The 66,000-nt window shown below is 47.9% G+C and overlaps 12 protein-coding genes and 2 non-coding genes across 19 annotated transcripts in view; 9 read left to right on the top strand and 5 right to left on the bottom strand.

Moving 5' to 3' along the window:
* The first annotated feature begins 339 nt into the window (after positions 1-339).
* On the top strand, positions 340-4,052 carry LOC112891431 (persulfide dioxygenase ETHE1 homolog, mitochondrial). Its single transcript, XM_025958284.1, has 9 exons — positions 340-962; positions 1,594-1,722; positions 1,832-1,939; positions 2,781-2,915; positions 3,220-3,261; positions 3,342-3,401; positions 3,465-3,518; positions 3,624-3,648; positions 3,789-4,052. The coding sequence occupies exons 1-9, from the start codon at positions 729-731 to the stop codon at positions 3,875-3,877; spliced, it is 876 nt and encodes a 291-aa protein (XP_025814069.1). The 5' UTR covers positions 340-728; the 3' UTR covers positions 3,878-4,052.
* A 727-nt stretch (positions 4,053-4,779) lies between these two features.
* Positions 4,780-7,710, top strand: LOC112892029 (60S ribosomal protein L18a-like protein). Its single transcript, XM_025959077.1, has 4 exons — positions 4,780-5,252; positions 6,008-6,086; positions 6,176-6,293; positions 7,400-7,710. The coding sequence occupies exons 1-4, from the start codon at positions 4,946-4,948 to the stop codon at positions 7,457-7,459; spliced, it is 564 nt and encodes a 187-aa protein (XP_025814862.1). The 5' UTR covers positions 4,780-4,945; the 3' UTR covers positions 7,460-7,710.
* A 543-nt stretch (positions 7,711-8,253) lies between these two features.
* Positions 8,254-10,011, top strand: LOC112892030 (60S ribosomal protein L18a-like). Its single transcript, XM_025959078.1, has 4 exons — positions 8,254-8,412; positions 8,503-8,618; positions 8,722-8,785; positions 9,447-10,011. The coding sequence occupies exons 1-4, from the start codon at positions 8,398-8,400 to the stop codon at positions 9,786-9,788; spliced, it is 537 nt and encodes a 178-aa protein (XP_025814863.1). The 5' UTR covers positions 8,254-8,397; the 3' UTR covers positions 9,789-10,011.
* Positions 10,012-10,238: 227 nt separating this feature from the next.
* On the bottom strand, positions 10,239-19,034 carry LOC112892028 (protein VACUOLELESS1). The gene is made up of 15 exons (XM_025959076.1): positions 18,075-19,034; positions 17,074-17,364; positions 15,927-16,066; positions 14,795-14,900; positions 14,607-14,699; positions 14,214-14,303; positions 13,974-14,087; positions 13,275-13,397; positions 13,003-13,076; positions 12,863-12,917; positions 12,448-12,629; positions 11,723-11,852; positions 11,538-11,640; positions 11,055-11,152; positions 10,239-10,659 (listed from the first exon to the last, which is right to left on the bottom strand). Exons 1-15 carry the CDS (start codon positions 18,936-18,938, stop codon positions 10,492-10,494), a joined length of 2,631 nt encoding a protein of 876 aa, XP_025814861.1. The 5' UTR covers positions 18,939-19,034; the 3' UTR covers positions 10,239-10,491.
* Positions 19,035-24,162: 5,128 nt separating this feature from the next.
* LOC112891916 (cytochrome b561 domain-containing protein At4g18260-like) lies at positions 24,163-26,286 on the top strand. Its single transcript, XM_025958921.1, has 4 exons — positions 24,163-24,883; positions 25,045-25,206; positions 25,296-25,444; positions 25,534-26,286. The coding sequence occupies exons 1-4, from the start codon at positions 24,746-24,748 to the stop codon at positions 25,841-25,843; spliced, it is 759 nt and encodes a 252-aa protein (XP_025814706.1). The 5' UTR covers positions 24,163-24,745; the 3' UTR covers positions 25,844-26,286.
* A 16-nt stretch (positions 26,287-26,302) lies between these two features.
* LOC112891917 lies at positions 26,303-28,059 on the bottom strand. Its single transcript, XM_025958922.1, has 3 exons — positions 27,681-28,059; positions 26,954-27,022; positions 26,303-26,865 (listed from the first exon to the last, which is right to left on the bottom strand). Exons 1-3 carry the CDS (start codon positions 27,862-27,864, stop codon positions 26,549-26,551), a joined length of 570 nt encoding a protein of 189 aa, XP_025814707.1. The 5' UTR covers positions 27,865-28,059; the 3' UTR covers positions 26,303-26,548.
* Positions 28,060-34,062: 6,003 nt separating this feature from the next.
* Positions 34,063-36,710, top strand: LOC112891915 (uncharacterized protein At4g18257-like). The gene is made up of 3 exons (XM_025958920.1): positions 34,063-34,541; positions 35,362-35,676; positions 36,214-36,710. The coding sequence occupies exons 1-3, from the start codon at positions 34,189-34,191 to the stop codon at positions 36,392-36,394; spliced, it is 849 nt and encodes a 282-aa protein (XP_025814705.1). The 5' UTR covers positions 34,063-34,188; the 3' UTR covers positions 36,395-36,710.
* Positions 36,259-38,433, top strand: LOC112891914 (GDSL esterase/lipase At4g10955-like). Of its 2 annotated transcripts, XM_025958918.1 has the most exons (3): positions 36,259-36,395; positions 36,998-37,144; positions 37,222-38,433. In XM_025958918.1, the coding sequence occupies exons 2-3, from the start codon at positions 37,041-37,043 to the stop codon at positions 38,234-38,236; spliced, it is 1,119 nt and encodes a 372-aa protein (XP_025814703.1). In that variant the 5' UTR covers positions 36,259-36,395; positions 36,998-37,040; the 3' UTR covers positions 38,237-38,433. The 2 variants fall into 2 exon arrangements, with proteins under 2 accessions (XP_025814703.1, XP_025814702.1); XM_025958917.1 differs by having other exon boundaries at positions 36,998-38,433.
* An 89-nt stretch (positions 38,434-38,522) lies between these two features.
* TRNAR-ACG lies at positions 38,523-38,595 on the bottom strand. The gene has a single exon. It is a non-coding gene; the product is annotated as a tRNA-Arg (tRNA).
* A 158-nt stretch (positions 38,596-38,753) lies between these two features.
* LOC112891918 (high mobility group B protein 14) lies at positions 38,754-41,637 on the bottom strand. The gene is made up of 5 exons (XM_025958923.1): positions 41,258-41,637; positions 40,330-40,387; positions 40,214-40,258; positions 39,179-39,259; positions 38,754-39,067 (listed from the first exon to the last, which is right to left on the bottom strand). Exons 1-5 carry the CDS (start codon positions 41,416-41,418, stop codon positions 39,035-39,037), a joined length of 378 nt encoding a protein of 125 aa, XP_025814708.1. The 5' UTR covers positions 41,419-41,637; the 3' UTR covers positions 38,754-39,034.
* A 134-nt stretch (positions 41,638-41,771) lies between these two features.
* On the top strand, positions 41,772-41,921 carry LOC112896044. Its single transcript, XR_003229334.1, has one exon. It is a non-coding gene; the product is annotated as a U4 spliceosomal RNA (small nuclear RNA).
* A 474-nt stretch (positions 41,922-42,395) lies between these two features.
* On the top strand, positions 42,396-45,008 carry LOC112894070 (lipid phosphate phosphatase 2-like). Of its 5 annotated transcripts, none has more exons than XR_003228945.1 (7): positions 42,396-43,042; positions 43,150-43,237; positions 43,378-43,490; positions 43,589-43,682; positions 44,005-44,193; positions 44,310-44,546; positions 44,651-44,757. XR_003228945.1 is itself a non-coding variant. In XM_025961655.1 (7 exons), exons 1-7 carry the CDS (start codon positions 42,653-42,655, stop codon positions 44,788-44,790), a joined length of 1,074 nt encoding a protein of 357 aa, XP_025817440.1. In that variant the 5' UTR covers positions 42,396-42,652; the 3' UTR covers positions 44,791-44,933. The 5 variants fall into 5 exon arrangements, 4 of the variants coding, with proteins under 4 accessions (XP_025817440.1, XP_025817441.1, XP_025817438.1 ...); XM_025961655.1 differs by having other exon boundaries at positions 44,310-44,369; positions 44,651-44,933; XM_025961656.1 differs by having other exon boundaries at positions 43,381-43,490; positions 44,310-44,369; positions 44,651-44,933.
* Positions 45,009-47,296: 2,288 nt separating this feature from the next.
* On the bottom strand, positions 47,297-48,876 carry LOC112894529. Its single transcript, XM_025962279.1, has one exon. The coding sequence runs from the start codon at positions 48,718-48,720 to the stop codon at positions 48,286-48,288; it is 435 nt and encodes a 144-aa protein (XP_025818064.1). The 5' UTR covers positions 48,721-48,876; the 3' UTR covers positions 47,297-48,285.
* A 15,924-nt stretch (positions 48,877-64,800) lies between these two features.
* Positions 64,801-66,000, top strand: part of LOC112895670 (probable WRKY transcription factor 48) — a 3,012-nt gene continuing 1,812 nt past the window's right edge. Inside the window, exon 1 of the mRNA XM_025963651.1 lies at positions 64,801-65,527. Within this exon, the coding sequence (XP_025819436.1) occupies positions 65,001-65,527 (527 nt within the window). The 5' untranslated portion in view covers positions 64,801-65,000. The remainder of the gene's footprint in view (positions 65,528-66,000) is intronic.

The following is a 66,000-nucleotide window of genomic DNA, read 5'->3' on the forward strand; positions in this document are numbered from 1 at the left end:
GATGTGTAATGCATGAGGTCACCGATCACTACCTTCCACAGCACGGTTCGTCATTTGTCGGATCCAGTGGGCGCACAGCTGCAGCAAAGAACAAGCTTTCACGACCCACTAAAATTACCTGCTCCTACAATTTCAAATGACAATTTTTTCAAAAAAAAACAATTTCAAATGAGGAGTACCAGTATTTCTTTTTCCGTAACCCCGGTCCAATCCGATCCGCATCTAAAATTTGAAATAGCTACTATGGACTGCGTGTAGCAATTATGTTTTGAGGAAAAAAAGATTCCGTGCAAAATTTTGAAGTGTGAGGTCTGAGCAAGTGGAATGAACACTGCATAGATGCGAACTCGCCAAACGGAGAGCCGGCCCTGAAAGCCTCGTTGCCTACTCCTCTCGTAATCTCCAGGCTACTCCTTCCTTCCGCCGCGGTTTTTCGCCCCGCGGCCGGCCGCCCTGCCCTCTCCCGGCGGCTCCGCCTCCGCGCCGACGGCCTCGCGGAACCCGCCGCAACCCACTTGCTCGCACCGCCGCCCATTCGCCCCTCGCCCGAATTCTTTACTCAACCATTCGTCCGCCCCGGCCCGTCCCACCTCGCAACGCAACCGAGCCACGCCGCTCGCGAGGTCCACGACCCCGTCCAAGTAGAGCGATAGGAGCCAGGCCGTCCCGGCCGCCTGCTCTCGTCTTCCTCCTCCTTCGCCCTATATAACCAGGCGGGCCGCGGGGCAATGGTTCTTCCGCTACGCCTGATCCCGCGCTTGGCTGCCGCAGCCAGGTTGCCGCGCGCTCCCCGGCCCATCTCGCGGCGCGCGCGGTTAGTGCCGGCTCTTGCGATGGCGGCGGCGTACAGCACGGGGTCCGGCGCGGACAGGAGGCTGCTCTTCAGGCAGCTGTTCGAGAAGGAGAGCTCCACGTACACCTACCTCCTCGCCGACGTCGCCGACCCCGACAAGCCCGCCGTGGTGAGTCCGGCTGTTCCTGTGTTGGGGATTGTTTAGGTGCGGAGGGCGCTTCAGGGTTCTGGCTAATTTGGCGGTTGAAACTGGATTGGCATTGGCTTGGGTAGTTCACTTTGGTGGGAATGAGTATGCTCTGTAGGTTGGTTGCTCGGACGGCCAAAAGCGCCCACAGTAACTTGACTGTTACAATTCGCCAGAAATTAGAATGTAGACGCGAACATAAGGTGCGCAATTAGTGAACAAAGCTGCAAAAGGATTAACTGATTTACCTCTGAAGTTATCCTGAATTTACCTCTGCAAAAGAATCTGGTAGGCAAGCTTGAAGTCATCCTGAATTTTCTGTACTGTATTCACTGAAGCCAATGAAAGCAAGAACTTTTCTTCCTTTCCTTTTTATCGTTCATCTTAAATTTCTGAGATGCCTGTGGGCTTTTCTATCAAACATTACAAGCCAAATTTTTTCAGACTTTTTAAAGGATACACCACATAAGTAATTAACTATTAGCTAAAACTAGAAGCAATCACTGACTCAGCTTTGAGCTCTAGTAGTGCTCTTTTTCGTTGATTGATATACAAATATACACATTTGGTCAATCCCATGTTCTCATCTAATCTGTTTGATTCTCTTTGCCAGTTGATTGACCCTGTTGACAGAACAGTTGACAGAGATCTTAATCTTATCAAGGAATTGGGCTTGAAGCTCGTGTATGCTATGAATACTCATGTGCATGCTGATCACGTGACTGGAACAGGATTAATAAAAGTAAGCAGTTGTGTTCTTCTATGGATATTTCGATAGGTTCCCCTACACAAGGTCACAGAGCTCTGTTCTCTTTGGCAATACATGGTCAGCTAATGGTATGAACTTGCAGACTAAGGTACCAGGAGTTAAGTCTGTTATTTCAAGAGCTAGTGGAGCAAAAGCAGATCATTTTGTTGATCCTGGGGACAAAATACACTTTGGTAACCTTTTCCTTGAGGTACAATAACATCCTGACAAGCTACTTTACTCTGTGCTGCCGTATTCATTTATAGTATACATAAGTATCTAGTTTCTGTACCTTTTAATACACTGCACCCCAATATTAAAAAAAGTTCACCTACATGAGGATGATCTAACTAATTCTTCTATCTTTGGTTTTGTTGAATCAATAATTTTGAAATTTGTTTCTTCTGTAATTTTGGAAATCGCAGTTGCTAACTTTTTAGTTTTAGTGCTGCCTTTAAATACAAGAACCTGGAAATGGAAGCATTCTTTCATGAACGTCAGTTGGCTTACAGTTCTGAAAATCCTTTGTTATGTATGGTTGCTCACTGGAATGTTGTGATGATCTTTGTTATATGATATTTTATTTTAGTTATCTCGTTCAATAAAAAGTATTTTTCCGTAGTTTCATTTTTGATTGCTCTGTAACACTTAATTTGTAAGATGATCTGTAGTTCTACACTCAGTTCACACTAGAGTGTGCAATTACATATGTTGCACATTTGACTTAAATATTCATAGAAAATGAAGCGATAGAAAGATATATGTTTGATATGGTACATGTATTTTTGATGATGTTCATATATTGATCTATGCAACTGATCTATCACTTTATGTTTATATATTGATTGATGCCTGCAACAGAAGTTTTCTGAACTGAAAGTTTATGTTTAGAAATTTAGTGCATTTTTCACATCCGTAGCTGTTGAAATATGAATGAAATCAATACATAAACAGCCTTGTGCTGGGTATATTCAAATAGATTGCCTTTAAGTAATTTATCTTACAGCAATGGTAGGTATGGAGTTATGCAAAAATGACATACTCGTTTTCAGGTGCGAGCTACTCCTGGCCACACTGCTGGCTGCGTGACTTACATAACAGGTGATGCTGATGGTCAACCTTCACCAAGGATGGCTTTTACCGGGGACGCCTTGATTATTCGAGCATGTGGAAGGACAGACTTTCAGGTAATCTTGTAGTTGGTTACTGCTTAACATTTTCACAGTGTTTGGTCTTCACAACCTACAAAATAGGAAAATAATAAATGTGATACTTTCAATATATAAAGCTTAAAGAAACAACATTAGTGTTGACATGTAAAGGCCAAGGATAATATGGCTAATATTAGAGATTGGAATGAACTGATTTAAGTCCACAAGCAAAACACTATGCAGTGGCAAGGCAAAATTCAGGATTCATTCTAGAGAAATTTTGTTAACCTTAGATGTGTGAATTTCTGTTGATAGTTTGCATTTATCTCTGGTGTCACAGGGAGGAAGCCCTGATCTGCTGTATCAGTCGGTGCATTCACAGGCAAGCACGCGAAATCTTGTATAGATCGATGTAAGACAAAGTATGAATATTAATTAACTGAAACTCTACTTCCTGATCAGATTTTCACACTGCCAAAGGATACCCTGCTTTATCCTGCCCATGACTACAAAGGTTTCACAGTAAGTGGTTGCTCAGTATCTTGAAGTTTGTCAGACCAGTCACTTAACTTGTGTTATCTGCAGGTTAGTACTGTTGAAGAGGAGGTTGCCTATAACGCCCGGCTAACGAAAGACAAGGTAATTGCTAGTTTGCTACTTAGGCTGAAATTCTTAAACAGCTAAAAAGAATTCATAAATTTCACCTATCAACATTTTTTTTCCTAACTGTATTTTTTTATGCAGGAAACTTTCAAGACCATCATGGATAGTAAGTGCTCCTAGATGGATACGTGGTTGTGTACATTTTTTTTCATACTGAATACCCACGTTCCTGCTGACATACCCTCTTTGCTTGTTAAACATTCTTTTGAGCTAAATGAAACTGATCATCTGCTCTCATCTTGGCAGACTTAAACCTGTCTTATCCAAAGATGATGGATGTAGCTGTACCCGCCAATTTGGTCTGCGGCATCCAGGATCCACCACCGAAGATCTGAGCTGTTCCAGTCGAAGCCTGCAGCTGAGTTGTACAATAAATAATCTGTTTGCTGCAGCCTGTGATATTGTGAGAAAATAATTTAGTCAATGGATGGTGTGGCCTCTGGTTGTAACTTGCAAGGCACTATTGTTTGATGAGATCAATGAGAATGACACTATTGATAAATGAAGCCAGCTTTTCTCTCCTCAAATTGTTTCCAGTATCTTTCTGAGACATGTTCTATACTTGATGTGGAATACAAGAGTACAAGACAAAGATAATATGTCGCATTTCGCACGCCCTCAAACAAACTACCATTGAAGCAGAAAACATGATGTACGTGTGGAAGCGCTCTGTCCAGGTGTGAAAAATGGACCTATGATGAAAACAACGTGTGCGGAAGCTTTTCATTGTTTTTCCATGACGATGCTAACATTGCAGCCTGCCAGAGTATCTCCAACAGATTACTCATTCTTCTCCCTGATACTAACATGTATTACTAATATATATTGTTTGACTAGCAGCCATCATCTCTGAAGCCACCGTGTGTTGCTAACATGCTGCTCCTACATTTGCGACATGGACAAGAACCCAAAACTCTGGGAAAAAAAACTATCTTAACCTCACAATGAGAACTAGTAAATGACATGTACAAGAACCTAAATCTCTCTGGAAAAAAACTTCCTAACCGCTTCATGAGAACCAGTAAATTATTTTCACACTGTTGCCGGGCAGCTCTTCGCTGATTACCTGCTTCTCATGCAGCACGTTTTAGCTGTCAAAACTCAAATAAGATCTGGGCATCTGGCTCAATAAAATGTCAAACACACACACACACACACACACACACACACACACACACACAAAAAAAGGGAAACAGAGGGGTCCAGGCTGGAGCCACACGTTAACCTCGTCCCGAATCAAGTCGTTTACCAGCACCCCGGCAGCAACGCGCTAGCTAATCAAAATCAAATCCCACGTCTCCTGCTCGTGGACGGCTGGACGCCCTCGGCTTCCTCTCCCGCGCCCCCCTTCGGCAATTCCCCAACCCTAGCAAACCCTTGCCACCGCAAGAGCCAGTCCATCCATGGGCGGCGAGATGCCGGACGCCGACGGGAAGTCCCGCGGGGCGGACTCCTCCTCCGCCTCCTACGGGTACCCGCCGTCAGCGCCGCCGCAGCCGCAGCACCAGTACGGCACCTTCGGGCCCCCGTCGGGCGGCTCCGGGGCGTTTCCGCAGCCGGCGATCGGGGTCCCCCAGCCGGCGCCGCCGCCCGGGATGCAGCACTACCCGCAGCTGCCGCCTGCGTCGTACGCGGTCTACCCGCCTCCGCCACAGCAGCCTTACTCGGCGGCCGCACCGTACTACGCCCAGGGTTACCAGGCCGTGCAAGGTACGGGGAATCCTAATCGCGTCTATGATTCGAATTATGTGTTTCTTTCGGTGGATTCATTGATTGGATCGGTCGAGATTTTGCTCTTCTGTGGTTGGTGGTTGATAAGTACAATTTTTCCAAGCCGTTGGAGAAATTACATGGAGGAAGCCTTGTTGGCTCTGCTCTATGCAGAGCAACGTGTTTAGTAATTTAGAAATGACTTAATAAAAGTGCCCTCATGTAGATAATTTTTTATCGCCTATACTGACGTGGTCACATGACATTACTATGCCCAATGATCATGTAGATAATTTTTGGCTTTCCAATGCAACCTCAAAATTGCTTTACTTTTGGTGGTATCCTTCCCTTCTGCCTACCTGTATGTCTGAACCAGCAGTTCCTTCTGCATCGGTTTTTTCCATTGCTACTCCAAGTTGCAGGTCATTGGTGTTCCTCATGCCAAAATTAGCGGTTGATAGAGATCTGTAGTTCATGGATCTCGGGAGAATCTAAAGTTTTATTTTCTCATTGAAGTGTTCTGGAATGTTGGCCGTAAATGAGCAGGGAATTTGATGTGCTGGAGCAAAAAATTAGATGCAGAATAATTGTTTTCTGTATGCAATATAAGTTCAACTAAGGAATATATGGGTCTCTCTGTTACAAACTAATTCAACTTTACAAATAAATGTATATGTGGGAATGGTCCTTTAAAAATGCAGCATTCTACTCTGACCTCACTTGGCTAACTGATTTTTCTGGGTGGTGTTCTGTAGGTTATATTCCTGTTGTTGAAGGAAGGCCTGTGAGAATGCGGCACCTTCCATGTTGTGGCCTTGGCATGGGTTGGTTTCTGTAAGTTTCTCTGAACATTTATCATATTGCATTTCATTTCTGAACTCATATTGAACTCTGAGGAACTGATGAACCGCTGTTCGGTAAAGGTTTATAATTGGATTCTTCCTTGCTGCCATCCCGTGGTATGTTGGAGCTTTTGTTCTGATCTGTGTCAGAGTACATGATTACCGGGAGAAACCAGGATACGTTGCTTGCACTATTGCTGTAAGTCTTTTCTAGCAATGCATTGCTCAGCACTCTTATTATCTTATGTTCCCTTCAGCTATAACATTTTTTCCCTTGTGAATTGCTGGTCAATAACATGATCACTTGTTTGGGAGACTGAAGGTGCAATATCAGTTTTAACTTGCAGTTTTTCATGCACAAGCCACAAAGGCATCTAAAATCCTGTCGGATCATTATGACATAGGAGAAGGGTATTAAAATAAATCGACTTACTGCAGCTTGAATAGTTGACTAGTGGAAAAAGTCCATTTTACTCCCCTCAACAATTCACTTTGTCCACTTAACCCCCTAAACAAAATTTAGGCTCAAACTACTACCCCTAACTATTTCAATTGGTCCAATCTACCCCCTAATGAGATTTCTCTTTTTTATTTCTCCACTTACAAGTGGAATTTGAACTTTAAATTTTGCAATTAACTTATAATATGATGCACTATGCTAGAAAAATACATTATGATTTTTTTCATGAATATTTTTCATGCAGAATTGTATTTTTGTGATAAATTTCGTGTTAAATGTTTCCAAATTATGGAAATAACCATGAAAAATTCTTAATGTATTTTTTAACATATGACATCATGTTCTGTATCCACTCACAAAATTTGAACTTAAAATTCAATTCGTACGCGGAGAAACAAAAAGGAGAAATATCATTATAGGGTAGATTGGACTAATTGGAATTGTTGGGGGAGTAAATTGAGCCTAAATTTTGCTCAGGGTGTTAAGCGGACAAAGTGAATTGTTGAAGGGAGTAAAATGGACTTTTTCCTTGACTAATTGTGCATTGTCCTTATCTTTTATCCAATTGCTTTTATCAAAAAATGTTATGAAGGAAAAATGTATGTCAAGGTAGCTTTTGATATCTCACTAATAGGATGGAAGCATCTGTCAGTTCAACCAAGACCAATTCTATGAACTTTGCAACACATATTTAGCTAGTCACTGCACTGATATGGTGAAATCAGTTGTTAATACTTGATTCTGTAATGTTTAGTAGCTATGTTACTGTTCTGTTTCTTCAATTGCAAATGAAAGCACAAAGGTTGAGCTAACTCTGCCCCCAAACTTTCTGGTGCCATAAACAGGCATCACTTGCTGCAATTGCTGTGCTGCTTGGTGCCACGAAAGGAGCTGATGTGTGGTGAAAACGCCTTGGATGGCCAGCGTTCTGCTTAATGTAATTTGTTCATTATTCGCCTACTTTGTTGAGTTATCTGGGTTGTGTACATGTATGCGTAGAGAAGATAGGGTGGAACGTGACCGACATACTCTCCCGTGTGTTGACCTATAGCACATTTGTAAAATGATGTGGCGTCAATGTATTCTCACAGTAATGATTTGATGTAAAGTTGCGTTCATACCATTGTGTTAATATTACCTGGACCCCTGCATCGAACTTTGTCATCGGACCTGGACAGTAATCAAGCTTCGTCGTGTTACCGTCGCAGGTTTCTATGTTCTTATTGCTTCTGTGTCGTGCATGCGTTTGGCTGTGATGTGATCGCAGGACACCGACCCAATGGCGAGCTCGCGCAGGGGAGGAAGAAGCGCACTCGTGCGTGGGAAATTAGCGGGGGTTCACGATGGAACAATGGACAATCGCCAAGCAAGTTCCAAGCACCAGAAATTTGATTACCATCCGAAAAGAAAAAAATTCGACTTATGTATAACACTTTCTGTAGTGTCACTAGTCAAAACGTGCTTGAGAAATTGATAGACTTTCCTCTATAGTACCAACACCAACATAGAGTAGTCATTTCCTTTCAAAAAGAAAGAGTAGTCATTTCCAGTAGAAGTTTCCCCGTTATATTCTCCCTACCCGTGCTTGCCAGGCAAATATAACAAAAAAAAAGGGGCAAAACCTTATGGGCCTTGTCAAAAGAAGGGGAAGCCCGAGCATTTTCGCAAGGAAGGCCGATGACGGAGCGAACTACGGCCCATTAGGGTTTACAGCCAAACTCGCCACCTATAAACACTCCTCTCACACCCACGGGCGCCGTCTTCGCCCGCCGCCGCCTCCCCTCGTCCTCCTCCTCGTCGCCGTAGGCTAGGTTAGGCTAGGGTTTTCGACGAGCTCGCGGAAATGGTGGCCTTCAGGGTGAGTCTTCACTCGCTCCGTTCATTCGACGGCGCTGTTCGAATTTGATCCGTGCGTTTGATCGATCTCCCTCCTCGTTCGCATGTGCAGTTCCATCAGTACCAGGTGGTGGGGCGCGCGCTGCCGACGCCCGGCGATGAGCACCCCAAGATCTACCGCATGAAGCTCTGGGCCACCAACGAGGTCCGCGCCAAGAGCAAGTTCTGGTGAGCCGTCATCTCCGCGCTTCCTGCAGATTTCCCTGTCGAAGGCTTTCGTTCATCTTCGATCTGGGTTGGCAACTAAACTGCGGCTCTTGCCCGTGCGCAGGTACTTCCTGAGGAAGCTCAAGAAGGTTAAGAAGAGCAACGGCCAGATCCTCGCCATCAACGAGGTACGCCTGCTTCTGCGATCGGCATGCCCTTTTTAGCACACTGGATTGCTGCATGCGAACCTTGCTGTCCTAAGTACCTTGCGTTCTGTATGGCCGCTATGTTCGGGACGCCCAGCCTTGTTTGTCCCCCGCTCTCCAATTTAATATCGTCCTGATGTTATTATGACCTTTAGCAAGCGACATATACGGGTGAAACTTTGACTGGAGGTTGTAGCTCAGCATTTCACAAATTTGTTCTGTTTTTGGTCTGTTCTCAACACCCTCAGCTAGTTGTATATTGGCAAGCGACATGTATTTCTAATCATTTCCTTTTATACAATAAGGAACATTTTGAAGGATCAATTTAAGTTTTTGCCATCATCCCTGAAAATGAGAATTCTTGTCTCCACGTCACCTAAATATTGTTGTCTTCCACAGTTGTTTTTACTTACTTTTAGGGCTGTTCTACACTGTCATAGATGTGGTAGCGTTTATTTAAACTGGATTGGGAAGGATTGTCCTGGATAACGATGCTGGCAACTTCAGTAGGTTATGGCTTTAGTCTTTGATTACACATTATATTATGTTTGTTAGTTAATTTTCCTGATGTGCAGGATTAGTTCCACAAAATGATATGTCCTTTGTGTTGTATCACTCACAAAAGTTCTGTATGTTGTGTCAGATCTCCGAGCGTAACCCAACTACGATCAAGAACTATGGCATCTGGCTCCGCTACCAGAGCAGAACCGGCTACCACAACATGTACAAGGAGTACCGCGACACCACCCTGAATGGTGCAGTGGAGCAGATGTACAATGAGATGGCTTCACGCCACCGCGTGAGGGCCCCCTGCATCCAGATCATCAAGACCGCGACAGTCCACTTCAAGCTGTGCAAGAGGGACAACACCAAGCAGTTCCACAACTCTAAGATCAAGTTCCCCCTTGTGTCCCGCAAGATCAGGCCCCCAACCAGGAAGCTGAAGACCACGTTCAAGGCGTCAAGGCCGAACCTGTTCATGTGATTCAGCTGTGCCTGTGTTGTGGTCAGTGTTTGGGAGCATAAGAGTCCGTAAGTTTTATGTTTTAAGTTTTGACGTACTTAGACCTCAGTGGTTGATGATTCATCTCGTTTTGAAACGTGCTTGGTGAACCATTTGAGTATCGTATTATGAGTAGTTGGAAGACTTCAATTGTACTGGTGATCTGCTTGGAGGTGGTCTGCATTATTTCCATGTTTTTTCTTTCTGTCGATTATCACCGCAGCGTTTGTGTATGAAAGAAGCCATATAACGCTGTTGTATACGCGCAAAGGCATCCATGTGGATTCCTTGGCGGCTACTGGCTAGGTGCTCGCTGGCCCTGCTGCACGGGGCAAAATGAGTCGCGCAGCTAGTTGTCCCGGATTTCCTGAGCCCCTTCTCTACATACAATCAACTAAAATAAAATGAACCTTTTGTAACAACACTACAATATTGATAATAAAACAATCATGACTATTGCACACTTCCCCACTCCAAGATCCCAAACTGTGATCTACACGTGCTCTCGCTGTGGGGAATTTCTGTTATGCAATCTCTATACACATGTATTAGCACTGGGGTTAATTCTTCATACACAAGTAAACAAAACAAAGCGAAAATAAATGGATAAACAAAAGGCTCGACCTTTTTAAAACATCAGGGTGCACAGCCTGGGCCTACAACACGATCACAATAGCTCAAATGCTCAATATGCTCCTTGAAAGGAAAGCCGATCCCGCAATGTATCGAAAATGGAGGCGGCAGCACTGTTCTGTGCAAGTGTAATCTTCAGGCGGCCAAAGAGCTCGTCACTATCTTTAGCTTGCGAGGCTGCATCTGCAGCTTCCTTTGCCATGCCCATCCGTGCATACGCCTACACAAAAGTAATGACAAGGTTGTTATATGTTCTCAAGGTCATTTTTCTGACATTATAAATCATATCAAGGAAATCTTGGGTTCTATTTCCAGTGACCTGAGACTAATGTGTTGGTTATTGCCTTATTGGGAATCTTCTATATCGTCATATCCTTTGCCTGATCTATCTACCGCAATCTATCAAAATCAATGTTCCTAAACAGCTTCTTATTCTCTTAGGCATATTCTCTTTACCGTTTTTTTTTTGGTTGCTAGTGACTACATGTCTGCTCTCCTCTCATTTTTTTAACATTGAAGCCAGATAAAACAACATGATGCAGGAAAAAAAAACAGCAACAGCTTCTCCAATAAAGTCCATATGCATTCTCCGTAGATAAGCAAACTAAAATATACCTCAGATCTTTCACGAGGATCTGTTAGCTTTGGAATATATTTGAGAGCTTCAGTTTTTTGACCAGCGTCAATGCATGCTTCCACGAAAGGTTTATAGCCTGCAAGTTGAAAATAGAGATGTAAACTTCACAACATTATCAATTTACCATATTCAAACAAGGCATAGACAATGTGAAGCAAGGTATTATTATAGTGAAGCAATATTCTTATGTCTGAATTTTATCCAATGAAGATAACCCAATGCTGAGAACCGAGAAGTTAATGTTTACATCATTGCTACATGGTTCAAATCAGGCTTCAACTTTTAAGCACAACGAAAGAAAAAATTTCTAGTTGGCATAAAGGTGCTACTTTCCAAGGATAAGAAATCCTTTGTGCAGGATAATGATGAACTTGTTCGCACCAATGGAAGAAGCACGGGTATAAATATGAATTCAATATAAACTTAACTTTCATGCAACAAAGCCATATCTACAAACTCACCTCCTGGTGGTCTTTTCTCTCTTGAAAACTTTTCCAAAGCATCCCAGTTTCCAACAGTAGCTAAAGCACATGTTTTAAGCCAGTACCACCTCTTATCAGGAACCTGTGCAGAAACAGGACCATTAGAAAGACTAAAACACAATATTAATTGAACAGGTCTATATGTTTCGAGATCATCTGAATACCTTGAATTCTGACTTCACTTTGAGGGCAGCTCGCTCATTTCCCATTGCAATACAGGTTTTTATTGTATCACTAACACTAGAACCCACAAATATCGCCTGCTTTGTGGAAACTTCAAGTTCATGCTGTGATCTGAATGAAAAAAAAAGTAAACAGGTTGACTAAGACATAACTATTAAGCAGAGGAGTCTGCACATGGTTTCACCCTAACTATCTACAGCAAGGAGTTCAGTAAATCACAGCCACATCTCTTCAGATTTTCACGATGAAGTTCAATCTATATGAATCTAGCACTTTGCCTGATTGACTGTTTGGCTAAATGAAAGCCTAGTAAACCTGAACTGCCAGTTTACCAAGAAAACAACGAAGAAAACGGTCTCAACAGAACAATTAGCATTACCCAGTTGTAGGTTACTCAAAGACCAATTGTTATGCATGAAGTTGCATATGACTTAGGTTTGTGAGCTGACAAGTGATAGCATAACCTACAGAACGAAGCAAATATATGTTTCATGCTGATTGGATTGATAAGCACCATATGGAATGAGCTTTGAGACATGAATTTCACTATAGTTTTTAGTTGCATCACATGATCTAGATTTCTTATGTAATGCATTAACCTTGCTAACAACCAAATTGTTGTGAATTCTTCAGCATTTGAATGTCAGGAAAGAAGCAATAGTATCCTCACATGACAAATTCAGTGCAATATCACATCCTCAAATACCTTAGCAATTTGGCATGCTCTTCAGAAGCTTTGGATTCAAAAACATGTTCCTTGGTCTCAGCAAAAAGTCTATGGGCCTGCTCAATGAGCCTCACTTGCGGACCATGGAGAGGAGATCCCTTGCTTGCCATGGGATTCTTCTCCAATTCCCTCGATTCCTTCAACAAAAGAAAGGCGGCATCCTGCATTTGTTTTCAATAGCTTAGGCAATTGAAATGCAAAATTAAATTTAACATAGTAAATCCTGCACTGATGATGCACTAAATTTATCTGGATGATGGAATTAACTGCTAGAGTGTATGTATAAAAAGGCAAAATAGAATGGCACTGAATTGCAAATAATATGAAGGGCGGCATTCATGTATTAAAGAATCAGATATACAAGAACTGGGATTTTATTGTATATGCAACCTACTTGAAGTCTCCCAGTCGATAAAAAGAAGTCCTTCAAATCTTCATGCTTAGAATGTCTGCAAGCAAACTAGAGATATTCAACTACGTGGAAACAGATGTATACATTTGAAGTAGCAACAGTAAACACGAAAGATGCATCACCTTGCATATGCCATAAACAAATCTCTAGCCACAGGCCTCGCATTAATTACACCGAAAAAATCCAAAGGAGCTTTCTGTAAAATTTATAATCATAACAGAACATTAATGATGATACAACACTTGAGAAGAAGCACTTTCAGTTATGCTTTCCAAAGTTTAGTCTCAACTGACAAATTAGCTATTCATGCTTGATTTGGATCCTTGAAAAAAGTACCAACAGCTGTACCTTAACTGGAAATATCAATCTTTTATAGAGGACGGAGGAGATTTACCTTCTCTACAGCTACATTCTGCCAGATATGGAATAGCACAAGGTACACAAGATCAGTATCACCGCTTTCGATTGCCTTTGATAATGCCTTGTCTTGCTCATCAATGCTTAGTAACATGGGAATCTGTGAAGGTGAAACGAATCAGATGATTTTCAAATGGACATCATTTCCTACTTGATACATGCTAAGCCTTTCCCTTTTTTGTTATTTAAGCATGCTAGATTTTCTGTAATTACTAAAGATATAGCATATCCTGCAGAACTATGGCCTATTAGCATCTAAAAAGATACAAAACCAGCTAAAGCTATCAGAAGTCAGAACATCTCACTCAGATAGAAGGCAAGTCTATCATCAACCTAATTGACTATAAGAATTTTACAAAAGGTTCTTATATATCGGAACTATTAGTTCAATTACCACATCGGCACATCCTAATCAGGTTACCATTTCCACCTGCAAACCAGAAAGACACCACACAGTTTATCTAGACAATTTCATTTATGATGTAACCAAAATACCTCAACACCTATATAATTAAGACAGAATTCTGAAGAAACCATATTCTTTACTTAGTTTCTTTTCATTGAACATTCCTTTTTTTCATTTTTTTTACTGGAGGAATATCATATTTATGCCTCACTCCTCAATGAATCGGTTGTATCATATCCACCTGAATCACCAACACAAAAGAAAACTTGCCTGCTTTGAGGATTGTGATTCATGATCAACAAGCATTGCAGCCAACCTTCGCCGGCCACAGTTATCTGCATGAGCTGCCACTGCAGCATATGATATCCCTTTACATAACCTGAGCTGCAATAGAAAGAACATGTGATGATGTAAAACAAGGAGACACAACTGCAGATCTGCAGTAGCATATGCATTCACCAGGTAAAAGTATCAAGTATAAGCACGACTATGACTTTAGTAAACACAAACCTTATCAAGTAAACCCTCAAGAAGGACTGTATCTGGAAGAGTTGCTGATGCTGTAATCTTCTCACATGCCCAATGCATTATCACAACCTCCTATAAAAGGTTTGAGGTGTAAATGGAAATGATATTACTTTATCAAGTAAAATCTATGGAAAAGCAATGCACATGTCACTCTCATTAACAATATCAAGTAGGACTAAACAACTTAATTTATCTGAAAGTAATTTAATTGTGCATATGACAAGTAATTTAGAACAAGATTATGTAATGTTAAGAACCTAACAGTGGGCGACTTGTGCTTCTGAGTTTATTGCGAAGGGCAAAGGCACAGTGCTCACCCGCAACAAAACAAATTTTCTGGATAACAAAAAATAAGGAGAGGAAAAAGGAGGTTACCGGGTTCAGATTAAGGTACTCAGAAATGCGAAGTGCCAAAAGGTGCTGATTAGCATTAATGAGACGCCCAATGAGCACTGGTGCAGTAAGCAACTAAAGAAAACAACAGGGAAAATGACTATATTAAGACATAAAAGGTACCAATGGCAATATAAGGTTCATTAAAGTATCTAGAGGGTAACACAAACCTTGTACTGCTGAATGGTCAGTGGCATCCCAATCTCAGGATCACGAACGGCATTTAGAACTCGCAACATTTTGCACATTTCTTGAAAGCGTTCATGTGGAAATCGACTGCCAAAGCCAACTGGGTATCAATGCCAAGTTCAAATATCAGCAATAAAGTATTCTATGCAGAGAAGTAGCACCACACAAAAAGCATTACGAGTATAAGATACTGGTTAGTTTTATTTCAAATTTGGTGGAATAAACAAATTGAACTGCAACACTACAATGTTGCAAGATGCGATATCAGAGTAGCAGTAAGGTATAAGACTATAGTTCATCTAAGAAGACATGGCATGCGGTATAACAGTAATTGTTGTTAGCCAGAAAACATATGGTCGACTGATCAACAAAGTTGGGGTCAGAAAGAGTCATGTTATTTATGATCTATTTGATCTAATTTGTTCATTTTGTCACATAATCTATCAAGCATCACTTGCTTTGTTTGCCAGGGCGTCTAAAATAGGGAATCTCATCTGGCAGCCTTGTGAGGAAGAAATTGCATAATTTTGGTAAGTGGTAGTTCCCATGACTTCGATGATAATTAGGAGCTTGAATTCATAAAATTGGTTAGGTAACACTTTTACTCATAAGAGGTTAAGCTGCTTGTATAGTTCTAAAATCATCCAATTCTTGGGCTTAAACAGGCAACCTCTTCAAGAAGATTTCAGGCCTAACGGCCTAACCTTGGTCTTTGCTGAACTAAATTATACTAAAAAAATTCAAATATTGGAAAACAAGCTCACACATAACTTTCACCTCAATTGGTACACCGTGACCCAATCCAGTGATCCCATCCATTCATACAAACATGGCAGAGTAAAGACACTAGTTATCTGTTGCATGAGTATTATTCTACATGCTACCATAAATAGACACTTGAAAGATATAGTTGTGATATACTATATCTAAAACTAGTCATAGGTTAAATTGTGCACTGATCAAGGATACAACTTATTCTCCAATCAACAACTTAAAATTAGTAAAGGAAGAAAAGAAAAAAAAAACAAGCAAATATGATTACTAACAAAAAAGGTAAAAAAGCAGTAGTAATGAAGTGCACAAATATAACATCCTAAAAGCAGAAAAACCAACCTGCAGAAAGCTAGGCCATAAGTAGCAGCTCTTAGCAATGTGCGTTGGCGTGAAACATCAAACTCGTGGCCAGCAGCATCAATGCAAGCCTCAATTGCCTCAGGCAATGAAGATGATATTAGCTGATAGTTGTCATAAGCCTGCAAGTGTGGATTATTGTAAATGTCCCATTTCTGGTTTTCACGAGGTGAGGTAAGATTAATTGTCCCAAATGACTAAAAATAGTTCTATGGTACTTCTCTACTTGAGATATTAACAAACTTTGATACAATTTGCAAGTAGCATGTGTGGAGAGTCATAATGTGAAGCACAAGAAAATAGGTTAAGATGAACTATAGACACATATGCTACCAAGCTGAAAATACGATAGGTACAATCGTTAATGTTGTATGCAGTCGCCACCACCTGCATCGCTATCAACTTGTGTGAAAAAACTCTAATACTACCTTCAGGATCAACAAAATAGTTTAGAAATTTAGAATATAAGAGCACGTCTTTAGTGCATGAATAGACCACACTTGGAAAAGACACCTCCTTTCTTGTGACCTTGTCATACTACTAAGAGGTTCACATATTGAGTCTACCACAGAAAACCAACTTAAATGATATGAATAGAGAGAAGGGGACAATGAAAAGACAAGAACTCTTTATCTTGACAATGGTTCATTGACAGTTTAGTTAATGAAGGATCATTTCCCGATTTGTTTAGAGTTTGTGTGGGAGCTGCCCTTAAGGCCAGCCAGTTGGCAATCCATACTTTTATGCAAATATAAAGTGGTTTCTTGCAGTTTTATTGAGTTGCCTTCTGTGGGCGACTGGGAGGTGGAAGAGGGGAGAAGACATGCAAAACGGTCAGACAGAACATTCTCTTCATAACAGAAAGAGCAACAAAGGCCTTTCCCAACTTCTTGTCCATGCATGTAAAGCAACTTAGCTTGGATCACAGTCTAGCTCATATAACATGTATTTATGGATAAAACAGTAGTATGCCAAAGGTCCTGGTCTTTAAGAGAGACTGGTATATAACTGTATACTAGTACTCCTACAAGACAAACAAGCTACAACAATAAAATGGTGTTTAGCTTCATTCGGAATTTATCCAAACGAGAATGGAGCTACAAAAGTTGCCTGGATTATAAAACAGTACCTTAGCACTTTGCCTGTCATAGTGATCTCGAGCATCATACAATAATGCTGCTGGGGACATGCTTCCAATGCCGAAAATTAATGTAGTACAGTCCGGGACTCGATGTAGAAATTCCATACTTGAGTTTGATAGGATTCTTACACCATCGCACTCAGGAATGAGTTTTATGGGTTCATCATAATTGTATTGCACAGGGTCTCCATTCGGACCGACCATCAAAAGCACTTCAGGCCAGTAGAGGAGTACACTGTCCAGTCCACACCAAGCTATTTGTTCCGGTGGCAATGCTGACTATGGGATATCCAAAAGAAAAGGAGAAAATAAGTTAACTAATGAACAACTTACTAAAATAGAGCTCACAAAAGAACATAAAAATGGCACCAGCATTCATAACCTATAGCACTATTCCTATTGCTTAAAATGCACAAATCAAGTTCCAAATGCAAGTTAGGACAAAAGAGAAACATAACTAAAAAACAGAGAAATTCAGTTCCAAGTACAGATATATTTTTCTGTTGCTAGGCTGCTGTTAGGCCCTAGGTGTGAGCCTATCACCGAACACCTATGGCACCATTCATCATGGAACACCTATGGCTAATCATCATAGACACCTTCTAAAGCAGAGGTTGAGAACTGCAGCAGAAAATTTAAGCGCCTCTGATATTTGCAATCAAATAAACAAACTGTTCATGATAGGCACAGCTATCTGCTTACTATGGTCCATTGGTGACGCTTCAATAAGAGATATGCACTGTTGCTTTTCAGACAAGATAGCAGAACATAAACTAGCAAAGAAAAGTATTATGTGCGGATTTTTATGCAGGGAAAATGCATCAGCTAAAACCTCCCTATCCATTTAGTCAGCCACAATCCAAACTGGTGTAAATATCTCGATGAATTATCTGTTTTCAAAGCTACATCTGCCAATTCATGCTTGGAGGCCCAGCAAAAGCAAGAATAGAAGCTTGGACAAGCAGTCAGTATATAGCTATAAAACTTACATCGCACTCATACTCGAATATGATCCTGGAGAAATCAGTGGGGATTACGAGCAGGCGCCCATCATGTGCAAATGCTGCAAGAAGCTTCCCGTTGGGTGACACTGCCATCTTCTGCACGGGTCCAATTTCAAGCTCCTCCCCGAGCACCTGCACGCCATCCTCATCTACCGCGATCACCCGGTCACCAACCGCAAGCAGCACCTCTGGGCTCCCTGACATGACAAACTGCGGCTCCACCACTGCCATGCATAGAACATGCTCCTCATCACCAACGCCTGGGTCGGCGAGGTCACGGGGGTGAGGGTCAGCAGCTTCGATGTCCGTGGCCACCACAACGCGGTTGTCCTCTGTGAGGATGGCTACACCGCCGCCCCAGAATACAGCGTCGGCGACGCCGCCAGAGGCCGGCGGGAGTAGGGGCACGGGGCTGGAGCTAGGGCTGGGCTGCAGATCGGGGAGGCGGAAGCGGAGGAGAGAGCCATCCGAGAGGAGGGCGATGAGGCTGAGGGAGCTGGAGAAGGAGAGCGAGTGGAGGCGGGGGAGCATGGGCGGCCAGGGGGCGGAGGCGATGGGGTGGCCCGAGGAGGAGAAGAGGAGGAGGCGGCGCCGGGAGGGCTCGGAGTGGAGCTGCACGATCTTAGAGTCGTCGCGGACGGCGGCGATCGGACCGCCGAAGGGCGCCGCGGCGACGATGTGGGTAGAGAGGTCGAGGCGGCCGATCACGGCACTGCCGACGCCGGAGGAGGAGGAGGTGGAGGTGGTTGCCGGGGCGGACCAGGGGAGAGGGGAGTAGAGCGTGAGCCGACGGTAGAAGCGGTCGGAGAGGAGGTCCCACTCCGCCGCGACGGATACGGAGGAGGACATCGCGGGGGCTGGTGTGGGGTTGGCCGCCGGCGGTGAGGCGAGGCGGGAGCGCGGCCGGATCACGCGCGAGCGGCCGGGCTTGGGGAAGAAGGTGGACTCTGGGGGATCGAGTTACGACGGGTCGGCCGCTGACGTGTGGGACCGGGCGTCCGCGAGCCGAGCCCAGCGAGCGCGGGCTGGAGATGCTGATTCGCGCGCGGTCCATCAGCGGTAGTGGCCTGCGCTGGCAGGTGGGCCTCGCCTTGTCCAGCCCATTTCTGATCAACCGGCGAGCACAATAGTAGGAGTGGTGGCTGCTACTAGCTTGCTGATCCGCGACTGGGGTGGGTGAACACCTCAATTTCCTATAATCAATTAAGTCTTCAATTATTTTTAAGTCACAAATATATAGAATTATTTTATCTTGTCTTTTTTAAGATTGAGTCTTGAAATCTCAAGGCTCAACTTTAGGACCTTCTACCATCCCTAGCTGGCTAGCTACATATGAGGCTCAGCTGCAGTTTGCAGGGAATTATTCCCTCCGTTTTAAAATATAGTTCGTTTTAGCTTTTCTAGATTTATAAATTTTGATATTTATAGATTTTGATATGCATCTAGACATACATTATATCTAGATGCGGAACGGAGGGAGTAGCACTCTACTCACGAAAATCTCTGTATTTTAGACAAAATAAGTCTAACTTCTGACTTAAGACTATAACGGCACAATCAGAGGTGTATACAGTCATCAAACCTAAAAACATTTACGGTAGAGTTGTGTGATCTTACATTCTTCCTACTCCCAGCTATGCCCATGTGCGCATTACTTATTAAACAATATGTTCGACAGGAAATATTTGAAATAACACGTGTCACACCACGTTGATTTTTCGATGACCTGGCGTTGGCATGCTCCCCATGATGAGCCTAGTAGGCTTTTGACGTGCCCCATTCTTACCTGCAGGCTGCAGACCTTTTGACACGAGTAGCAATCACAATCAGTCGTGTGACAGAAAAAGCGGCTCAAGGAAAACAATCTGATCTAATGCTAGAGCATTGTAGTTCAGGGACCATGCTGAGACGACGGTAGCTTTTCTAGATACCTCCGATCTCTTCTCTTCTCTTCTCCCGCGCTTTGAGAACGAATGATGCCATCATACGATCTACCTTAATTATATTAAGGGAGATATCATGTTTTTTCTAACAGTAAAGTATAATCTAACGTAAAAGCTTTCACTTTTGATAATGTAAGCAAATTTTATGATATACAAACCTTAAAGGTTAAAGCTATAAGCCATCTATGATTAGTCGCACCTCACAAATATACTAAAACCTCATCTTCTTTGTTTTTTGACGGAAAAACACGTGCAAACTGTCAGTGTTTAACCGGCTGCCCACCGAGGGATATGCCCAAGGTGGTAAGTTTTGGGTGAGGAGACGCCGAGATCAGGAACTCGAAGGTGCAAGGAACACAAGACTTAGACAGGTTCGGGCCGCACGGAGCGTAACACCCTACGTCCTGTATGGTTTGTATTGCCTTCGATGTAGAATGACCTAATGATCTTCTCTTTTGAGAGGGGTCCCTGACCTCCCTTATATATCCGAGAGGTCAGAGTTACAAAGATGCTAACCAACTCCCGTCGAGGGATCACGCCAGAACACATCTCGAGTAGATCCTCTCCGTGTTGGTTAGCTCTATCTCCTATTTAAACGGGATAAACAAGAGATAAACAGAATGAATAAGAGATAAGACGGGCTTAATCTCTTAAACTTCGTAACGTGCCCAGCCCGGTGGCCCCGGGTCTGACACAAACCGGAGTACTTCTGCATGTTTCAGTCCGTTTAAATTAATATATATATTTTTAGAAAAAGAGAGAAACTTCGTTACTATGAAAGTACATTACATTCCTGAGCAATAATTTGCTCAACACAGGTCGGTGCCGCAAAACACCATACTGCTGGGCCGCGTTCACCGTGCCAACTATGCGAAAAGAATGCCAATAATGTAAAAAAAAAAAATCGTTACCGACTACTCATGTTCATCATCTTGCTCCTCCTGTAAAAAAAGGCATTAGCTTATCTGCATATTTCTTTTCATGATCGTATCCTTGGAGGAGATTGTTACATATAGTACTTTGTGTTTTTTGAATACCTCTAGGCCACACTGCTACTCCGTAGGCCACCGGTGTTTTCATCATGGCATTGTCCACAAGATCATCCTGTACAACAATGGATGGATAGGCTAGTTTTGAGTGCCTTTTGTTGCTTTCCCTTCGCATAGAGGAAATTAAGCAGCTGGTGGTTGGCAAATCAAATCGCCTCGACATCCTGGGATATGCGGAGCAAAAGGTCAACTGACGCAATGACAAAAGGGTGATACTCATCAGCAACCGAGTCGATGGGACGTGCAAGCAAGCGTCTCAGCTAACTGCATTTCTTTTATACCATGTACTAGAACTCAGCAGCTGCACCTGTGGGTAAGTGTGCATTTTTTTCCAGGGTCGTTTTGTACTGTGTTTCAAAAAAAAAGAGAGAAATTCTCTAACCATTTGACTTTGAAATACTAGGCTAGAAACAAATTACCATTTCTTCAGAGGTTAATCTGGCTTCTAGTCTTCTAGAAGCCATAGTTGGTAGGTTTCTTTTGCAAAGCAGTGGTGCCAAATAGATTTATAAAAGGAAACATTTCGTACTCCCTAACAAATTCTTTCTAACGTTCTTTTTTTTTGCCCCCTTTTTCTTTGTGTAGGGACAAAGCAAAATGAAGCGCTCCTCTTTCTAAACAGGTCTTTTGTCACTTCATGCAAAAGATACACTAAACATTGCATCGTGTGCCTATCTTATTGGACAAAAAGAAACAAGTGTAGTGAAAAAGTTTGGCCAGAAAAAGGCATGTTTCCGTTGGGAAATAATTAGGTACACCATATTACGAGGATATGCCATCAGCACATCTAATTACGTGATTAACTGAAATCTGGAAACGTAAGAAAGAAAGAAAAAACGCAATTGGGTTAGCGGACAAAGCACTGCAAGTGACATGCATGTGCACTAGCATCTACTGCTTGTCATTGCAAGATTGACCAAAATCCTCATACGTCACAGATCCGCATTCCACAGTACTTCACTGTGGGCATGGATGAAGCTTTCCAAATTGGTGTATTTTCCCACGCGTTCCACATGAACAATCTTTCCATGAAGGAACATCACATAGCAGCAGTTACCAGCAGCAAACCTAATCCACCGGCTAATCAGCAGGCACTGATCACTGATGCGATCCTGCGCCTGGTTTGGCCACTCACTCGGACCCCAGCACGAACAGACGGAATTCCGGTGGAGAGCTCATCAGATCATTGGCGAATTGCGTTTGTTGGAAAGGAGATCGCAGCCATCATTATGCCTCGAACGAACTGCATTTCCAAACCCTTGAGCTGCTTAGCTCGCTGCCTAGCTGCTTACTGGCTTATATTCCAAGAAAGTAGATAGGTGATCGACCGTCTGTGGAGGATGCATCAGTGCCTGCAACAAGAAGTTGGGCTCAACTGTATCAGTTTCAGCTTCTGCAACCACATGTCGGTGTCAACTGCCTCTGCTTGTGTACACCATACTGCAAGATTGCACATTCAGCATATTTTATCCTTCAGAAGTTGGAGCAACCAATAGAACTCTGTGGTGCTGAACTGCAACTGCTGATCAGTGTTGGAGCTGAGAAGAACCATGCATACACAGCAAGTCAGCAACATGATGGTGGCATGGGGATCAAAGGCTGCCATGTGTATCTCTAACCTTTTCCACTGGTCTCCTCACTGGATTTCCATGGGCAGACCAAGAAATGGTCCAGGACTGCAGGATCTAATGAGTGAGACTGCTGCACAAGAATGGAACTCATAGCATGCCTGCCATTTGGTGTCCTGGTCTGCTCGTGAGAGTATAATTTCGACACCGTATGACAGGATTTATCGAACATTATCTCGTGGTTTATCGGTATCCCCCTGTCGGGTTACGCCACGGCTAGGGGTAAAGTTGGGAGAAATTATTGTGTTTAGGAGTAGAAAATGGCGAGTCATGATGTGCTGTCATTAGCTTTTTATCTCCCACTAAAAGCTCATCATTGGCGATCGCCAGTTTAAATATTTAGAGGAAAAGGGCGGCATGGACCAGTTTGGTTCCACATTTTAAAATGACAAATTGTACGTTCCCTCTCTATGCATCGCAAGGTGATTATCAAAAGTATCCCAAATCTTTCACTGGTAGAATTAGACCTGTCACCTTGCAATGCTTGGAGGATGGAGGGGACATACAATTTGCCGTAATGTTACACTGTCCAGCTGAATGCAGAAGATGCTCTGAACTTCCAAAACCTTCTGATATTCAGCAGATGGCCAAGAATGATGCGATCTAGACCAGCCTAGGTTTCAACCTACGATGAGTAACCGTTAAGAACAATCGGTTAGTTCGATTGGGAACGGTAAGGGTGCTAACATTCATGATTAATACCTGTCATATCATCTTGGTAATACAGTTACCACTTCTTGGAAATCATAACTCAGCACTGCTGCATCAAGAAATCTAACATACTAGCCGGCACGTTGCTCTGTACCATTTCTGCAGTCCTGCAAGTAGAAACCTTGCAAGTCTTCAGCACCCAACGGAAGTGATCGATAGGTAGATCCAGAAAAAGGAGAGGAGACTCTCCAGGACCAGGTGGGTGGGACTAGTTAACTGAACTTCCCACTAGCAACGACTACTAGCTTGGCGGCCTCTTACGCCATGCAACAAATCTGACGACCCCTGTCAATCTGTTCTTTTCACCTTTCCCGTAATCTGCTTTGCAGCCAAAAATCACATGAACCAAAGTGACAGCAGACAGCTACACCAAATCAAACTTGTAGCTAGCCAGGAGGTATCTTCTGGACAAGCCCATGCATGAGCACAAGAGATCAGACACGATTGGACATGGAGTTGGTGACAAGAGGAGGTAGCAACGGCACATACAGTTGCAAGCCCAAGTTCCCGTTGCATACCGGCCGTCCACTGCTTACCAGCTGCCGCCGGCCCTAGGGAGTGGGCCATATGACAGAACCGGACGCCGGTTTTTACTGGCACCGGCCGGCGCCGCGAACAGCTGGCCGGCACCGGAGCAGGGATCACCCAATCCAACCAAGCCCTGCGTTTCAGCTGGCGGCGCGCACGACGGAGAGAGCAATCAGTTCATTGCCGCGTCCCGCACCACCGCACCTGCCCGTGCCGGACTACCACACAGGAAAAGCCTCCCCTCGTCGCCCTACCACACCATCATATCATCACGCCCCGGGGCTGTAAAAAGCTTGGCGAAATGCGCTCAAAAGGCCTCCCCCCCTCCTCTCATTTCGGCTCCGCCCCCCGGTCGGTCCCCCCACGCAGAGCTGCCGAAGCACGCCATAATATATTGCGGAGCACCGAGCGAACGGGGAGCTTCCATGATCACCACACCAAAACCTCCCACACAAACCACAGGGCAATCCCACGCTATCTAGAACCGTGTGATATCTATCCCGTTAGCTGTTGCTTCTAGTCTCATTATTCATCTTCAGACTGGTGTGGTTTGCGTGGTGAAGGAGCGTTTCAGAAGTTTGGAAGAAAGGATGCCTCTGAAGTTTGAGGCAGCATGAGTGAGTGTGGAAGGGAGAGATACATGTTTGAGTTTAATCTGCCACTCCTCTTCTCCTGCTATTGTTCAGAGTCGGCAAGGGAATTCTGTGCCTGGTGATCCTTCTCCGGTTTAGGAGGAGGTTAGTTCTGTGTGCTTGTTGCTGTCTTGCTGAGTCGGGGTGGTCGATTGATTGACACAAATGCTAGCGTCTGGGAGAAGGCTGCTCCTCGTGTGCACAAGCTTTGTGATTCTTTTGCTTCTTGCGCCGTCCAATGGCGCCTCAAATTCCACGGAGACTCTCAATCAGAGCCACAACAAGACTGGGAGTCCTTTGGAGGTAATCAAAAGTTATTTTATTGAATCCATTTTGAGATCTTTTAGTTACACTGTAGGATGTTGTTAGTTCTGAATTATACTTAGTCTTTGTTGATTTATATGTTCTATGGTTTTTAGTATAAGCAGTGTTACACTACTGATTGCAAAAACTTACTTTTTCAGATGACACCCAGAGTATCATTTCAGCTCAAGCTACACGCATTGTTCCATTGGTCTTCGTTCGGTTTCTTGATGCCATTAGGGATAATACTAGTTAGAATGTCAAGCAAATCACAAAACGGCGGATGCATCCGACTCGTCTTCTATTGTCATGTGATTTCGCAGGTCTGCTTGCATCTTCTGCTTGAGACAACATTTCCTTATTACAAATGCTTCTGCTATAGTGTTCCTCGTGTGCTCAACTGGGTTTGCAGGTTGCAGCTGTCCTTCTTGCAACAGGTGGCGCGGTACTGTCGTTGATGAACTTTGAAAACGCATTCAGTAACAGTCACCAAAGAGTAGGATTGGCACTGTATGGAGTCATGTGGCTCCAGCCAATTATCGGTTTCTTCAGGCCAGAAAGGTTGAGATACAACTTTCCATATGCATGACAGCAACTTTTCCATATTTCCTACAAAAGAACCTAAGCCATATCCTGTCTCATTTCTACAGAGGTGTTAAGGTGAGGAGTCTATGGTACTTCTTCCATTGGTTCCTCGGAATCGCAATCTGCGCCACGGGCATCGTGAATGTTTACATTGGCCTTCGTACCTACCATGAGAGAACCGCCAAGAGCGTGAGGCTCTGGACTGGCCTCCTCACCGTTGAGGTCATCTTCCTGGGTTTCTTCTACCTCATGATAGACAGGTGGAGCTACATGATGAAGCAAGGCCACGCCTCCGTTGAGCAGCTAAGGCCTACCGATAATCGAAGAACCTATCCGACCACCCTTCGGAAAGAGTTAGCTATCGTGCAAGAGTGAGATCTCCAAATGGAAAGGCAATATTGGAAGGCGAGGTGCTGTACAGTTTGCTGAAGAAGATAGTAATGTTGCTAATGGTTTGGTAACTTGTTTGCTTTGAGAGGTGTGACGTTCTTTAGAACATGTGAGAGTGTGCATTCCAGAATATTGTACAGCTTTTACAGTTGAGTTGAGAATGCAGAGGACTGAAGCCTCTGGTGTTGAATCTTGCACATCGACCTCTGGGTTCCCATTAGAGCAACCATTTGGAAAGTTGATCGGTTGGCAGACAGCTGTATCATTATACTAGCATGTCTTTTGGGGCCAAATGTTCAGAACTGTGCTTAGTGTCCATGTTCACAGGTTTGTCACAAATTAGCACTTTAGGATATGCAGCATTTCAAGGGCTAAAGACAGGAAGAGATCGCCTTATAAATTTGTAACACGTGACCTTTTTTTATGCATGTTACACCTCTATTATTATTACTGTCTGCATTCAGTACTCTGCATTTCTTCCTCGTTGTGTACATATCGATCCATAGATGTTTCTTATGCTAAATCTATGCCACATCAAGTGCTTACAATCTTCCACACAAAACCTACTTACCCCACATACAAATTGCTTCTATGTATAAATATATATACATTTCTAATGTAGAGCAAAAACATCTTTCTATATGACAGTCTGGAGATGATAAGTTAAAGAACCTGCCTGCACCTTCATGTTCAAGGCAAGAGCTGGATATAACCAGTTAGGACTGCAATGGCTAGAATGGCAAAAGGTGGGACGAGTACAAACGCCCCAACGGTCGCAAAGAACACTGAGTCGTTCCGTCCACTGACCTGGGTAAGCATGGCCTGCCTCTTGATGTTCCTCCTCTGCGACACCGTCAGGGAGTTGAGTCTCTTCAGGCCTTCCTTCAGCTTCTTGCCCAATGGGAGGGTGAACTCGTCATCGCCAACCTTACCATTGGCCAGCGCCAACAGTTGCTCGCGGATAGTAGAGCGCTGACGGGGTTCTGGGAGTGTACCATTCTCTAGGCCTGATGAACCCTTTCTTAGTTGCCGTACAAGTCATTTGGATCAGGCATGAGAACGAAATTTTGTAACTGTGTGTAAACATAGACTTACCAGCGGTGCCATCAGGTGTAGTGGACGTCAGTTGTTCCAGGAGGTCCAACTGTGTACGGGCCGAAGAAACTTCAGAACACAACATGGTAACATTAGCCACTTCATTTAGTAAATCAAAATGGCGATATTCATATTTCATACTTGAAACATCTGACACTAGTAAGTAGCAGCAGCAATCACACTTCAAACATCTAACATTCTGATACTTAGCAATGGGTGTTTCTGTGTTTCGTCTGAAATTTGTTTTAACGGGCAAGTTAATGGATTCGCATTCTTTTTTCGTAAAAGAACATAATTAGCATAAATGCGTAATCTCATACCAAACGTTGTCTTGGACTTACATTTATTTCTCTAATACTCGTACGCTTGAAGCAAACATAACAAAAAAAATCCTACAACTGAAAATAATTTTCTAGAGCTCCTACAATTGCAAGCATTATACATGTTATTCCATCTCAATATCGCTTATCACCACCTTGTTCAACAAATTACTGAATTTGATATGAACAAACAACTGTAGCCTGTGGGTGCACAATTTCAATTGCTCCCTCTAATGGGAACATAATTGTTACTGGAGCAGCCGTGTGGTCATGTTCGGTACCCCGGTGCATATCAAGCAAGGAAGCACTTCAACCAAACCTAATTAATACTTCTTTTTAGTGCAGAGCATGCTAGTCACGGATGGCTCCAATCAAAGTGACAAGCCGAGGAGCAGGCGGTGAGGTACCTGCGACGCTGGGCTCCTGGGTGGCGCCTTCCTGCCGTGCGGTCGCCCTGCAGCAGCCGAGCGACCGCTGCGCGGGGGCGACGGAGCCCCTGACAGGAACCCTGCCGTTCCTCACGCCCGCCGCCGCCACCGCGTCCAAGGCCTGGAGCCTCGTGGCGGAGGAAGGGGAGAAGCTGCACGCCATGGACGGATGGATCGATCGACGCGCGCAGGCGCAGGTTGCCAACGAAGGTAGAGAGGAAGGGGCCGAACGCCGAAGGGAGCATATCAGCAGAACGAGTATTCGCTTCGTCGAGGGCTATTTCAAATCAAATTCCCAATTTTTTTGCGTCGCCGGTGGTGCCGCCCGTCTCCACCACAGAATGGCGTGGCCGGCCGGCGAGGGGTTCCGGGACTGGGAGAGCGAAGCGTTGCCAGGTGCCACACGGCCGCGGCGCACCACATGTTGTTCCAGCTTCGTTTGGATCTAGCGATGGGCCGGCCCACGATATTTTTCTCTGGAACGAACACGAGCCTGCTGCTGCTCTCTCTTGATTCGGGGGCTCCCATGTATATTCCGACGATAAAATCCGGTTTACACCTTAAATTATTTTAAAAGTTTATTTTCAATCTTTAACTATAAAATTGGATAATAGGTTATATAACTGTCAAAATCGTGCAAACTTAACATTTGAATAGTTTCAAATATAATTTTGTATTTTTAAAAAATATTTAAAAAATTCTAATTAAATCTAAAAAATTAAAACTAATCCATTTTAAATCAGCAAAAATATAAAACTACTATCAATTTTTTCAAAACATGTAACATATCTATTATTTCTCTATTTAAAACTTATTTATTTAACAATAACGGGCATAACTACAAGCAACCAAATAGTATGAACGTGAAAAAATTGCATTTGAATAACTAATAAGTAGAGTGTTAGATAGGCTACATTTTTAGAATTACTTATAAATTTTTTAGTTTAAAATTATATATTTTACATTTTCACAAAATGAAAAACCATCTTTGAAACCACCTAGAGGACCAAATTTGCACGATTTTGATAGTTGGATGGCCTATATTGCTTGGTTTTGTAGTTGATCGTTGAAAATCGGACTTTTATGATAATTCAAGGGTGTAAACTGGACTTTTTTCTATTCCGGGGAAGCTATCTAATAGCATCTCCAAGAGACTCTTTATATCTTTATAAATAGATATTTGGTAAACAAATTACCCTCCAACAGACTCTTCAATTGGATATCTAAATATAAATCTTCTCTATTCCGAATTTCTCGCTAGTCAAAGATGGAGAGCGAGAATTGCTCTCTAGACTACGCATAAGATATATAAAAACTATTGAAGAGTACAAAGATATAGAAATAAAATTTCACTCAAATAACTCTCTAAATGGTGATTTAGAGAGTAGATTTTAGAAAAATTCTTGTAGATGCTCTAAGGCTCTGTTTGGTTCCAGGGATTAAGAATAAGTCCCCGTCACATCGGATATTTGACACAAATTAGAAGTATTAAATATATGCTAATTATAAAAATATTGCGTAAATGGATGCTAATTCGCGAGACGAATCTATTAAGCCTAATTAGTCCATGATTTGATAATGTTGTGCTACAGTAAATATATACTAATGATGAATTAATTAGACTTAATAGATTCATCTTCTGAATTAATATCTATTTATGCAATTAGTTTTATAGTTAGATCATATTTAGTTTATCTAGTTAGCATACAAACATTCAGTGTAATACGGACTAAGTCACTGGATCCCAGTATCCTCTGTAGGCACGGCCCACCATAGCCCATAATTGTTTTGCGCCGTCGCCCAGCCCAACAATACAAAGCTTGGATTTTGAATCCTGTGAGCTGCATGCAGGACTACAACATTGAGCAGAGCAGAACATGCAGCAACAAGCTTGGACGGATGCCGTACAAGAAAGGTGTTAGATGTACTTTATACTCAACATTTATTCAAATGTAGTTCAACAATTCCAATAAACTACTTCAATATTTTATGTGGAAATGTTGAGATAGTATCTAAAACATGTTGAAGATATATACCAAAATGTTGAATAAATACATGAATGTTCTATTCTTTTAGAAAATAAAATATATTTATATTGGATTTTGTTTCGTTCTATAAAATCTAAGTAACATCCTAGTTCGAACAGAATCCAAAACACCCTTATAGTTTGAAAGAAAAACAAAATCAAAGTTTCGCGTCCAAGAGAAATCCATCCAATACCTCCCACGGCAGCCAACTAGATGCCGACACCTGTCCTGCTCCCCTTCACAAACTAGCCATGCGCGGAAGCGGAACTTGCTGCTCCACACGTCTTCGTCCGTTAATTTCCCTCCGCATGGACCTCAAACATCGGAAGATACGTTAAAAAAATTTTCCGGAACATATATAGGAACCACGAGTTTTTTTTAAAAGAGCATAAAAAAATAAAATTCAAAAAAGGGGAGCCGGATGGGAAAAATTCGGAAAATGGGTACCTCCCGCCCGATCAAAATTCGGAAAATGGGTACCTCCCGCCCGTTGATCGGGCGGGAGGCGTGGGGCCGGGCGGCGGGAGGTTCCAAAAATATTTGGAGGCCCCTTCCGAGGGTCTCTTCGCGAATAAGAAACTTTTCTTATTCGCGAAGAGGTCCCTGAGGCAGGCATCCCACCCGGCCAGCGGGCGGGAGGCATCCCGCCCGGCCAGTGGGCGGGAGGTGCCCTGCTTATGATTTTTGTTATATTTTCTTAGAATTTATGTTTCACAAACTATTTAAAATTCAGATTTTTTTCAAATACAAGATTTTTTCGCCATACTCTTATGTATGCATATAAAATTTTAATTCAATTTTACGAAGAAGATTACGGTATCTAAAACTCGTACGAAGATGGTTAAACGATAATATTTTGCAACGTAGAATCCAAATATTACGATAGTACAATACATGAAGCCATTAAAAATAAAATAATATGATAACAAACATTACAAATATAACAAATATTACAAATACATGAATCCAAATATTCTGTCTTTAGTCAATGCGACAAATATTACAAATACACATCCAGGTCTGATACAAACTCAACGCGGCAAATATTACACATGAGCAAACAACGTTCAAATAAAATTACAACTAAATGATGCCTGATGACGCAGTAGCACTCGATCGGCGACGTCTCCCACTTCTTGATGCAACCGGAGGTCTTCCATCTGTAGAATCACCTGTAGGGCCAGCTTCAGCAGAATTAGGGCCAGCATCATTGTTTGGACAACTTTTATACGTGTGTCCAATCTAATTACATGCACTGCAGCGCTGTATCCTCGAACGGAGCTCTTACTCATCCATATCATTACGAATACGCCGTGTCTGACGGCGCCCTCTCTTAACCCGTGCTGATCTTGGGTCTAGAATATATATAACAGGATTCGCTGTCTCGGTGAACGATCCAATCAAACGGAACCCATAGATCTCATACTGCCAGGTGCTGGCAATTGTCTCCTTTCTGAAGTAATGGGAAACATATATATCGACAAGATGTTTAATATCCGCACAAGCAGTCATTACATGAGAATAAGGTACGTGCAGCAACTTTGGCCTCATGCATGAGCAACAACAAGTTCCATCAAATTTGAGAATGCACTCCTTTACAGGAGTTTGACGTCTCATGCCACGTCGCGCTCTGTCTTTAGAAGATACCTCAAACTTGAGCTCCTGTGTGGTGTGCCGTACGTGGTGTAGCCGGGCGCTAGCTGCCTTCTTAGTCATATATTCTGTCATCATTTTTTCAAAATATCTGTCACGATCTTGCATGAATGTCTGATTTTTAATGAACCGATCTCTAAAGTAATTGGTACACCCGCGAACGATGAATTCCACAATTGCAACCAGTGGAAGCCCACGAACACCTCGCAGCATCCAATTGTAAACCTCGGCGAAGTTGGTGGTCATTATGCCGTACCTTGCACCATCGGTATTGTAAAGTAACGCCCACTTCTCTTTCGGTTCATTCTCAATTCATTCAGAAAAGGTTTTCACCGCTGACCCAGACCTTCTGCGAGTACGTGCAGTATCTGTTGGCAAAGGACACAAAGCCTCTGTTTCATCCTGTGCAGTTCTGTTTTTTGATGCGTCCTCGCTTCTTTTCTTCCCGGTCAGTTCATCAAGTTTCTGCCACTGCTTGTTAAATTTTTGCTGATACGTTTTCTTGCATAGCCTCTTGAACATATCCATAAGGTGCTTGTTCTTGAATTGCCTGAAAAAGTTTGCACCGATATGTCTCATGCACCACCTACTGCGAACATCACGCCACTTGGGCGGCTCTCCGGTCTCCACACACCCCTCCTGCAAATCTAGTATTGCCCTCAGTATGCCGGCGTGACGATCATGAATCAGGCAGACATCTTTCCTATCCCGAACGACTGCAAGCTTAACCCGTTTCAGGAACCAGTACCAACTGTCTGTGTTCTCACTCTCAACAAAAGCAAAAGCAACAGGAAGCAATTGCTTGTTTCCATCCACTCCAACAGCTGTCAGCATTTGCAATCTATACTTTCCTGTGAGAAAGGTCCCATCGATGCAGAGAAGAGGCTGGCAGCGTTGGAATGCGTTAATGCATAGACCCAAGCTGAAAAAGTCCCGCTGCAATATGTAGGGCGAACCTTCTACTCTGTCTAGACTTTTCAGGTTACAGTAGCTTCCAGAATTTCTCTGACATAGGACGGCCAGCAATCGAGGAATATTATCATATGCAGCCTCGAACGTACCAAACCTCATCTCCAACACGTTCTGTTTTGCACTCCATACCTTGCTGTACGAGATGGTATACTTGTACTTTTTCTGAATATGCCTGATAATAGACTTTGGTTCATATGACATGTTCTCTACTATCATCCCGTACATCTCATTTACAATGTATTACGATATAAGGTTGCGATGGATCTTCTGCACCCCCGACAAATAATATGTGTGCTGAATGACAATTGAGCATTCCCAATAATCTTTCCATTTATCCCTATAAGCATGCACCCGCCACGGACAATTGAGTGGTACCTCGCACTCTGGACAATTTCATTCTCCCTGTAATCTGAAGGCATGCTAGATCCGTCATCTACAACAAGATGACTGAAGTCGCTGCTTGCCCATTCTTCAGGCACATCATCGTCATCATTAGACGAATCGGCATTTATTGCTTCATCCAATTCACGTTCTTTGTCTTGCAGCTGTTCAACAATAAAGGGTATGTTCTCGCCCTCATCAGCCACGCATTGAGGTGCTGCGGTGCCACCTGCCTCAATGTTTGCCTTATCAAATTCTTCATCAATATTTTCATCCTCCGGAGCAGGTTCAATATTTATCAAAGGGTTCTAGTGCACACTGATAAGAAGTACCAATGGCCATTTCCAATAACTTACATTTTGCAGATAAGTTAACCAGTTCTTGTTGCTCGCAAGTGGCATCAGCTCCAAGATCAAAGCGTGAGTGGTACGATTTATGACGCACTGAACACTCACAGTGTGTGTCTTCTGATTAATCCTTAATCCCCTCATTAACCAGTTGCTTAGGAATTCAAATGTCCTCTCGTGCGGTCTGGTAATTCCTTTGACCGCACAATTGAATTCACTTAAATCTACCACATTCGGCCCATAAATCACATTTCCTTCTCCGTAATATATACTGAAAATACCCTTCTCGGAAGACATATCTGTCAATCATTAATAAACTAGTTATACTACATATTAATACACAATGACCCTAAGTTTTAGCGATTCCCAGATTTTATTTTTCAGAATCTAAACTATTCAGAATATAAATTATACTAAACACAATTAAAAATACTAAAAACTATTCAAAACATAACTACTCTAAGAAATATTTCCTAGATTATAGTTATTTTGAAGTAATTATACGGTTAGAATGAGAATATACCTCCAAATCGACGTGTGAACAGGGCTTCGCCGCTTCCTCTTCTCTCTTCCTCTCCTCCTTTTCTTTTTTTTTTCTGGTTTTTGCTGAATAAAATGATAATTTTGGGGCAGGTGGGGGCTTATATATAGCCGGAGGACCTCCCGCCCGGCTAACGGGCGGGATGCCCCTCGGCACCACCTCCCGCCCGTCCAACGGGCGGGATGCCCCCGTAGGGACCTCTTCGCAAATATGATAACTTTCTTATTTGCCAAGAGGCCCTCGGGGGACCTCCCGCCCGCTGGATGGGCGGGATGTCCGCGGCCCCATGTTTCCCGCCCGATCAACGGGCGGGAGGTACCTATTTTTCGAATTATTTGCAACCGACTTCCCTTTTCCGAATTTAATGTTTTTTATCTTTTTTTAAAAAATTCTAGGAACCACACCTCTTGATTGTGGTTGATTGGCGCGTGGACCTGGAATCGGCCCAAGAGACCACGGCCATCTCACCAGACAACCTTCCCACAAGCCCAGCCCACGCCGACCTCCCTCCTCTCTCTTTCCCCACCGGTCCTCTCCCGATTCCCGACGCGGCCACCGCCGCCGCGATGTCGTCGCCGGCAGCGACAGCGCCGTCTTCCTCGGGCGCGACGCAGCCGCAGCCTCCGCCCCCGGAGCAGCAGGGCGCCTCGAAGGAGCGGCGGATGGAGTCGCTGGGGTGGCTGACGGAATCGGCGGTGATGCCGAAGAAGCACAAGGCCATCGAGGGCGTGGGCGCCGCCTCCATCCTCGACCTCAAGGCCCAGCTCTACCGCACACAGGAGGAGGCCCGCAACCCCACTGCCCCTGGCGCCGTCGCAGCCGCCGCTTCCGGCGGGGAGTTCCGCCGCGCCAAGATACGCTCCGCACCTTCAGATCCCCTCGGGGCCAAAAACTCCGGCGTTGACGCCAGGGCCCACAAGTATGTTCTCTCAGCTCATTGTTTACACAAATAATCAGTTCACGCAATTGTTGCATGACCATTTGATTGTAATTTTGGGTGGAATTGATGAACCTTTGCGTGCCCTTGATGAAATTGGATGCCCTAGATGGTTAATATAAGAGCTCTTGTAAAAGATTGGCCTGCAAATTCTACAAGATTTGGTTGTGTTTTGCTTTCTAGTATTTGTTGATGTAGCATATGTAGGAAACTAGGAAATTTAATCCTTTCAGCGTATCAGTACCTTATCATTTCTCTACTCCAATAGGATGGTCGAGTGCTAACTGCTAACTGATCCTGATCACTCTTATAGTCATGATGATATAAGGGAATGTGATTCACATTGTAGCTGAATGAGAAGAGAACACTTTCTAAGCATTTTCTTTGCAGTTTCACCACTGGAAACAAAACAATGAAGCTACTGTCAACACTTAACCATGTCATGGGACTTTGGTTTATCCTAAACAACATTCTCTGACAGCATTGAATTGAAACAAACAAGAGATAGAACGCATGACAATTTCAATTTCCATCTTTTTTCTCTTGCTCCGTTCAATTAACTGATTCCCTAGTCACAATTTTCTTTGTTACTTTGCAGTTAAGCATTTCCATTCAACATAAGCCCAGTTATTTGACTGTTTATACAACATTTTCAAATGTCATGTTGTCAACACAACTGTTTTCTGCTAAATTCTGCTGACAGTCTCATATATATTTCCAAAAAAATAAAATTGTGTGTGCTGTCAGTTTTGAGTCTTGACCAGAGCTGTTGTCTCTTCTGTGTTCTTTTTTTTCCCCACAGAGATAAGTTGGAACTTAAAGCCGTGAAGGATGGTTCTGCAAGCTATGCGGCTCTAGAAAAGAAAGCAGAGTTGTATGAAAAATTGTCCAGAGGCGAGCTACCTGATGAAGAAGACAAGGAGAAATATTGTGTGGATTTCTACCAAAAAGGTTTCGATCGTGTCTATGAGCCTCGGATGCCCGAGAGCAGGCATGAAGCCTCTGATGCTGTAGAGCCAGTAAATGATCATGAAGATTCTATGTCAAATGCCAAGCCAATGGGTCTTGGTCGAGCAGGCACTACAATCGACAGAGATGAGCACAAGCGCTTTGTGAGGTACTGTTATATTGCATAAAGCACTCTCATTTTTTTGCACTTTATTGATTCTCTGACGGTCAAAGTAAATTTGCTTCTGTAGAAGAGATGAATAATCAAATTAGGAAAAATGATACTATATTCCTAGCACCTGCAATTGCAGGATACGAATTGAGCATTTGGTGCATATGTAGACAGCCTGATGAATATGAATTGAGCTTTTGTTATGAGATTTTGGGTGTTGTCTAATTGTGTACCACAATCTTCTATGTTCAATCACTTGATCACTTCTAGTAAGTTCATTAGGTACCTGATTTGAAATCTCAAGATGAAAGACCCATATGTATGTATTGTTTGGTTGTCGCTTGATATCATTTTTGAACAATATCTATATTACTGCCATGGTGAGATTTGTGAAATTCGTTGCCACCAGGTGATATCAATATACAACTGAATTTCTCGAATTTATCATCTCGAATTCTCTTGGCAGTATTATGTCCTCTTTGCACAATCGTGTGTTGCTGGCCTTTGATTAACTTGCAACATGTACATCTGCAGGGAGGTTCATGAAGAAGTAAGCGAGGCAAGGCAGAAGGCTTTAACAGTGAGATCTCGGCGACAAGAGCAGGATGCTGCTCGTAGAGAGAAACTCAGGCAAGCTTACCTCAAGAAACGGCTGGAGAAGTTGATTGCTGAAAAACAGGCCTCTACAGCCAGTGATGACCTACCAGCTAGCTAGTGTATGTCCTTGCATTTCTTACAAGTAGCAGCACAGTAGATCATGCAACCATGCAACTGATTCAACACGCTCTGCAAGTGTTCCTTTTTGATCCAGTAAAGTCAAACTCAGGAAATGATGGTGTGTATGTACAGTTGGTCATGCAGAATATTGTTGTACACAAATCTAGGCAATGGCATCTTCATTTTCCGAGACATTCGATATACCATCACCCCATATTTCTTCAGCTTTATTCCTTTTTTTTATGTTTGGTTATTTTTGGAGCATATTCCCATAATGTTTGGTGTCTCCATTTCTGTACGGTATGTGTTAATGCGAAGCCGAACAGTTATTGGCGAATGTTGTAGACTCTCTTAGTTGTCTGAGTTGAGTGAGTTCTAGCCGTCTAAAAGTTGTGAAAATAACTTGGTAGAGCTCAAACGGGAGGAGGAAGAAGCAGGTTCCATATTCCCTTGATAGGATAGGAGCCGGCGGTGTAGAGAAACCCATGGATAGAAAGTAAAATTCGCGCTTTGTGTGATTCTTTCTCCAACTTGGTACAAACAGTTCTTGCTGGACGGCATATCATCCGGCCTCTAAATTATTCCCCTTGTGCTATTAAAGCCCAGGAGACGAGACCGCCCGACCACGACCTCACCGGAGAACAATGGCCGGTGCGGTGCCAAGCCAGAAAGCCGGCGAGGCCTTCGAAGTGTACGGCCCGCGGCATCTATCGTCCCCCAGCTGGTGGGATCTCCTCCGTTCAAGCTGGTCAGTTGCTCTCACCTTCACTTCTTCCAACCAAAGCTCTGTGTTACAATCCAGTCTTCTACATTGTATGCACGCAGGAAGGATCCCAACTACCGGCGAATGGTGGTCGCATGCTTCATCCAGGGCGTGTACCTGCTGGAGCTGGACCGGCAGGACAAGCGCGACGCGCGCACGGGCCTGGCGCCGCAGTGGTGGCGCCACTTCATGTACAGGCTCGCCCAGACGCTCGTCGACGAGCGGGACGGCTCCATCTACGGCGCCGTGCTCGAGTGGGACCGCCAGGCCCTGCTAGCCGGCTACGCCCCGTTCCGCCCCGCCGGCGCGCCGGCCGCCGTCGTGGCGCTCCGGGGCACGCTGCTGAGCGGGGCCACGTTCCGGCGCGACGTCGTGGACGACCTCCGGTTCCTCGCCTGGGACAGCCTCAAGGGCTCCGTGCGCTTCGCGGGGGCGCTCGCCGCGCTGCGCGCCGCGGCGCGCCGGCACGGCGCCCGCAACGTGTGCGTGGGCGGGCACTCGCTGGGCGCCGGGTTCGCGCTGCAGGTGGGCAAGGCGCTGGCCAAGGAGGGCGTGTTCGTGGAGTGCCACGTGTTCAACCCGCCGTCCGTGTCGTTGGCCACGAGCCTCAGGGGCTTCGCCGAGACGGCCGGCGAGATGTGGGGCCGCGTGCGAGCCTGGCTGCCCTACGTGGGCTCCGCCGCGGCGGTGGACGCCAGCGGCGGCGAGGCGGCCAAGGCGCCGACGCTGGAGCGCGCGGGGACGGCCAAGTGGCTGCCGCACCTGTACATCAACACCAATGACTACATCTGCTGCTACTACACCGACGCGGTGGCCGGGACGGCGACCGTGACGGCCAGAGGAGGAGGGGGCGGGAGCAGTAAGACGGCGGCGGGAGGGGTCGGCGGCATGAGCAGCGCGGGGCTGGCGAGGATGGTGCTGGTGTCCAAGGGGCCGACCAAGTTCCTGGACGCGCACGGGCTGCAGCAGTGGTGGGCCGACGACGTCGAGCTGCAGGTGGTGCTCAACCACAGCAAGCTCATCGACCGCCAGCTCAGGTCGCTCTACGCACCGCCGCCGGGCGCGCCGCAGATGTGAGGCTGGCTGTAGTGCTGTACCAGTTGACAAGGCTTTGAACAATAAAGCCACGCATTGGTCATGCTGAGCTGAGCACACGGATGATGAACCCTTCGTGAGTGAATGTGAACATTCCAAATGCAATTTATTGTACACAAAATGGTTATGGCGAATTGAAATTCAAGCACAAGAGTGTGCACACCCCCAAATTTTTAAAAGACTTGCTGGCTGCTGGCCTGCTGCTGGGTCAGCAATGAATCGCCCCCGTCCCCCGAAACCATCGGAGAAAGAAAAAAAAAACAAGAAACGACTCCGCTGGGGATCGAACCCAGAATCTCTGGTTCCGTAGACCAGCGCCTTATCCATTGGGCCACGGAGTCGCTGTTGAAATGGAGCGTTGTCAAATTATCATAACAGAAAGGTACACAAAAATTGGTGCCTAAACCCAACCAAAACTACCAGGCAACTAAGCTCCGATACGGCATCTCAGATTTCTGGATAGGCTATGAATTTTAGTCCAGGTACAACAATCAGTGTGTTCATCAATCTTTACTACAGGTATTCTATATTTAGTGCGAAGCGAACAAATCGAGCAGTTAGCAAGTTCTGTCCAGACTAGAATCACCAATGACTCTGTGTCAGTTAAATACGACCAGTCTATTACAGATGACACAATTGTGCATGAACTGAAGACTCCTACTGGTATCTACAAATTCCATTACAAATCACAGTTCTGAGTTCTGTAATATACAATTGATTGATTCAACCAGTAGCGGTGAACCATCCGAAATTGGAATAGCAAAATCTTCAGCTCTAGTCCTAATCGGATTCCTCAGACATCTCTCCACTTTCCTGATGGGAAAATAAAACAAACATGAGGTTATGGAAGAGGATTAATGGATTATGATCTCACTCATAAGAATAGAAAGATTGTGCAGGAGGAAAAACATGTGAAATATGCACCTTTTTCTTGTTATATTCAATCATCGCCTTCTCAAATTCTGCACGTTTCTCGGTAGCTATATCATAATACTTCACCTTTTCCTGTAAATGAATGAAGTAAAACTAATATTTTCTAAAAGAAATTTTCATAACCTTATAGGAGCACTCAATATTTGTGGCTTCAAAGAATTCATAGGTTGTCTTTAAATTCATAGCTCATATGGCTCATGGATGCGGTAAGTCCAGGCCAAGGGCTTTGGCCTGGTATTGCATTGCTGTCCTTGTACTCTCTTTCTACCTAAAATGAAAGGCAGAGCTCCAGGCACCAAAGAAGAAATCATACTGTTTTTGTTTTCCCTGTGGTTTGCTAGCATGCACAGAAAGAGAATAGCTCAATTGCACCAAAGCAAGGTTGAGTAAACAATGTCTACTCACAATAGAGGAGGTCAAATACTGAGACAGTAACTCACAACTATACACCACCTGACCGATACAAAATAACAGCAAAAGTGCCATAGTCCAAAATTTGCTACAGTGCCCACAAATTCATTTTGAGACTGTACGTCAGGAAAGTTGACAGTTCAGACAATTCATGCCAGCATGTCCCTTCCTTTCAAAAAAAAAAAGTCCCTTCCTACTCTCTGAAGCATAAACTTATTAATGAATTTGCCATAGCTGTAACAAATTAAACAAGGAAATTAGTTCTACCATTTGGCCTATAGACAGAAAGAATTTAAATAAGAGATGGGTGCCAGAGGAAATTGCTTCTTCACCGTTTGAGGAAAAACAAAAGAGGCAATAGCTTATGTTCTTTAAACTGGATATGAACCAAATTAAACATTGTAAAGTGATTTTCTGATCCACAAGTACTGCTTTCCATAAACTGGTTCATCAGGGGGAAAAAAGTATATGCAAAACATATCCACTCCACTGTATTTAAATATGCACCAGCATGGTGATGTAGTGTTACTAACCAATTTACACCAGCAAGAAGCATAAAGAGTAATACCTACCTAATGCAACACAACTATCAGGCTGTAAGGAGGAAATACTGACCTCAAACGACATCGTATTCCATTTTTCGCCGCATGCCTTTCCTATCTGCAGTGCAAGATATATTACTAGAAGACTACAAAGTTTAAAGATCCAACACTAAAGTGATGGAGACTTACTTCCCGCATTGACTTTACACTTGGATTTTCCAGCTTATAAGTCTTCCGAAAATCCTCCCTTCAACACAACATACAGCTTCATTAAAAACTGGCATATCACACAAAGGCAAACAACAGAAAGAACTTTCGCATTTGTGTTACACCTAAAGATACGTGAGAAAACTTGAGTCGCAAGCAATATTTCAAATGGAGGTGAATGGATGCAGCATAAAGAATTAAGGTTAAACAAATCAAATGTGATTATTGCCGTTATCTTCAGCGGGAACTAAAAATTTTGAAACCATAAAAAATCTGCTAACTAACAACATACACGATTTTGTTTATAAATCAGTGATAAAGTCAACCAGCTCCCAGTATACTTTGGACTATGTGCAAAAAGCTGATTGCTATGGCAAGTCCGATGTTCTTCACATCAGAAAGACAGTCGGTGTCCATCTGAAATGGTGTTGTATGGAAATGTCACTAATCTGATATTATCCAACGATCTAAACTCTGAAAATCTGAAACTGAGACCGAATCATGAAAACTAAAACCTGCCTCTACGCAATCTATGGCAGAGAGGCGAATTCTGAGCAAAGCACCAGAAGAATTGAAACTGCTTCACCAAAGGATACCTTACACTATCCTAACCTCCCAGCATCCCAAATCAAATGCAAGCAATTGCAAATTTAAAATCTGCAGTGCATAAGCCTAGGTAAAAACCTGATTGGACTAGGTCTTAGGGAGCTACAATGGCGAGTCCGTCCGACGGCAGCGCACAAACACATGGCACTACCATACAGTCAGCTTTTAAAAAAAAAAGCCCCTAATACCGCAAACTAGCCAATCCCAGCGCCGCGGGCAGAGCAGTCACGCAGCAGAGACGGAATCCGTAGCAGATTAGTGGCAGAAGGGAGGAAACGAGGCGCAGACGCAGCGCGGAACATACATGAAGTAGAAGAAGGCGGTGGGTGGCTTCTTGGGCGCGCGGGGGTCACCCTTCCCCGCCGGCTTCGGCATCGGTCTCGGCCTCCGCTTGGGGCTGTCGGGCCTGGGCGCCAGCGCCACCGTCTTGAGGGGCTTCGGCGTCGTCTGCGACCTCGTCTTCATCCCGCGGAGGCAATCCGCTCTCCTCTGCGCGCGGGGGCTGGGGTTTACGCGAGGTTTGGAGCTCGAGGAGTGGAGGAGCCAGATGAGAGAGGATAGAGAACGGGAGAGGCGCACGGGATGGGGAGACGACGACCTGACCGCTGAGCTCTCAACCTCTCGTGGGCCGTAAGTGTTACCAGCGCAGGCCACTGAATGGGCTTTCAGAGCACGGCAGCCCAAAGAAATGGTTGCAGGGTGGGATAGTGGTTGGGTTGCTGATGTGGTTTCGCTGAATTGTACCACATCGGCTAGCAAGGAAAGCGCGAGGGAGTGATTCGAGTATAAGACGAGCGGGCAGGCCTCGGGAAGAAACCATCTTTGCGCTTGGGGCAATGACGCAGCTAGTGAGGTCATACCGAGGCGCGTCAATTGCTGGTTGAAAACTATTTCCAAACCCCCTCTTTGGCCCTGTGGGCCACTGAGAATTTCTGGAAGGGCTCCTCCTTTTCGGAGGAGGGAAAGCCCTACAATTCGAAGCAAAAAAGTTGTTCGTGCCGTCAGAGCCTTTGTTTTGCTCGGAATTTTTCAAAATTTCTTTACTCGTGAAGCAGCGTGCGCGGGCGAGTACTTTCGAACCAAGCGTAGTTGAAGCCTCAGGAAATTGTCGATGTTTTGCGACTCGTACTTCAGAATTGGCGGAGTAGCAACCTGTTGCTACGGATAAGGTTGGAGTCTCCCGCTTTTGGATTTGAAACCTCCTTTGCAAAGGTGGATTCGAAACGACCCTCGCTATCGCGGGAAGGCTTCGGATGGGCGAGTCAATGCCCTGAAATTTCCAAGAAATTTGAGATGGCATCGCCTTTCGAAGCGTGGACGTGTGGTGGGACACGCACGCACGGGACACGGTTCGAACGCGTCGCGGACGCGGTGCCGCACTGGGAGCCTCGCCAACTCGGCAGTAACATACTAGCATGCAGGCAGCGTGGGTTCATGACTCATGACCCAGCTACCGTCTCTTTCAAAAGAAAAAAAAGAAAAAAGACCCAGCTAGGAGTACCATCTACTGTACCGCGGGGGGAAAGCTGCCTACCGCCTGAATGTCCTCAGTCCTCGCACGTCCTTCTTAATTTACGCCTGCAGAAAAGATGCTATCAATAGGCGGCGTCAGGCTTGTACCAAACAGAAACTCCGCAGCAATTCCTCGCCCTCAAACAACCCCCATGGGCCTGCCATCATCGCCCTCCATGATCCAGCAATGTCCATGCCCTATAAGAATGATATGACGCCGGTTAGCCCGACGAATCTATCGAAGAAGAAGAAGAAGAAAAGCCCGCCGGCGGCGACGACGGAAGCGCCGTTCGATCGCGTTCGGTATTGCCAGGTCGGGAGCGCGCCGGCGACGATGGCGTCCAACGAGGCAATGTGGGGCTCGACGAGCTCGGGCGGCGCGCCGGCGTGCGCGTTCCCGACGGTGCCGCGGGTGGCGCGGTCGCACGCGTGGGACTGGGTCGCGCTGCTGCTCCTGGTCGCCGTCGACGCGCTGCTCAACGTCGTCGAGCCGTTCCACCGGTTCGTGGGCGCCGGCATGATGGCCGACCTCGGATACCCCATGAAGGCCAACACCGTCCCCGTCTGGGCCGTGCCGGTGCGGCGACGATCTCTGAATCTCTCTTTAATTTCCTCGTAATTTCTCGTTAGGATGCAGGTCTAACAGAATCGTGTTGCGTTTATTTGTGATGAATGTGTATGCAGGTCATTGCCGTCATTGCGCCCGTGGTCATCTTCATCGTCTTCTACATCAGGCGGAGGAACGTGTACGATCTTCACCATGCGATTCTAGGTAACTTCAATTTCTTATCAACTGTTCTCCATTGCCAATGTGACATTGTCATGTTTCCTTTTGTTATAGTGCTCGTTGTATTGGGTTTTCAAAAAGGAAACAAATTGTGTGCTCATTGTATTACATGGTGATCGCCGAAGCAGGCATCCTATTTGCGGTGCTGATAACCGGGGTCCTGACCGACGCGATCAAGGACGCCGTCGGCCGCCCGCGCCCAAACTTCTTCTGGCGCTGCTTCCCCGATGGAAAAGCGGTAAAAATCCTGACCTCGATTGCTGCGAATTTTCACTGAATGCGCTCGTGCATTTTGCACCAAGAGTGAGCGAGCAGTTCCCTTGATGTCTACTACAGGTGTACGACAGCATCACTACAGGGGTGATATGCCACGGCGACCCAAAAGTGATCAAGGAAGGGCACAAGAGCTTCCCGAGCGGGCACACCTCATGTGAGTCTCAATCACGCATGACATGCATATCAACCAGTGGATCACCAAAATAGTAATCCTATTTACCAAACTGCCATCACAAACTAACGTAACAACTGACCAAAGTTTATGTTCTGATTGGTTCCTTGTGCGATTACGCCTTCCATAAAACCAAACAAAAAAAGAAGAAGTAAGAAGATGATGAATCACCCCGCTCCTCAAATCAAACACCTATTGACTGCCCATCATTGGCAGGGGGTGAGACATTGAGAAATAGATTGCGATCGAGTCCCTTGTAGTACCATTGCAATGGCTAATCGACAGTTTTCGTGCTCCGTGTCAGGGTCATTTGCCGGCCTGGGGTTCCTGTCGTGGTACCTCGCCGGGAAGATCACCGTGTTCGACCGTCGGGGCCACGTCGCCAAGCTCTGCGTCGTCCTCCTGCCTCTGCTCGTCGCGGCGATGGTTGCCATCTCGCGGGTGGACGACTACTGGCACCACTGGCAAGACGTCTGCACCGGCGGCGTCCTCGGTTGGTGTTTCTCGAACCATACCGCTGCGCTTACCAGCGGGCCCTTTGCTCTCTGCTCTGAGACTCCCTTGATCGTTGCTCTGCTGGTGCTGATGGGTCCGTACATGTTCTTGCAGGATTGGTGGTCGCTTCAGTGTGCTACCTCCAGTTCTTCCCAGCTCCGTCAGACGAGAAAGGTACACCTCATTTCCTTGGCAATTGCTGCACTGAGGATACTCTGATGAAAAACAATCTGCAAAAACGGAGAATCTGATTGAACTCTGCAAACACGCCGAATCTTGGAAGTAAACATTATAACGAGCGGTGCGATGCGAAATGCAGACCACCTGAATTGCAGAGTTCTGGAAACTTCGGTGCGCTGCTCGTAGCCGCACGTCCCTTTGTTTTCCCTTTCCATCACGGTTGGAAGCAAGCTACTAGAAAACCAAACACGCCCTGACTGTCTGCGTGGTGACAGGGTTCTGGCCGCACGCGCACTTCAGGTTCATCACCGAGCAGGAGGAGGAGAGCCGAGGGCAGCGGCCTGCAGAGGCGGGAGGGCGCACCAGCCACGAGCTGGACGCGATGGAAGCCGGCCGGAGAGATCAATTGTTGTAGCATGATCGAGCAGGCGCTGCGCGCTAGTGCAGGATCAACGGTGTACAGAGGCCCCCCCACGTACGTAGCTCGTGTGATTATTTGCAGGCCGTAACTGACGCAGACTACTGACGCGATCCATCCACGTATTTATAATCTGTACTCTTTGGAGCTTGTATAGATTTCCGATTTTTTATGTACAGCAATCGAAATTTAATAAATGGCGCTTGTCCTACAAATATGATGGATTTTTGGGCTGGCCATATCTGTAGCTGCATCTGAAGCTCGATTGTAGCCAACAGAATACGCATGATTCTGTCAAAATCTAGATTCTGTCGATTGAATTTGAGAATTCACTGTCAGAATATTAGAAGGCATGATTCTACGATGATACTGTAGCCAATAGAATACGCGTTTCTTCAATTTTATTTTATGTCTACGAAATACGAATTACGATCCCCTATGATTGCGATCCTGAGGATCTTCGGCTCAACTTTGACGACCCATAGCACGTGCGGGCTCCAGTTTTCCAGCGTCTTCGAGATTTCCAATGTTTCGGCGGCCCATAGGACCACCGAAGAGGCCGTCGTGGCTACGGACTATACGGTGAAGAGGACACGTTGGTTTCCGCTCTCGCGTCTTACTGGTTGCCACCAGGAGGGGCGTGCGGCGAGCCAATGCGGCAATGGCGGGACGACGCCGACGCCACCGGCCGCCCACTGGAGCCTCGTGGTCGTGGCTGGCGGCCGCCCGGCCCGCCGGCTGACCTGCTCGCTGACACCTCGCGCGCGCAGCACACCCCACTGTGGTCGTTGCCCGGCCAGCCAGCCAGCCTAGTACTCCCGACCAGCTCCTCCCGTTCCGTCGCTGCCGATCGTCCGCTTCCTATCCTTCCAGCCTCCTCTCCTCGCGGTGCTGGAAAGGGAAGTGACTGCAGATAAGAACCCTTTCTGTCTCCACTAGCTAGCATTAGCCAGAGGCCGGCCACGCGTGATCGAGCTGAGCAAAAACAACGCTGTCCAGGTGCGGCCGTGTGGATTGCATGATATCTTCACCGCGGTGGATATTTCGGTAGCACGCAGAGAAAACGACGTGGATTTGTAAACTAGCGTCTCTTTTCCGGCCCATTCACATCACATGGTAAAGGGCCGGTTTCGACAGGGCGCCGGGCATCAGCAGCAGCCCGGTTACAAATATCACGGGAGGTATGCGTGCGCTTTTTGTTGCGTAGCTGCCTAGCACAGTAGAGTCCGGCTTTCACTTCGGTCCATTCGTGAAAGCCCCAAAAGTATGAAAGTGAAAGCATAATACTATCTAGCAAAAAGAAAAAAAAGACAGCTGCTGCAGAGATATGCAGTAAATATAAGCGCGATCAAAATTTCAGGATGAAAAACCCCTACTTGATGGCATTATAAAGGATTGTACATTAACTGCTTAACGTTAAAGCTTAGAGGAGCATATACCCCACTAACTGTATAATTAACTGCATGGATTAGACCGTGATGATTCTTATAATTAACACCTAGCCTGATGAGACGCATAGAAATCGTCTTCAATATGTTTTGGGCTAGACTTCACGTTTTGTCTAGTCGGTACATATAAAATATAAATAACTATAACTAGCAGAATCAATAAGTTTTTCTATTTAGGCTTAACATTTCACCTTTGGTCTAGGTGTAAGTTTCTTCTTTAGCCTTTAAGAATTGAAACAAAAAAATTTTACCATGTAAACAACACTATAAAACTTAACTAACATGTTATATTTTCAATTGTATTGGTTACAACTATACAAAGAGAACAAAATATATAGACAACCTTTTATGCGTGGTTAGGAGGACTTTTATCCCTATCATCCCTCAATTATTCGGCTACTATTCTATCAAAAAATTATTTGATTACTTGTGGGAGAAACTTTATATTTATATCATATAATTTCCTTCTCGCGATTGGTTAGGAACATGGCATATTTACGACCAAAGATAAGAAAAGTTTAATTATTTTATAAAAAAAATTAAAAGATTATACACAAGCAAAAGCAAAAAGGGGGTAGTTTCGATATTTGTTTAGATCGGTTTTTCGTATCTTCTTTTAAGAAATTTGGTATTTCCCTATCAGCAACTATATTGTACTGCACGTTACACGGCAATGCCAATCTTTATACCATAATGAATTGTTAAAAGAATGCAAGTCTATGTGAACTGAGTCAGGATATAGTTGAGGATTTAAATGTCTAGCAGGTTGCGTGTGACTCTAGGTGTAGCTGAGAATTCTACTGTAATTGAAACGGAAAAGGACATATGCCCCACTCACCATAAACAGTCGATTTTGTTATAGTATGTGAGGCTTTTATGAACTAAGGTAGAGACCCTCCACATCTATATTGATGGACCCATAATCTTCAAAACAATGTGGTCCATTCCCATCGATCTTTCGTTTAAAGTCGAGAAAATAGGTATTGCTGAAAATACTTTTGGGGGGTTTGGGTAATGTATCAAATATATCATGCAAAATTGAAACTAAGTTCAAATAAAACTCAAACAAAATACATCCCTGGTGAAATATAAGGCACTGTATTTCTTGACGTGCTGCTAATTACAGAGATATCCGCCAATTACAGAGATATCTGCCATGAGGACGACACAATCTTGACGTGACCACTGGATTAGAGAGATTAGAGAGATATCTGCCATCGGATTTTTTTTTAGAAATTCGGGGGGGGGGGGGGGGGGAGCATCCCCACCTTTTTCATTTCCTTTCATAGCATATACATGAGCAGGTTGTTACATGTCGGTTACAGGTAGAACAGCAGGGGAGGGGGGAGAAAAAACAACAGCCCATGCAAGGGCAATATCACGGTCGCCATCAGATTTACTGAACTAGGGAGGGGATCAACCCAGACTCGTGAGTGATACGGGTCGCAACTTAACGCACCATGAGCACATTTGTTACGAGATCGCGGACGACGAAAAACGTCACCCCAAACAAAATGCATGGACATAATCTCTCTAGCTTCCTCGAAGAGCAGTCGTCCAGCGCCCGCCCGCCAGCACGCCTTGCCCATCGCCCTGTCTCTGACTACGAAACCCATGGGGCCATGTTCGCAGGCAAACGGCGGCGCAATCTTTGCTGACGCATCAGGCAACGGTGATCGGCAAACACACTGGCAGACACCGTGTTCGCATGCAAGCGCCGCCCGCGTTATGCAACTATGAACTATGCAAGCAAGCCCGGCCAAGAGCGTCCCCTCCCCGGCAGCAATGCGCAAGCAACGCCGCCCGGTTTCATCCGACCAACGTTGAAACGCCGACCAGCTAGTATGAAGTCGGAGCCGCGATCGGAAAAATTTCTAGTCTTGGTAATCGAGGGCGAAAGCTTTACACCGTTACAACTTACAAAAGCAGCTAGCAGAAGCCAATAATCATGGAGCGATGAGCCGGAACTTACAGGCCCGCCGCATCGGCGGAGCGGGATCGGAAGGACGCGAGCCAAGAACTAAGGCGGCGGGCGCACGCGATCTCATATCTGGCAGCCGCAGCAGCAGAAGAAGCAGGAGAGCGCGAGGCCGAGCACGACGGCCTCGACCACGTACATGACGCGGAACGCGGCGGCGTCGAGCAGCGCCGGCGCCCAGCCGCCGCCGACCGACACCCGCTTCCACCGCGGGAGCCCGGCCGCCAGCCTCGACGGCGCGCCGCTCAGCACCTTCCACCGCCGCCGCAGCGCGTGCTCCAACGGCACCAGCCGCCGCCGCAGCCACCCGCCCCGCCGCGGCCTCCTGTCGTCGTTGGCGGCGCCCACACCCACGGCCGCCGCCTGCTCGGGGGCGCCCACGGGCGAGTACATCCGCCGGAGCCACCCCCTGCGCTGCCGCACCGGGGAGGCGATGCCGCCCGCCGCCGCCTCGGCCAGCGCTATGTCCGGCTGGTGATCCATGTGAGCCGGAGGAGTCATCGGTGAAGGAGATTCTTTGGGAGACGTGGGAGAGGCGACGTGCAGCGGGTGCAGCTGCAGGAGGGGACGACGAGCCGTGCGGTGACCGGAAACGTGACGACCGGGGGCCGGGTTATAAAGGTAACCGATTTCGCGCGGAGCCCTCTCTGCTCTTGGGGCGGTTTGCACTCTGCTCCCTGGGGCAGGGGGTTTATACGTACCCCGCCTCCTTGGTGTACAAGGAGTACAGCTCATCGCCTGTTGTCATGTTGCTGGCTCGGTTTCGAACTTTGGTATCGCGACGGAAAAAAAAAAGTAAAGAAAACTGATTAATGTACTCCTCCATCCTATAATATAAAGCATTCTAGCGATATAAAGCATAGCATTCTAGCAATCTTAAGATATATTAAGAAAGGGAATAAAAGACGCATGTACCCTCAGAGAACTCTTAATTTTCCTTGTTTCTAAAATTAAGCAAGGGAAGGATAGAAAAGGTAAGTATGCAGCTAGAGCTAATAAAAATTAAATGATTTTCTTTAATATCCAAAAATTCTAGTACAAATTTTGAACCCTTCGATACCTCGTATTTTAGGATGGAGGGAGATATATACGCAGTGGCGGAGCCACCAGTACGGCGAGCCATGACGGCCGCCATACCTACCGGCGGACGAACACCTCAGCCACCATCATGGTTTAGTAAGTATGATCGGTTAGAATACAGTGGTAGATTCGTTGTGCATAGATTTTAATCCTGACTCCGCCACTATATACATGTGAAGTAATTTGGAAACATGCGTTCTATGTAACCAATATCTCGTACAAACAGGATCTTACTCTAGATGCCAGAGTTTCAAACCGAAATTAAGAGAAAGATCTTCGAGCGGTTACCGGTCGCCAAGACTGAAAAGAGGTCTGGAAGTCGTGCGGTCCCAGACCTGTATCGTGCTTAACTGCTGTTCCTCTTTTTCTTTTGGTTCTGTTTGCCTGGGTGAGAAAAGGAACGTGGGGACGGATCTGAACGGAACAGGGCGTGCAGCAGTTGGCCCGAGCGGGACGGTCAGGTAGCAGTCAGCGGGAGTTTTACAGGTGTTTGATTCGTCGCAGCACGAGCAAGCGCTGGGCTGGGATGCGCCGGGCAGGCTGGAGCCGAACTGGCCGCGGCAACCGGCGACAAGGCGTGCCCGCAGGCCTACCACCGTGCCAATACCAAGCGGTTCCGTACCGTGCCCACCTTTTTTTCGCTCTCCACCGCCGCCGCATGTTTTCTCGCACTTTTAGACTAACTTTACTGGTGTACTCTAAGGCTGCGTTTGGTTCGACGTTTGGAGCCAGCGTTTGCGTTCGGAACGCAGAATCCGAACCAAACGCATCCGACGGAGGTCTCAGCTTATGGAACGCAGCTGCGTTTGGTGTGTACAAAAACGAACGCGCGTCGGAGCTGCGTATGGAGCGTTGCGGGCGAACGAAAACCTCCGAAATTACCCGCATGCCATCGATTATAGGATACCGCTTCGATCTTCTCTTTTTCCCTTCTATTCTTTTCTCATCGGTATCCTCCCGACTCGACGGCAGGGGCGCGGGTGGGGCGGCGGCGCCCGGGCGCGGCGGCAGTGCGGGCGGCAGGGGCGGGGGCGGCGGCAGGGGCGCGGGTGGGGGCGGCGGCACCCGGGCGCGGCGGCGGTGCGGGCGGCGGGGGCGCGGGCGAGCGGCGGGGGCGCGGGTGGGGGCCGCGGCAGGGGCGTGCGGTGGGGGCGGCGGCGCCCGGGCGCGGCGGCGGTGCGGGCGGCGGGGGCGCGGGCGAGCGGCGGGGGCGGCGGCAGGGGCGCGGGTGGGGGCGGCGGCACCCGGGCGCGGCGGCGGTGCGGGCGGCGGGGGCGCGGGCGAGCGGCGGGGGCGCGGGTGGGGGCCGCGGCAGGGGCGTGCGGTGGGGGCGGCGGCGCCCGGGCGCGGCGGCGGTGCGGGCGGCGGGGGCGCGGGCGAGCGGCGGGGGCGGCGGCAGGGGCGCGGGTGGGGGCCGCCGTTGCGCTCGTGCCGCCGTCGCTCGCTCCGCTGTCGGGCTCGCCCCGCCACCGCTTGGGAGCTCGGTGAGATTGGAACGAAGGGCTGACAAGTGGGGGCTACCTCCCAGTGAGTGAGGAGAGAAATAAGAGATAGAAAAGAGTAAAGAAAATTTAATCTTAAATATTTTCATGTACAAAAATAAAAATTTAAGGGAACAAAAGTTTTTAATTTGCATATAAACAATACATAGTTTCTCCACAGCAGACAGCTCACAGCAGGTTGAACCAAACGGCGTTCAGCTTTTTCACAGCAGCTTTCTCACAGCAGCTTTCTCACAGCAGCTTTTTCACAGCAGTTTTTCCACAGCTCACAGCTGAACCAAACGCACCCTAAATCTCATCCCCCAAAGCAATATTATATCCTCCTTGCATCCTCTATATCAAAATCCTCTCCACCAACACTCCCTATATCATGTCCTTTATACCCCACAATACAATTTTTAATAGTTATATTTAAAACAAACTCCAATTAGTTGCCGTCGGAGAGAGAAGGCAGAGAGGATGGAGGAGCTCGGGACGTCCTCTGCATTTAGGGAGCACAGGCACCGTACTTTAATTTACGGAGTTTTTTACTGGGTACCGATACAGCGTTTACAGGATCCAATCATATTCTATAATAGGGAACAGGATCTTTTAGAGGGTACCGATAAAGACAGTCTTGGCGGCTTGTAGAGAAAGGTGGAGGGAGCGGCCAGATCGAAAGTTGAAAATGAGTTGAATCGCTTGGGCGCTTGGGCGCGGTTCGGTTGGTAGCCTCGAGCGGCGGCGAGAACCGCTGGTCAGGGGGCTCGAGGCTCAACATGCCTGTGTGGGAGCAGTTGGTCCGGTGCCTGCCCATGGCTGCTTCTGCTTCTGCTTCCGCCGGCCGCTTCTGCACGCCTGAAAAAAAATGGGAGGAGACGAGAGGCTGACCATGACCGCGATAACGGAGGCAATTTGTTTAAAAGGAAACTGAGGCAATTGCCATGACAAGTTGTTTGTAGCACACACTGCGCTACAGACAGCACATGATCCAGACCGTTGGCAAACCGCTGGCACCTGCACGCCGGTGGCCGGTGTGTGTGATCATTAAACCCGTGCAGTTGGGCGCGGCAGCCTCGGGCCCGAAAGATGGATCAGCCGGCCGCATCGGCACGACCACGAGTGCAGCGCGCACAAAACTCGCGTCTGGTCGCACAAAACCCGAGCATCACACCACCCCGCTACTACCGGCCTGCAAATCAATCACACAGCTGTCCCGGCCCCGTAGAAGCTGCTGAAAAACACTGGCACGACGCCAACGTCTCTTTCAGCTAGACTTAATTGGACGGGCGTCCTGCCTGTGTGATGGACGGATGGCTCGATCGGCAGCTGGAACCAACCAACAATTGACGGCCGGGTTAGGGTTGCGAATGCGTTCTGCCATCCAACGGCCGAAGCACAATAATGCCAAATGAACCGTTGATTCTGCAGGATGGTCATGCATGCTGTAGTTTAGCCCATGTGCGTCTAGCTAGCTTGCGGTTCAGTGAGCGCGGATAGATTGCACGCCACGACGGCACACAAGATCATGACAATGAACGGAGGAAGACAACAGCTGCAAGCATCCAAGCCACGCCGCAGACTTGCATTGTTTTTCTCCGAATGATAAATAAAACCAAAGGTGCCCTAAAATCAGTGTATCTGATAACCAGATGATGGGGAGCTAGGTGGCTAGCGAATAGGCCTCGGATCATAAATTGTTAGTGCAGGGCTGGAGGCTTCTTAGGCAATAAAAAAAAATGCTGCTCCTCGTCGTTCAGATGATGAGATCATGACGCCCCTAACTTGGAGCCTAAGCAAAACCGTTTGCTCCCAACTTACAATCAACAGCAGCCAAGGTTCTGGAAGCAATCAACACGGAGGATCAATCCGACCGCGAACCAGCCGCCCGTCCCAATCATTTGAACGCAGACTCGAATCTCGATCTGGCGCGGGCGGCCCGTGCCCGCCATTCGAGCAGCGCCGAAGAATCTCGGCCAGGTCGGGTCAACCGGGGCGTGCGCGCCACGCCCGGGCCCTCTTCTCGGGCTTGTCGCTGGCTGGCTGCAGCCGCAGCTTCTGGAGCGCGATGCTTCAGAGCCCGTCACGTACGCAAACGCGGCGAAACCCGATCGCTAGCAACGGACGGCACGCATCGCGCTAGCTTAGCTCGGCTGGGATCGGAGAGCCACGGCTCGGGGCACGACCATTCGTTTCGGTGCAGTTCGCTGCTGGGCCAGAATCACCAGCTGCAGCCGAGAGCGAGACCAAACGACCAGAGTGTGCCATGAACACGCACAAATGGCACGCGAAAGTCTCCGGTGGAAAACCTATCTGTCGAATCGAATATATGCCGTCACGAGACTCACAGCTAGCGTACGCGCTCTGGCACCAGCGTACACGTTCCTGTGTGCGACGGCGCTTTGTTCCTCCTGTCTTCTATGATTTGACGTTCAGCAGCATCATGCATTCGGTCGGCTTTCTAATCATGGGCCGGGAGCTCCTGTCTATCTCGTGGAAGATAAATAGGAATTGAAACTTCCAGCCCACTAAGGCCCATCTCAACCTTATCTTCTTCTTCTCCACCTTCTTCCCCAACTCACCCATTTGACGATGACCCACTGAAAAAATGTTGCCAACATTTTTAAAAAATGTTGTTAGCATTTTTTGAAAATGTTGGACCAATATTTCTCGAAAAAAATTGATGCAACATTTCTTTAGAAAAAGGTAAATCCAATATTTTTCAGGGAAAAACTTGCACAAACATTTTTTTAGAAAAGGTTGGACCAACATTTTTCCAGAAAAAGTTCCAACATTCTTTTCTCTGGCGGCCAAGGCGGCGCTCCAGTGCGGGGAAGCGCGCGACTGGCGGCAAAGGCAGCCGCCGCGGCACGAGGCCAGCCGTCGGAGAGGCGGCACACGGTCGGTCGTGGGTGCGACGGCGGCGCTGGCCGCGGGAGAGGCGGCGGTGAGCAGCTGGCTGCGGGGGCGTGCCGAGCCAGCCGCAGGAGAGTCGGCGGCGCGGGCAGGGGAGGGCCTGCGGCGGCGGGGGCACATAAGGAAGGTGCAGGTGAGAGAGGGTGAGTTAGGGTTTAGGTTTGTTGATCCAATAGATGTACATATTTGTACAAATCTCGAACACCGGAAGATTCAATCTATCCTATCTTCCAGAAGATGTATAAGATTTTCGGGAGTTCTCTCGGCGTGACGGGTAAGCGGTTCAGGTAAGCCCAGCCCACTTACTACTTACTACCGATGCGCCATGTTTTTTATTTGCTGAGCTTCTTTGCTCCGCCTCTAAAAAAGACGACGTTCGTCACCGTATGCTTGTGTGGCTGATGCCAGAGAAGGCATGGCATCAACATCCGTCGCCAATGTAGCAGAAGACGTGTCTCTCCGTCGTCGTAGTCATTTTCCTTTATGGGCTTGCATTTCATATTTCCTTCTTGGGCTGACTGACTTTTTAGAGTTCTCCAATCTGGGCCTCTGGAATCCAATAATGCAACACTCAGTAGGCCCCTGTCCAGTCTGACATCACCATCATCAACCACAACCAACCTGGAGCATGAGGATGGCCTGACAGGCATTCGCAGCGACCCTCGAGGTTCCTCGACGTGGTTCGGGTTCGGGTAAAAGGTTTCCAGTGCCAAACACACCGGAATTGAATCTCATGTGTCTGGCTGGCACAGCTTGTGTTCTGTCACGGGCGCTGATATATTTGCTTAGAACAGCAAACACAAGCCCTGACAGATGGTTCTTGACTCTAAACGCTAGTATTAGCCAATTACGCACGAGGAATGCACCAAGGCACGTTAAAGGTACAGTTAGAACTGCATGGAAGAATGCACTTCCGTGAACTGAAAGCCGGAATCACCGCCGTAATAACCAGGACTCTTGGAATGCCGTCTTCTTCCCCATTCAAAACACCGACCTTCCTGTGCACCGGCAAGAACCCCCTGCCACCTCCTCGAAATGCCGGCTACAACTTGGGAGTTCCGGGCGCTAGACGAAACGGCGACAGGCGCGACGACATAAGCTAAAATACTCGGAAGTTTGACTTTGTGCGCGACAGCTTCGATCTCCACACCCATCGATCAGGGCAGTTAAAAAACAAAAAGAAATACCATCTGGTCCAGTCCAGCTGCAGCTTGCTGATCGATCCGACGGTTCGACAGGATATGCTTTACAAGCGCGGCTGCAGACACCGATGCGGCCGCAGGCGAGCGAACGGAATCATGGGCGCCACCACGAATCACGCGGGGAGCGCGGGCTCCAACTCAGAGGCCGGCGAATCTCTCGGCCGGATGGAGGACAGACATCTCCCTCCCTCTCTCTCTCTCTCTCTTTTTGTTCGCACGGGGCATCGACCGCGGCCTAGCTACTAGCTAGCGACGCCGCGCTACGCTCCAACAGGCGCGGCGCCCGATCGAGATCCGAGAGCTCGCGGTCGCGGGGCGGTGACATCTTCGCCTCCATCGACTCGCCTGTCCGCGTTGGAACAGTGGCAGCTAGAGGCCACCGCCAGCCGGCCGGCACGTCATGTGCCCGCCGCGTCCGCAGTAGCAGTACGCACGCGTGCATCCCGCGGGCGCCCCGGGACGCGCTTTCGCGTCGGTCCCGGCTCTGCTGCCGCGCTGCGTGCCTGCCTCTGCGCGCGGGCGCCGTAGGAGCACCCTCCCATAGCACGCACGGTCCGGCAGCCCAGGCACCGGCGCCCGCCCTGGCTCGTGCGGGCGTGCACCCCATGGTTCGTCGTTGCGGGTCAGCGAGCCGAGTGCGACCCATCAGGGCTTTGGCTGGGGGTTTCCCGGCTCCCGGTGTCTGAGTTTGACCAGCGGCCTCTGTGAGCTGGGGAGTGGATGCATGGTCGGTACGAGACAGGTCGGATTGCAGAGCGGCTGCAGGTGGTCTCCGTATCGCCCCGGCCCCTGGGGCGTTGGCCCTTGGGGGATGGCAGGCCCCCGCCGCGGTCGCCTTTGACGCCGACCCGCCCGACGCCGGTAAAAGTCCGGTCGGTGCGTGAGTGCTGATGGGATCTATCATCAGTGGGCGGCAGAACAGAATGTGTTTTCCGGCGTCGTGTGTTGAACGGGATGCCATGCCACCACGTTTCTTTAGGTGTTCCGAATTGAAATGGATGGGTCGTGCACTTTCTCCAATCAAGCACGCATATGTATGGCGATAATTCTCGATTCCTGTTGCGCGTACAGTGGGCTGCTGCTTCAAGCTCCATCACGTCGTGTCGCTCCACGCCATGGCATCAGGATGCACGCTGTGCACGAACAACGTCGATCATGGGGGGGGGGGGGGGGGGGGGGGGGGCTTTTCTGACTGCTGCTTCAAGCTTCGTCACGTTCTGTCCCTCCACACCATGTCGTCGGAATGGCTCATGGCAGCACACTGTGCACGAGCAACGTCGATCATCGGAGGGCGGCCCTTCCTTTTCGCCGAGGCTGAGATTTACAGGGAAAAAGGAGACGAGGCATCGTCCAACCAAAAGCCATGTAGTAGAACCGTCACTGTGCCGGTATTCTCCCGTGTCCCAAACTTCGTGAGCTCAGCACAGGTAATCATTGGAGCTAGGGCCCCCGGCCCCAGCCCGAGACCCAAGTTGGAGAGGTGTGAACAGACCTGAATGAGACTTTTGGGAGAAGATTCTCTGCGGCCCCAGAAAGAGAAAGAGAGAGAGAGTAAAAAAACAAAAGGGCTTTATGCGTATAAAAACACTGCCTCCCCCCTCGATCTACCCAACTGGTCAGGGCTCGGAGTGCAAGTCAAAAGGGGCCCAAGAAAGTTATTTGGGGGTACAAACGCCATGCACCTGCCACGCATATCTATAAATAAACTCTGCAACCATATGGTCAGTGGTCAGTCCACTCCTGTAACGATCTTTGACAAGCGCCTGTACAAAGGCTCTGGTGAAAGAAACACTTTTCTTTTTATAAAAAAGGCACCTTCCAAGCTAAGTTTAATTTAGATTTACTTGATATACCCATGGTCATTTTGTAAAACTGATGAATTAAAAAATTCTTGCATGTGGAGGAAAAACTTTTGGGCATTATTCCTTTTGTAGAATTAATTCATCGCAAAAAAGGATAGCAGAGGCATCATGATATATCTTCTATAAGAAACAGTTATGAGAACCAATACAGGCAGTGCATTGTAGGATTTGGTACCCTCCTGCAGAGGAGCGGGGCATCTGGCCGGTACATTGCATACCTGATGCAACTGAAATGCCAATCTGCCATCATAAACTATGGGATCAGAGGGTTTACTCTAGACTAGTAGAGACAGACCGATCACATGACGACGTTGAACCTGATTGAAAGCTTTCCCCGTCGATTGGCTGCTGGTCCAAAGGGAGAAAGTAAACAACGAAGCCAGTGGCTGTGGGTCGCCACAGAATTTGCCCTTTGCCCCCTTGGACCATGCACGTCCCGTGACTTGTTTGACCAGATCAAACGCTCACCAGGCACATGTCAGTACCATCATGATATGAATAAGCTAAGCTTAGTGCTAACAAAGCAATGCGTTCCATTGTAAGGAGTAGTGCTACTACTACCGTACTACGTAGTATGAACCAGAAGCTGAGAAAAGAGATCCGGATAAATCCTGTGCCAAAAGCTGAGAGAAGTAGCCTAAAGGAGATGCAGCAGGCATGATGAACACCAGTTCCAACTCCCAACTCAACCCAGATGACCACATCACTTTCAGGATCAAACGTAAAGGAAAGTTTGCTCATGGGCCACCCTTTTTCCACGCCATCTTATCTGGGTGGGGGGCATGGAAACGAGGGGCTCTCCCGGCCTATGAGGCCTCACCACCTGCATGGCTGCATGCACTCCTTGCCTTCCCTTCGCCTTGCTTTTGCCTGCCCGTGGCCATCAGAGTTCAGAAACATGCAGGCCTGGTCAGGATTACGACCCGGTCAATGTGGTGGCTGGGTGATCCAGTCGGAAAAGCGAGAGGCATGCATGGCGAAGCCGAGACATTTCAGGTTTCAGCCTTTCGAAGGAGTTTGGATTCTTTTGACGGGACCAGAACGTGCTCGTTTGGAAAAAGAGGGGGGTGCCGGTAAGACCGTAAGAGTGCAAGACTAATGTCTGGCTGCTATTAATCGTTATCGCGGAGCACTGTTCGTGCGCAGCTGGCACGTATGTGCAGGACTGACTCTTTGAGCAAGAACAAGAGGGTCTCAAGATGACCAAAAAAATATCAAAACCATTTGTGGGCTGTTTCTTTTCATTCAGGGAGCAGTGTGATTATTTATGTGCAGGGATAGTTTGTAAAAAAAAAGGTGATAAGACATCATGTAAACAGCTGAACAGTAATGTACCAGCAGAGCTACTATTAACGGTTAAACCGGTGCATGCATGGTGGCGTACGTCATGCTCATGGGAGGCCGACGTCACTGGTCCAAGCTGAACATGTTGGCGGTCCAAGGGCAGCGTTTGACTCCATCTCCATGGATGATGGGTGGTGGTTTGTTAGGTCTGTGAGCCTGTCTAACCAGATCAAGTCAAGCCCATATGCAATAAACTATCTCAGCTCCCACGCCCTGATTGTTCCATGCCGTGCAAGCCTCAAATTCAAGTCCTCCCACGATCTACGTGCAGTGCTCGGTAAATTATTAATTAAGGCTAACTTCCACAGCTTCCGCAACCGAAGCAAAACAAAGCAAAAAAGAAAAAAGAAACTTTATTAATCGAACACCTACAAGAAAATTAAGCTACTATAGCTAGTAGTAGCAGCGTAGGGCCAACGCTCTACATGCAGCTACAAGATACTAGTACATGGCGTCGTACGTGACGGGCCATTCCAAGCTACGGATAGCGATACTGTTCTAGTTTCCTGCCCCGCTTTCGCCGAATAAGTACAAGGGTTAGAGTTGATTGCGGGTGCCGGTCGAATCGCCACCAAACAGCTAGGGCTACGCGTTCGGCAAGCCTAGCTAGCAGCCACTCGATCACTGCTCGTAGGATCTATCCCGCTCGTAGCCTGCAGCCACGGCAAACGTATGTTGCGTGCACGTACCTCTTTTCACATGTGAGTGAAAGCTAGCACAGAATAAGTTAGCTCCGGGTGGCGGCCGCTACTCATTCCGATGGAGACTGAGCACAGCCCAAACTGCTAAGCTCACATCGTGCGCATAAAAAGCGTAGTTTAATCTCGACGTGTCGAGATACTTAATTAGTGATGATCTCTAGTATGGGAGTAACTGCGTTAGCTAGCATCATTGTAGCTATAGCCATCTCTAGATAGGCTGTGCTGATTCCGTCGCGATGGATAGATGATATGATCGGACTGATCATGCGGTGGAGTAGTAGGGTGACCTTTTGGGGGTACGGTTCGGCGCATGTCACGGTCGGTGGCTGCCCTAGCCGTGCAAGGCTGGATTGACGGCGGATAGATTGCTGGTGGTGCGCGCGGGCGCGGCGTCCGGGAGAACCACGTGTTCCCGCCCCCCGACGGGTCCATCAGCGGCCCGACGCGGCCGGCGTCGTCGCCACCGGGCCGGCCGCTGATGTGCTTTCGTCCCCGCGCACGTCACCATGCCATAGCCGTGGCGAGCGAGAGGGGGCCAAGGCAACGTGCCGAATGGGAGCTAGCGCGAGGGCGGCGTCTGCTGCGGCGCGGACCGCGGGCCAGCGCGCGCGCGCGTCGCGAGGGCGGATGAACGACGGATGGGGTCGGTCGATGGCGACGTCGACGGGCGGGCGGGGCGCGCGCCGCCGAGAGGGACGTGCGCAGTGCGGCTGCTAACTGCGCCGGTCGATGCGTTGGTTGGTCATGGCATGGGATTGGGATCGGACCGGACTGGGAGGGAGATCTCCATCTCGCCATTGGAATTCGTGGCGGGCAGCTCGAATCCGCGCGCACTACTGTTACTCGGTCAACGTTGTCAAGCTGGAGCGGCTGTACCTTACTCCGAGACACGGTAGTACACGTACGCATACGTGTTGCCACGGGATTGTTACTCCAGTTCGAATCACCTGCCATGCATATCGGAGTAGATGCCGATCATGTTGGGTAGATTCCCCACACGCGCCGAAACCTCGTCTCGGACAAAAAAACAAACGCACGGTAAAAAAAAATCTGCGTCCAAAAACACGGCTGAGTGAGAAAACTGCATCGCGAGCTAAACAAAAACAAAACCAGCCGCTCCGCGCCGCCGGAATCTTTCGTGTACGCGCTGACGTCCGCCGGAGCGCCGCCGTGTCTCCCCAGCGACGCATTTTCAAATGCACATATTCTCCGGTCGATGTGGAGCAGGTGAGGCCACGCGGTATTCTAGGAAGTGATTCGATCTACAAAGAAACCAGGCGGATCGGACGTTTCCTAACGCTCTCTAGATTCGGAGATCTCTCTAATTTTCTCCCCGGAATGATACTACCACATCAGATTGCTAAAAATTTAAGACTAGCTAGACGCGAGAGGAGAGACTTTGGAACGAGTCAAACCGTGGGAGGGATTAGGTCTCGCGGGGACAGTAACACGAGTCACACTCACATGCCACTCGCAGGGCTCGCTGCGGCAGATGGGGGATTAGAATTAGGATTGGACGCGGGGGCGTCGTCGTCGCCGGAGGCTGATGAGCATAGGATACGATACGCTGATTAGCAGTTGGCTTTCTGCCTCCACCCGTTGACAGATTGGTTGCGCACTCCGCCTATAGGATCACCGGCTGCTAATCTATATAGGGGCGAGAGCGTCCCGCATCATGTGGCGCTTGTTCGCTTGCGCGCCTTCAGATTTGCGATTTTGACCTTGGGCTTGGATGTTTCCCCGGAGTTTAATTAACTTCAGCTGTCAAAGCATCTACCGGATAATAGTGACATCCCTCCTACCGCCATAAATGCGGCTCCCCCCCCCCCCCCTCTTATCTATCCCGCCCCCTCCCTCTCTCTAGTTTTTTTTTGGTTTCTTTCTCTTTTTTTAATGAAGGATCTTTGATTTACAGTATAATCCATGGCTTTGTGGATAATGTAGTATGTGGTGATATACCGATATCTATCAGAAAATCGGAGTAAATGCATGGTTGGCATTGCAAAAATGACTACTCCCTTCATCTCATGAAAAGTAAAATTCTACTTTTTTCCAAATAGATTATTACTATTGTAAAATGATTGTGGTGCCCTTATTGAATCGACTCATCATCTAATTAGGCACTTTGTTGCTCATCCGTTACACATGCATGTAATTAAGGATGGAAAATAAAATGCAACCACTTGTCATGCATAATACTTAGGTGATCCAAATCCAAGATGACAATTTTTGTGAGACTTTTTAAATGCAAAATCGAACTCTTCATGGGACGGAACTATGTCAAAAATGAAACTAATATAATCAAGCGGAACGAGTGCTTGCCGTGTCAAAGAAAAGAAAAATCATGGACTTGTCTGTTCCCGACAAGATCCAAGGTTTGGAGCTGGGGGCCCTGCGTCATGCTACTACTTTTCTTAGGCGGAACAAGCGGCAGCTTTCAAGTCCAAAATAGAGGCTACATGCCTTCACGCATGCCAGGCTGATCTAAGAAAGGCCTTTTTTCCATGGACCGGACCAGCGTGGAGTGGACAAGGAACATGGCCGGTGTTCGGGAGTCACAATTTTGTAGCTATGTAAGCCTATACCACTACTAAGAGAGGAGGATAGGTGCCCGTTCTTCCATGTCACCTCGGTCGCGCTATCGTTTCTAGATGGCGTGGTGACGGCTATAGTCTCGGCTAAGCAACCCCAGGTTAGACCAGGAGTTGATGGGGCTTCAACCCCCTGCTCCCATGCCAAACTTGCACCGCCTCGTTTCTGCACCTCGGTTGGCCTTTCCCGAGGCAGAGGCTAGACGTCTAGCTAGATATATCTGCCAGGTGCGAGTGACACTCCTCCTACTACTAGCAGCATGCATGTCCGATCTCGAACGGTTGTTGAGGTCAGGTCCTGTTCTATTCCGATCCGGTGGGTGCAGTGTGAATATTCTCGCCGCATTAAGCTATACTAGTGTGTGATTAGTTAATTACTCGACGCCAACCAGGCTACAATAACATTCTGCAACAGCGTACGTGATCACACGAGACTAATGATGAACCGTGCTGCAGATCAGAGATCATGCATGCGGTCAAATTCGCCGGGGTCAATCATCAGTGTTCAGTAATGCAGCGGGAGCCCCATCAGCACGGCGTCGTCCGTACGTGCAGTGTACGTCGCGGTGTACTCTGCAAGCAGCCAAAAGCGCACACCGATCGCCCAATTGGTGCGCGACGAATTGAATACGTACGAAGCACCCCCGCCGTACGTACGTAGCAGCTTTGGCGGTGGGTGGATCGATCTACGGGTTGGTCGATCGACGGCAGGGCAGGAGTAGCCGCGCGGTTAAACAAAGCGCGCAGTCAGCCAATGGACGGGAGACCTAGGCCGATCGAAGCGCACGGAAGCAGGCGTCAGGCGTGGGCTCGGCCGCTGCCCGCTGCTGCGACGATCGACGACGCGGCCGGGTTGGCACGCAGCAGCAGCGGGCAGCGGCGGCCAGTGGCTGGGTCGGGTACGTTAACGGTTGGGCCCCGACCAGGGACCGACCGGCGGCAGGACGTCGCCGTCCCCGGCTGGACCGGGCTTTCCGGGACAAAAAGCAGGCGCGCACCCACCAAACCACCCATCGTCTCCCTCCTCTCCCCCGTCGTCACCTGCCGCCGCGCTAGCCCGCGCCTTAAATGCGCGCGCGCCGCAGGGGGGCCGGGCCAGGCCGCGCCCCCACAGCCTCCACGTACGCCGCAGGCGCCAGCGGCATCGGCCGGCCGCGCCTGCCCGATCGATCGATGATCGCCGATCCACACCCCAGATCCGGAGCCGGCACGTACGCTGGTCGGCCGATCGGCGCCGGCCGGCCCACACCCCGCCGTGAACAGCAGGGGCGCTCGTACCGGACCGTACCGGGCGGCGCGGTCCACCGATCGATCAACGATCGAGCGCGCGCGGGGTTCACACCACCACACGTCCGCACCGCTGCCTGCCCCCGATCCGCGATCACACGGCGCGCCACGTTACGCTCGTCACCGGCGCCGGCCGCGTCCAGACGCCACGCCCGCCCTGCAGCCAGCGCTTTTGTTTAGTTTAATTCGCCGGGCGCGCGCGGCTGTTGGGTTGGGAGCACACGGTTTTGTTTTCTGGGACGCCGAGGCTGCGCCACCCTTGCGGCCTTGCGGTGCTCGGCGTTTTCACACCGGCGGTTGGGCGCCGCGTGCAGGCCGAGCTGGCGGGGCTGCGCGTTCGCCGGCCGGTGGGCGGTGGCGGTGCGCTCCTGCTCTCGGCTGGTGAGGCAGCGAGCAACGATCGACGCACGAGCTATAGCTGGCCGATCACATTTGGGGTAACACACGTGATCGGTGATTCTATAGCTGAGCTTTCTCAGCTCAGCTGGGCCGTAGCTTTGACTCGAATTCTCCGACGGGCGTACGTACGCAGCGTAACTCTACGCGCACGTACAGTTCCCCAAGCTATGTTGGGTTTCTACCCTGTTACCGCTTCCATCCCGTGTCTCTCCCAGAGAGAATAATGGTCTGGGGTCTGAACTCTGGAGTCGTAGATCGATCGTAGCCATGCACTCGGGCCGTACGAGCGCAGTAGATCCGAACAGTTGAGTTCTGCGGGCAGGGGGACCCTCCGGACGATCATATCCGGTATTCATCTCGAAACTTTATGGGGGTAGGGAGCAGGGAATTCCTATCCCAGAATGGCATGCATTCTACTGCTGCCACTGTGCACGCGGCCAGCCCGCATGCTCCCCGCACCAGACGTTTGAATGCGCGCGGTCGCCGTGCGTGCGGGCGCAACAGAACAGGAGCGAAAAAGAGCGAGGCGGACGGGTCGCTCAAACATGCGTTTCGCGCACTTTTCCATGATTGTTCGTGCCCGCTCGAAATAAATCCCCCCGCTGAAACTCAAAGAATAGGTCCCCTGTCACGGCGACCCCTTTTCCATGATTGGATTTCCTGCCGCCGTGGTACGCGACTCCTGCCCAAAAATCTCCTTCCAGAAACGGGAGACGGAGCCCTTTCCCCGATGCCCCTGGCGTCGCAGCGCCGCGCACCGTCCCCGGAAGGGAACGCGGCGGGCCCCGGCGGCCAGACGCCTTGACCGGAGGACCGGACCCCCGGCCGCGATGCGACGGCGACCGGCCGGCCCGCGCCGCACATGTTGCCTCCTTCCCTCCCCACTCTCGGTCTCGCCTCCTCGGCCGCGGCGCGGCGCCTTCCAGTCGCAGGCCCAGCAAGCAGGCACGTCGCGTCGGATCGCATCCCCCCTGGCGCGACCGCCACCGGCAGCATCAGCGGCCGTCGGCTGGGGATCGGACGGGGGGCGGCGTCACGCTGGCGTCAGGGGCCGGGCTGGCCCGCCCGCCAGGCGCGCGGGGGTAGGGCCCGGCCAAACCGGCCACCGCCACGTGCCGGGTGTGAACCTCTGACCGCGGCGCGGCCGTTTGACCCGACGTGACCGGCTGCGGCCGGTGCCGCGCCCGCTGACTCATAGCTCGCCCCGCGCCCGTGACCGTGGACCGTTGCCCCCGCCGCGCCATTACTGTTGCTTCCACTGGTAATCCAGCATCATTACTACTGCTCACCGGTGTGGTGGTCTAGCGTAGAGAGAGAGAGAGAGAGAGAGGGTAAGGTCTAACCCACCGATAATTGTTATATCTTGCGATGGAAACAAGCGCATAACTCCAGGGGAGGGGGAAAGAGGCCGGGAAATGGACGTGTCGTTTGGGCCTAATCAATTAGTACTACTAGTAGTTTCTGTCACAAAAGCTGGATCATCAATTAAATAAAAAGCCAACCCCAAAAGCAGCTGGTAAGAGAGAGATAGAGAGAGAAACAAAACAAAACAAAACAAAAACAAAAATCCTCCCACCCAACCATCCATCCCTCTCCTCTCTCTCTCTCTCTCTCTCCATCACGGCGTCACCCCCATCCATCTCTAGCAGTATATCTGTACGCATCACCTCGCTACACACCTAGTTATAGCCGCGCTCTCCCTCGCGCACACACACCACGTACACACAAACACACCGCAATCCCTTTCGCCTCACTACACATATAGCCCGTGTACGCCCGCTTCCTTCAATCCCTGGCCATCTTGATCCGCCCTCCCTCCCTTCCTCGCCCTTGATAAGTGAGCAGGCGCCAGGCAGCAGCAGCAGCAGCAGCAGGAGCAGCGCGGACTTCTTCGTTCCACGCACGCGCGGCGCCTCCCATGTCGTCGGGAGAGTTCCACTTCCACGACGAGCTGGCGTCGCTGTTCGCGCAGCGGCCGGCGGCGGGCCCGGGCCAGGGGGAGATGATGGCGCAGCAGCAGCATCAGGCGCCGGCGTCGTGTTTCGCGGACTACCTGCACGCGGGCGCGCCCGGCGTGGGGATGGACTACGACCTGCTGTGGCGCGCGCTCGACCTGCCGGTGCCGGGGGACGACGTCGTCAAGAGGGAGCTGCTGGTGGTCGACACGGGCGGCGGCGGGGGAGGCTTCGCCGCGCCCGCGCCCACGCCCAGCGGCGGCGGCACGGCGCCTGTCACGCCCAACACCACGTCGTCGATGTCCTCGTCCTCGAGCGAGGCCGCGGGCGGCAGCGGCGGCGGCGGAGGAGGAGGAGGAGGAGGAGGAGGGGGAGGCGGCGGCTTCGGCGCCGGGGAGGGGGACTCGCTCAAGAAGGAGGAAGGGGAAGGGGAGGAGAGCAAGGAGCTCGGCGGCAAGGGGGAGGACGACGCTGACAAGAGCAAGAAAGGGTGAGTAGCAAGACCTGGAATTCTTGCACATCATCAATTTCTTCTTGCAAATCTTGGGAGCCTTCTTTCTAGCCTTTTTGCAACTTCTCGATAGATCTTTCGGCTAATCGGAACCTATCTGTCTGGTGCTTTTGGCTGATCCTGCATCAAGATCAGGCGTGTCAGTTTACGTGGCTTAGATTCCGCTCCCTTGCTTTGCCTGCCGGTCATTCAGTCATTCAGTCCTCTTCTTCTATTCTTTGTTCCTTCCTTTTGTTCTTGGTCTCTTCTTTTTTTTAAGGTAGCGGCAAGCCAAAGGTGTGAACTTGGGCTAGGGTTTCACACTCGCACAGTCGCATGCCATAAGAAAACAAATACGAAAAAAGAGTCGGTCAGTGTATAATATAGCTTAATCCGCTAGTAGTTGCATACCCCTCTTCTCTTTCCCTTTTGCTTTCTGGATTTCATGCTACACGCCTAGCTAGCTTGAACAT

This window comes from Panicum hallii, chromosome 5, assembly GCF_002211085.1.
Source record: "Panicum hallii strain FIL2 chromosome 5, PHallii_v3.1, whole genome shotgun sequence".
Classification (NCBI taxonomy): domain Eukaryota; kingdom Viridiplantae; phylum Streptophyta; class Magnoliopsida; order Poales; family Poaceae; genus Panicum; species Panicum hallii.

Excerpts from the sequence above, each read along its gene's own strand:
- LOC112891431 (XM_025958284.1), top strand. The coding sequence starts at position 729 with ATGGTTCTTCCGCTACGCCTGATCCCGCGCTTGGCTGCCGCAGCCAGG. Across the intron at positions 1,940-2,780 it reads TTGGTAACCTTTTCCTTGAG|GTGCGAGCTACTCCTGGCCA; the intron begins GTACAATAACAT and ends ACTCGTTTTCAG. Across the intron at positions 3,262-3,341 it reads ATCAGTCGGTGCATTCACAG|ATTTTCACACTGCCAAAGGA; the intron begins GCAAGCACGCGA and ends CTTCCTGATCAG.
- LOC112892029 (XM_025959077.1), top strand. The coding sequence starts at position 4,946 with ATGGGCGGCGAGATGCCGGACGCCGACGGGAAGTCCCGCGGGGCGGAC. Across the intron at positions 5,253-6,007 it reads GGGTTACCAGGCCGTGCAAG|GTTATATTCCTGTTGTTGAA; the intron begins GTACGGGGAATC and ends GGTGTTCTGTAG. Across the intron at positions 6,294-7,399 it reads ACGTTGCTTGCACTATTGCT|GCATCACTTGCTGCAATTGC; the intron begins GTAAGTCTTTTC and ends TGCCATAAACAG.
- LOC112892030 (XM_025959078.1), top strand. Across the intron at positions 8,619-8,721 it reads CGCGCCAAGAGCAAGTTCTG|GTACTTCCTGAGGAAGCTCA; the intron begins GTGAGCCGTCAT and ends GCCCGTGCGCAG. Across the intron at positions 8,786-9,446 it reads AGATCCTCGCCATCAACGAG|ATCTCCGAGCGTAACCCAAC; the intron begins GTACGCCTGCTT and ends ATGTTGTGTCAG.
- LOC112892028 (XM_025959076.1), bottom strand. The coding sequence starts at position 18,938 with ATGTCCTCCTCCGTATCCGTCGCGGCGGAGTGGGACCTCCTCTCCGAC. Across the intron at positions 14,700-14,794 it reads TGACCATTCAGCAGTACAAG|TTGCTTACTGCACCAGTGCT; the intron begins GTTTGTGTTACC and ends TGTTTTCTTTAG. Across the intron at positions 10,660-11,054 it reads ATCCTCGTGAAAGATCTGAG|GCGTATGCACGGATGGGCAT; the intron begins GTATATTTTAGT and ends ACTTTTGTGTAG.
- LOC112891916 (XM_025958921.1), top strand. The coding sequence starts at position 24,746 with ATGCTAGCGTCTGGGAGAAGGCTGCTCCTCGTGTGCACAAGCTTTGTG. Across the intron at positions 24,884-25,044 it reads AGACTGGGAGTCCTTTGGAG|ATGACACCCAGAGTATCATT; the intron begins GTAATCAAAAGT and ends TTACTTTTTCAG. Across the intron at positions 25,445-25,533 it reads GGTTTCTTCAGGCCAGAAAG|AGGTGTTAAGGTGAGGAGTC; the intron begins GTTGAGATACAA and ends TCATTTCTACAG.
- LOC112891917 (XM_025958922.1), bottom strand. The coding sequence starts at position 27,864 with ATGGCGTGCAGCTTCTCCCCTTCCTCCGCCACGAGGCTCCAGGCCTTG. Across the intron at positions 27,023-27,680 it reads CCAGGAGCCCAGCGTCGCAG|TTTCTTCGGCCCGTACACAG; the intron begins GTACCTCACCGC and ends TGTGTTCTGAAG. Across the intron at positions 26,866-26,953 it reads TACACCTGATGGCACCGCTG|GCCTAGAGAATGGTACACTC; the intron begins GTAAGTCTATGT and ends AGGGTTCATCAG.
- LOC112891915 (XM_025958920.1), top strand. The coding sequence starts at position 34,189 with ATGTCGTCGCCGGCAGCGACAGCGCCGTCTTCCTCGGGCGCGACGCAG. Across the intron at positions 34,542-35,361 it reads GTTGACGCCAGGGCCCACAA|AGATAAGTTGGAACTTAAAG; the intron begins GTATGTTCTCTC and ends TTTTCCCCACAG. Across the intron at positions 35,677-36,213 it reads GAGCACAAGCGCTTTGTGAG|GGAGGTTCATGAAGAAGTAA; the intron begins GTACTGTTATAT and ends GTACATCTGCAG.
- LOC112891914 (XM_025958917.1), top strand. The coding sequence starts at position 36,375 with ATGACCTACCAGCTAGCTAGT. Across the intron at positions 36,396-36,997 it reads TGACCTACCAGCTAGCTAGT|CCCAGGAGACGAGACCGCCC; the intron begins GTATGTCCTTGC and ends GTGCTATTAAAG.
- LOC112891918 (XM_025958923.1), bottom strand. The coding sequence starts at position 41,418 with ATGAAGACGAGGTCGCAGACGACGCCGAAGCCCCTCAAGACGGTGGCG. Across the intron at positions 40,259-40,329 it reads GTGTAAAGTCAATGCGGGAA|ATAGGAAAGGCATGCGGCGA; the intron begins GTAAGTCTCCAT and ends CTTGCACTGCAG. Across the intron at positions 39,068-39,178 it reads TTGAATATAACAAGAAAAAG|GAAAGTGGAGAGATGTCTGA; the intron begins GTGCATATTTCA and ends TTTTCCCATCAG.
- LOC112894070 (XM_025961653.1), top strand. The coding sequence starts at position 42,653 with ATGTCCATGCCCTATAAGAATGATATGACGCCGGTTAGCCCGACGAAT. Across the intron at positions 43,043-43,149 it reads TCCCCGTCTGGGCCGTGCCG|GTCATTGCCGTCATTGCGCC; the intron begins GTGCGGCGACGA and ends ATGTGTATGCAG. Across the intron at positions 43,491-43,588 it reads GCTTCCCCGATGGAAAAGCG|GTGTACGACAGCATCACTAC; the intron begins GTAAAAATCCTG and ends TGTCTACTACAG.
- LOC112894529 (XM_025962279.1), bottom strand. The coding sequence starts at position 48,720 with ATGACTCCTCCGGCTCACATGGATCACCAGCCGGACATAGCGCTGGCC.